The 72,089-nt window shown below is 39.1% G+C and overlaps 2 protein-coding genes across 2 annotated transcripts; one reads left to right on the top strand and one right to left on the bottom strand.

Annotated features, from left to right (window-relative positions):
• Positions 1-37,226: 37,226 nt before the first annotated feature.
• LOC149191058 (serine/threonine-protein phosphatase PP1-like) lies at positions 37,227-63,598 on the top strand. Its single transcript, XM_089412330.1, has 3 exons — positions 37,227-37,637; positions 62,415-62,974; positions 63,106-63,598. Exons 1-3 carry the CDS (start codon positions 37,460-37,462, stop codon positions 63,304-63,306), a joined length of 939 nt encoding a protein of 312 aa, XP_089268456.1. The 5' UTR covers positions 37,227-37,459; the 3' UTR covers positions 63,307-63,598.
• On the bottom strand, positions 41,464-43,244 carry LOC149191059 (uncharacterized). Its single transcript, XM_089412329.1, has 2 exons — positions 41,681-43,244; positions 41,464-41,557 (listed from the first exon to the last, which is right to left on the bottom strand). Exon 1 carries the CDS (start codon positions 43,221-43,223, stop codon positions 41,919-41,921), a length of 1,305 nt encoding a protein of 434 aa, XP_089268455.1. The 5' UTR covers positions 43,224-43,244; the 3' UTR covers positions 41,464-41,557; positions 41,681-41,918.
• Positions 63,599-72,089: the final 8,491 nt, after the last annotated feature.

The raw sequence follows: 72,089 nt of genomic DNA, 5'->3' as shown, positions 1-72,089 counted from the left end.
TCATAACATTTGGTATCAGAGCTTTGGATTCTAGGGTTTCGCTGTTCCAAATAGGTCATCGTGGCATTTTCGCTATAACTTTTTTTCTGTGACGTTTTAGAAGTCGAAAAAAAAACCCATTTGAGAAGAAATCGCGCTGAACCTTGGGTCCAAATTTCAGAGCTTTTCTCGCGATATTTGCGGAGATATGATCTGAGGAAGTTGGTCTTTTTGCAAACTCCTGAATTACATTCAAAACAAGTGACCTGGGGAAGATCGTCATAACTTTCTCTCTGGGGATCGGATTGAAATTTCGTAAGAAGTTACAGAAAGAGGACGGACTGTAGTTTCTTGTGTGTGTGTTTCAGATTCAAAGGTTGAAACAGTGACTCGTGGCACGTCGTACAAGTTCGCTCTACTGAACCAGTCTAAAAGCAAGTCACTGTGGGAGATTTCACATAACTCTTCCTTGGAGAATCCAATTTGGCTCAGACTTGTGGCATTGGAAAGAGGACGCAGAAGGCTACTACAGGTACCAATTTCAGAACTGGATGATCCGAAATTACAGAGATACATCAGATTCAATATCAGGCTTCTATAAAGTGAAAAAAGGTGTGTAGTTTTTTTTTAAATTTTTGTGTAAGCTTGGTTTAACGGAATTCAAAGGGCATAGTAAAGCATTATTATCGGTAATTGATGCCCCGAGGAAAGAAAATGAAAACACATAGTAAGGAACATGAAATCTCTAGCATGACTCATGAAGAAGAGGTAGAAATGCTACATGATATATCAAAATTACAAGAACAAGTGCAACAAATGTCACGCTCACAAAAGCTAACAGAAGCTTAGATAAGTGGCGTGGAATCTAAGATAAGTGGCGTGGAATCTAAGATAAAGGGCATGGAAGCTAAGATGGATGATTCGAAGACAGATTTGAAGAGAGACATGGCAGATTTGAAGATAGATTTGAAGACAGACATGGAAGAATTGAAGAAGTTGCTACAAGAAAGGGTCACTAATGGTGAAAAGGTAGTAAAGGAAACTCATGATGAGAACAAAAGAAATGTTAATCATGATTCCATAGACGCTAATGTTGGATCGAAGAATCTCCATTGAAAAAAAATAACGAAGATATCACAAGAAATGTGAAAAAAGTGGTGGGTGAGGATGCGCTAACACAAGTTGTCAAAAAATTGACACTTGGGGTTTCTATTGGGCGTATGTGGGCAACCTTGTGGGATGGTGGGTTTGAATGACCGAGCACCTAACTTAGCCAAGCAATGGGAAAAATAACCAAGATGAGACCATGGGAGGGGACATAAGCGCCCCTAGAAGTGGACCAAGTTGCCCCTGAGAAGGGCAGCTGAGTAGGAGAGTATATCAACCCAAGACACTTTGGGATGAAAGATGGGAGACATGGTGAACCCTGTGGACCAATTTATCAGGTGCAAGAGCATGTTGTTTGATAAAAGTGAACCAACATGGTCAAATGACTGAGTGGAATGAGTGGAGGAAGGGTGTTGTGAGAGCACTTGGGTAAGACGATGGGATTAGCTTCGCCCAAGACACGCGACCCATAAGGGTGAAGCCAACCTAAGGATGAGCGGAAGATACCACATGAAATAAAGGGTATGACTCATATATATATGAGGATCTTCATAATGGGAGGAGGCATCTAACAATTGAACAACAATCATTGTAACTCACAAACATAAGTCACATACGAAGAAGGTGCAAAGGGAGGTGCGAAGGACATGTGAAGGAGTACAAGGGGAGATGAGAGGAGAAGCTCAAGACCTATGGTCATGCAAACCCAAGTAAGCCTTGTGACCAAACAAGATGTGCCAAGAAGGGCATCAACAACCTGATAGGGTGTTGAGAAAACCTAATAGGGTGCTGAGGAGACCTAGGTGGGGTTCGACTAGTGGAACAAGTTTCAATACTCTACATATCGGAACCAGAGAGGTATGATGGGACTAGAAGTGTTAAGGTTCTTGGAAACATCTATTGGGACATGGAAAAAATGAAGGGTTGTTTTGAAGAGACAAAAGTCAATGCAGTAACCATTTATCTCATATGAATAATGAAGCTTTGGTGGAGAACCTGAATTGAGGATATAACAACTATTCACATTATGAATAAAATTGTGACTTGGGAAGAGTTGAAAGAGGATTTGTACATGTAGTTTAGACTAAGGAATCAAGAATGGGTGGAAAGGGATTGTTTGAGGAATTTGAAGCATACTGACAACATCCTAACCTATATTAAGGAGTTCTCAGGTCTCATGTTGTAGCTTAGGGATATGCATGATAAGGACAGAGTGTATGCCTTTATCAGTAATCTCTAACCATGGGAAAAAAGGAAGCCATGAAGCAAGGAATCAAAACTCTTGTAACAACCATCACCCCAACATAGAAACTCATTGATTATCGAACATATGGGAAGGATATGGAGGAGGTGCAAAGCGATAAGAGAAAGAAGAAGAAGAAGAACCACAAGAAGGGGAAGACTTCCAAACAAGGAAAACCAATAGGTGTAGCTAAAGAGAATAAGCCCATATCTTGTTGGATATGTATAGAATATCACTTAGAAAGGACTTTCCCTATTAAGCATAAATTGGTTTCTTTGGAGAAGCAAGAAGCATTTAAGGTTGGGATTTTACAGGTTCTAAGAGCAGTATCATCCCATGGGAAGAAGGTAGGAAGCAAGGATAAGGAAAAAAATCAATTGGGGTTTGTTGGGGTAGAATTGGGAGGCATCCAAGTGACAATGATGGTTGACAATGGAGTTACCCATAACTTTGTGAGGGAAGAAACGACAAGAAATTTTAGTCTTAGGGTCAAGCTAGATAAGGTCTCATTTAAGGATATCAACTCTGGAGATATGTGAGTGATTGGTTCGATTGATGATGTACCTATCCATTTGGGAGAGTGATCCAAATCTTTTACTTCAAGGATGCATACACAATTGCATTTAAAACAGCATGTAACCAAGTGTCATAAACACATAAAAGAAGCGGAAATCAAAGACAACCATGAGATTAAAGACACAAAACAACTTGATAACGGAGTTCACCCAGTGTGGGTTATGTCTTTGGGCCCTTCTCAATGTGGGGAGGCCTCTTTCATTAATTGGCAATGAAATCAAATTACAAGCAATTACAAAATGACAACTTATAACTCCATTTCTGGGGATGGCTTGAAAATGTAGGCCTTTGTTGAATAAACAAACTGCACAGCTGGATTCCTGCAAAAAAAATCGTGAGAAATTACTATAAAGTTGACTCTGTTTAGTGTTGGTGACCTCTAGGGCTCTAGGGAATCTTTTAGATTCCCTGTAGATTCCCTCACAAGAATATGCCAATGAATATTCCCTCCTTGACTCTCGTGCGTGCGTAAGGTTTCGTCGATCGTCATGGTTCCGCTCTCTGTCCCCCGACCCTCGGAAAATGAGTGCCTTAAATATTTGTTTGTGGCACTTTGGTTGTATCAGGTCACTTGGCCCAATGGTAACGGGCTTGGTTAGTGGGTCAGAGATTGCGGGTCGACCCACTAGACCTGCCATTTGTTTATATATATATATATATATTATGATCAGTCAAGAACCATTCGCTAACCATAATCATTGGTAGTTTCTGCCCTTGTCGCATATGTGTAAATAATGTTGACTATTGCCACCGGCCATAACCATTGGTGGTTTCTCCCCTCATCGCATATGTATAAATAGTGATAACTGTTGGCGGTCAGTGTAGAGTCTGAAGATTGTCCTACCATGACATCCTTTTTGCCTAATGATCCTCTTTTTTTTATATATATTTATCACTTAAATAAAGCCATATCTACCAAGTTTTGATGAAGGTATGCAATAGTATGTTTTCTTGTTCATATTTAACTATATACCCTATTGTTTTATTAAAGTTGCAATTGGCTACCGAATCAGCTTGTTTCCGCAGCTAATCCAGGTTTCCGTAGCTGTCTTCATTGTTCGCAAGGTTCCAGAGTTCCAGGTCAGCAGCGAAAGGTGCAGATGGATAGAGGATGACTCCCTCATGGATACCTTCCTATCCACTTGAAACTGTTTGCTAAAAGAAGCACAGGAGATCGCGGTCAAACTCCAAGTCAACCGCCGGATTAACGTAGAACAGAACCCGAGATCAATTGAAACCTTATCGTTTTGCTTTCGGAATAGCAAAACGACGGTTTAACGATATAAGTTTAGATAGGTTAGAGATATTAGGCTTAAAATATTCATACAGTTATGCCAAGAGACCTACTATAAAGCTAATGGCCGCACTGTTATTTGGGTGCGTGTCGAATGATATGTTTATGAACAGTTTGTGAATTTCGTGTAAATAGAATTGGTTTTTGTGTGCAAGTGTTGTGTTGATTTGAAGCTCTGAACTACTCTGTGGAGGGCCCCTACAAACAATGGCAAGTTTTAATCAAATACAATTTGATTTCCTTTAATTCTTCAATTGCTCTATTTTGTGTGATAATGCTGCATAATGATCTCGCAAGCAAATTGTTATCTGCATAAGAACTTTAATTTGCTTTATACCTAGCTTAGACTATTATCTAATTTGCTTTATACCTGGTACTGCACAGTTTTTTTCCTTTGCTTATTATCCAGCATAATCGAAGTGTGTTCAATTCACAATATAGATGTTGCTTGGGTTACTTTGTTTGAGCAGAAATTGAACAAGCAAGAAGACTTCTCCTAAAACAATTGAGTTCAACAGTATTCCTTCATAGCTGATAAAATAGGTTTCTTTTTAGAGAATTAGGAGTTCTAGCACAGAGATTTAAGATCAAAAATCCCAACAATCTAACATAAGTAAAATCACTCTCACATCATCTACAAACTAATTGGATAGAGATTAATTCCTAGGAAACTTAATCAACATCCCTAAGAATTACGACACTAATACAATTGACAATCACCGCCCACATATTAAGTTTAGATCTTAAAAAATACATAACGACCTAATGAATAACTTCTAAGCACATATTGTGGACTTGTACTTCATCAGTCTACACACCCTGGTTGACAATTTATGATTGGCAATTCAAGGACATTGAATTGACCAAACATTTTGGCGCCGTTTCCGGGGAAGTACAATTAGAAGTAAAAAAAAAAAAAAAAAAACATCATTAATTTAAAACATGACATGCGTAGGGATAGAGACTCTAGGGTAGATTTGTAGGACGAGGAAGAAGTTTAATTCCCACAAATCCACACACTCCAACACCATTTCGAGATTCCACACCACCTACTCAAACTCAAATTCCATTTAGAGGTCGACAAAGACTTCCTGAAGTCTCAAGATCAGAAATTCAATCCAGAACTTCACCTACTTCTTCTACTAAAGTTGTAATTGAAGAAAATCCTACATCCCCAACCACAGGCGTAATCTTTCTGTCCCCAACTGGTGACCAAATTGTGGGAGAAGAATTAGAAATTCCTAGTGAAGAAAAGGAATTGGAAACTTATTCTGAAGAACATTGATAGAGGAACCAGAAAGATTAGAATAACATTATCTTAGCTCCGAAGAATCTATCATGGCTGAAGAAGGGGAAGGAGAAGTACACAATGTCCATGGCGAAGAAGATAGGATTGCAGGTAGAGGAAGAGGAAGAGGTAGAGGTAGAGGAGGGGGTAGACGAAAAGGAAATCAAGATCCTTCAGGATTCCCTATTCTTGATGAAGATACAACCCTCACAATGAAAAATATATCACCCTCGATTCTTCCTAATTTCCACGAGAAAAGAAATGAAGATCTGAAGACATTTCTCTTCGAATTTGAAGTATTATGCAAATCATATGACTATCTGCATGATGCTCAAAAGTTGAAATTGTTCCCTGCCACACTAAAAGACTCAGCATTAAAATGGTTAATGAGTCTAGGAGTGAATTCTATAACAACATGGGTACAAATGAAAGAGGCTTTCTTAGGAAAGTATAGAGATTATTGTATGCCTAGTAACCTTAAAGATGAAGTCTTCAAAATGACACAAAAAGAAGATGAGAATCTTGAAGACTTGGTAGAAAGGTTTGTTTATAATGTTAAAAGAGAAAAGATGGATAATTTGGATGAAGAAACCTTAAAATCTCTTTTACTCAGGGTCGTTAAAGATGAATGGATCGATCTCCTTAACTTAACGGGAAAAGGAGATATTTCCCAACTTGTTATGCTCTTAACCTGCAAAATGATACCCAAATACAAAATATGCGAAGAAAAGATACCCAAAACACAGAATAGCAATGATTTTATTATTCAGAGAGTAATGTTCACTTGCCTCTTCGAGGGGGCAACCTCCAATAGAGCAGTGCTCGACTACAGAATAAGACATGATGCTCCTCGCAGGGAGTCTCTATCCTTTATATATGACTCATACATGCAATACCACGGGCCAATACCGTGGGTTTTATTAATACCATCTATCTAATACTACGGCCCATTCGCAACTAACTGTGGTTCCGTCATTAATTGTGGATTAACCACTTACAATTATTAATATGGGCTTTATTGACTCTTGACTATGACGTGATCCCATTACATAAATAAGGGGGTTAGGGTGGGACCCTAACATGCCCTCCCCCTTAAGACGAGCCTTGTCCTCAAGGCTGAAGCTGCGGAAACTATTGAAGAATAGTGGCTGGTTCCCAAGTTGCATCCTCCGGAGAGGTGTCTTTCCATTTGACGAGGACTTCCTTAATCATGCGGTCGCGCAGTTGCTTGTCTCGTGTGTCTAGGACCTGTTCAGGTTGAAGCCAGGTGGACCCTTCTTCGTCCAATTCAGGTAGACTGGTCTGAATTCTATAATTGTTCCCAATCACTTTCTTGAGGCATGAGACATGGAAAACTGGATGGATTTTTGCAGTAGGTGGCAAGGCCAACTTGTAGGCCACTTCTCCAATGCACTGAAGTACTTGATATGGTCCGTAGAATTTGGGAGAGAGTTTCTGACACCCCTTGTCCTTGAGTGATGTTTGCTTATATGGTTGTAGCCGTAAAAAGACCTGATCCCCTTCTTGAAATTGGCACTCTGAGCGATGTTGGTCTACCTGTTGCTTCATGCGGTTCTGAGCTTGATGAAGATTCTCTCGAAGATGGGCGAGCATGGTTGCGCGGTGTTGTAGGAGTTGATCCACTGCTTGTACTTTTGAGCATCCCTTGAGATACGAAGTAGGTGAAGGTGGGATTTGACCATACACTGCTTCATAGGGAGTTATTTTGGTGGTGGCATGATAGTTGGTGTTATACCACCATTCTGCCAGAGGTAACCACTGTACCCAAAGGTGTTGCTTTTCTGAAGTGAAACACCTAAGGTAGGTTTCTAGACATTTGTTGACGGCTTCGGTTTGACCATCTATTTGCAGATGATAGGAAGTACTGAGTTTGAGTTGAGTGCCTTGTATTCTGAAGAGTTCTTGCCAAAAATTACTGGTGAAGATTGGGTCGCGGTCAGACACAATAGAAGTGGGCATGCCATGCAATTTGAAGATCTGATCCATGAAAGATTGAGCAACCAAAGTTGGTGTAAACAGGTGGGGTAGGGCGCAGAAATGAGCATACTTCGACAGCCGGTCCACAACCACCATGATGACTGACTTGTTCCCTAACTTTGGAAGACCTATAATGAAATCCATAGAAACTTCCATCCAAATTGATGGCGGAATGGGCAATGGTTGTAATGTGCCTGGTGTGTTGACGGTTTCCCCTTTGTGGCGTTGACAGACATCACATTCTGCTACAAAATTAAAGATGTCCTTTTTCATGCCTGTCCAAAAAAATGATCTTCTGGTGTGAGCATACGTCTTCTGAAAGCCCGAATGTCCTGTAATGGGAGATGAGTGCAATTTTTCCAAAATGCAACTTTTGAGGGTGGATGTTGGTGATATTACAACTCTGTCCTTGTAGCGAAGAATATCATCCTGCCACGAGTAGCCCTTGGTGGAATTTGGATCTTCCTGCAATTGAGAAATGAGTTGGGAGAGCCCGGGGTGTGAAAACCATTCCCTGCGAGCCTCTTCAATCCATTCTAGAATGGGGAGGGAAATTGCTAGCAGAGTACTTTCCTCCTCAAATTGGTGAGATAATGCATCTGCTACACTATTGTCTTTCCCTTTCTTGTAAATGATCTCATAATCATATCCCAGCATTTTGGCTAGCCATTTATTTTGTTGTGGGGAGGATAGGCGTTGCTCCAAAAAATATTTAAGACTATGATGATATGTGCGGATTTGGAAACGTCGCCCCAATAAGTAAGGTCGCCAGGTCTCAACTGCATGTAAGATGGCCATCATTTCCTTTTCGTAGGTAGATTGGCCCAGATTCCTCCCACTGAGTTGTTGGCTTGTGAAGGCCAACGGTCGCCCTTCCTGCATTAAGACCGCCCCAATACCTGTACCTGAAGCATCACATTCAATGACAAAAGATTTGGTGAAGTCAGGGAGTGCTAAGACTGGAGTGGAACACATGGCATTTTTTAGAGCTGTAAAGGCTTGTTGTGCTTCCTCATTCCAGAAGAATGAATTTTTCTTTAGGATTTGGGTGAGGGGCTTTGCTATGCTACCATAGTTGCGGAAAAATTTACGATAATAGCCTGTGAGACCCAAAAATCCTCTCAAGCTCTTCAAGGTCTTAGGTTGAGGCCATTCCTGCATTGCCTGGATCTTTTTGGGGTCCACCTTGACACCTTCACGCCCCACAATGTGGCCCAAATACTCTACTTCTGCCATGCCAAACAAACACTTGGACATCTTGACAAGTAATTTATGCTTGCGGAGCAGTTGCAAGAGTAGATCTACATGCTGAAGATGTGCGGCCCAAGTGCAACTATAGATGAGGATGTCATCGAAGAAGACAAGGACAAATTTCTTGAGATATGGTTTGAGAATGTGGTTCATAAGGCTCTGAAAAGTAGAGGGGGCATTACAAAGACCAAATGGCATGACCAGGAATTCATAATGGCCTTCATGAGTTCTGAAAGCAGTCTTGGGGATGTCGACTTCCTTCATGCGAATTTGGTGGTAGCCTGAGCGAAGATCCAGCTTAGTGAAGAATTGAGCCCCATTGAGTTCATCCAGCAAATCATCAACCACCGGGATGGGAAATTTATATTTGACTGTCAACTTATTGAGGGCCCTGAAGTCGGGGCACATCCGCCACTCCCCATCTTTCTTGAGCACCATGACCATTGGGGATGAATAAGGACTAATGTTGGGACGAATGAAACCTGCTTCCAAAAGTTCCTTGATGATTTTTTCTATTTCATTCTTTTGGGTGAACAGATATCTGTATGGGCGCACATTTGGGGGTTGGGCCCCTGGAACCAAGGTGATGCTATGATCATGTTCCCCTCGCGAGGGTGGAAGCTCATGAGGCTTGTCAAAGACCCGCAGATGGTTATTTAAAATCTGTTGCATCTCAGGATGAATTGGCAGAGGTTTTGTTTCGACTGCTTGGATGGCATTAAATTGAGCTACAACTCCATGATTGCCCTTTTTTAACAATTTTTCCATTCTATGCGAGCTGATGATAGAGGGGGCTCCCGCCTGGAGTCCACGGAGGGTATGTGTGGAGTTGTTCTGCTTAAAACTCATATATGACTCCTGGAAATCCATTGTGATTGGCCCAAGAGTGCGGAGCCATTCAGCGCCGAGGACAATGTCACAACCCCCAATGTGTATGGCAAACATGTGGGTTTTCAACTGATAATCCCCCATTTGAAGTTTGACATTTTCACAGCGGCCTTCACATTTCATTGTGCCTCCATCCGCAATTTGAACTTGGAAGTTAGAAACGGCGCGTACAAAACAATGCACTGCTTCTGCAACTTTTTGATGGATGAAATTATGTGTACTTCCACTATCAATCAAAACTACTACTGGGCGATGTTTAATAAAACCTCTGATTTTGAGAGTTTGAGGGGAAGAAATCCCTGCCAACACATGCAGCGAAATAACTGGTTTGTCAGGGACATTGTCCTGTTGGTTGTCTTCTTCTAGCGCCTCATGGTCCTCAAGTGGTGGATCTTCCTCTATTGAGTTGTAGTCAGTGGCATCTATTTGAAAAAATTTGGGCTCCTTGCATTTATGACCTGGGGAGTATTTTTCATCACAGTAGTAACATAGTCCTTGCTTTCTTCTTTCGGCCATTTCCGCAGGTGACACCTTTTGGACCTTAAGTGTTTGAGTCGTGTTGTGAGCCTGTGGGGGGCGACCTTTAGCGAAGAAATTTGGGCGACTGTATTGGGCTGCTAATGCACGTTCCATGTTACGAGCTACCTTGCAAGCCTCCGTCCATGTGGGAGGGTGGTGCAGTAGGACTTGAGCTTTGATGGCTTCTTTAAGACCGCTGATAAAATATTTCGTGTAGAACGCATCTGAGAGACCCCAAGTGCGGAAGGCTAAGGCTTCAAAAGCTGTAATATATTCATCCACTGTACCAGTCTATCGGAGCTTAGTAAGACGACCCAAAAAAGAGTCCTCCTGTTCAAAGCGGCTTTGAAGAGCTTTTGTAAATTGGGTCCAAGTCTTAAAAGGTCCATTGCAACTTTGATGCCATTCCCACCATTGCCACCTTTCATTGTCCAAGTACATGCTCCCCAACATAAGCTGAATCGCATCATCTAAGATACGATTCAATTTGAAATATTGGTCCATTTGTGCTATCCATGCCGATGGGTGAGAACCGTCAAATTTATGCATATCCAACTTGGGAGGTCGCTGACTGGGTGGTTGGTGGGTGTGCCAGACGTGAGGAGAGTGGCTAGACTCACCCTCATGGTATCCATTGCCATTATACGCCTCCTCGTGGGCTTGCTCCTTGTCCTTCGAGATGAGTTGTGCGAGCTGGATACTTAGTCCGTTAAGCTGACGGGTGAGGGACTGCATGGATTCTTCAAGTTTGTCGATCCTTTCATTGGCCATTGCTTGAGCTCTAGTTTCTACCATACACCAACCTGATGAAAATTTGGGACCGCCTAAAAATTTTCACTAATAATTGAATGGTACCACTGTGCTCAGCTCGTCGTCCTACGAGAATTATATCCTGGTATAGGAACCCTTCACAACGACTCCGATCTGGTGGATCTGTGAGATCTGAATGGCGGATCTGATGGCGGAACAGATTGCTTCTGCGGGATTGATGTCTGCTGCTGCTGCACCCTTTTGCACAAACGGGTCTGGAAGAGATGCTGTGTGATCCCCTGATAGAAAAAGGGAACTATGGTCTTGAGGAGTGTCAGGTGCTACAGATCACAATATACATAAGGGTCTGGCAGTAGTACTCGGCCCAATGCTTCAGGGCTCTAACTAAGGAGGATCGACCGTACCCTTAGCCGTACAACCCGACTACCCTATCGTATGGGCGAGTAATCTCCTCGAGTGCTATTCTCGGTGTACTGTAGCCGCAAGACGGCCAACGGTTTATCTATGGTGAGGTTTCAAGGGAGCCTAGGGGGCTTCCAATATACCCAGAGGGTACATGGAAGACAATCCATGCGCGGTTCTGTCTAATGCGCTACTACTCGAAGGGGTACCCACAGGGGTTACAAGGGAGTCCAACAGACGTGACCACCTCTTGTATTTCCTGTGTGCATGCCTCCCCAAATCCGCAGGTTTATGTGCTCAATGACAGATCCCATGGTTAAAGACGCCGGAACACGTCTCTAGCCAAAAAAAAAAATTGCTAAGAAATGGAGATCCCACCGGCCCTGGAAAGTGCTCTGATACCACTTGTTATGCTCTTAACTTGCAAAATGATACCCAAATACAAAATATGCGAAGAAAAGATACCCAGAACACAGAATAGCAATGATTTTATTATTCAGAGAGTAATGTTCACTTGCCTCTTCGAGGGGGCAACCTCCAATAGAGCAGTGCTCGACTACAGAATAAGACACGATGCTCCTCGTAGGGAGTCTCTATCCTTTATATATGACTCATACATGCAATACCACGGGCCAATACCGTGGGTTTTATTAATACCATCTATCTAATACTACGGCCCAGTTGCAACTAACTGTGGTTCCGTCATTAATTGCGGATTAACCACTTACAATTGTTAATATGGGCTTTATTGACTCTTGACTATGACGTGATCCCATTACATAAATAAGGGGGTTAGGGTGGGACCCTAACACAACTATCGTTTGCATATATTTGTGATTAATGTGTACATATCTCAAGGGGCAAATCAAGAGTTGGAAAGAGTCCTAGAGACCCTCTCTTATTAAGAATAAACAAGTCTGCAGTTGGGACAGTTAGTAGGGCAGAAATAGGAAATCTGCTTGACACCTTTAAAACATATATTTTAGGGAGCCTAAGTGAACAAATAGACACCCTTAAAATACAAAACAAGCAAAATTATGAAAATGCTGCATTATCTATCTTCTGTCCCAAATGTCGGAAGAAACATGCTCTAAGAGAGTGTCCCTTAGACTCAAAAGCCATAGAAACCTGTGTCATATGTGCAGATAATCATGATACAAAGGAATGTCCATCCTTACCAGGTCTTAAGGTTGTATTCAATGAGGAAGGAATCTCAGAACCAGTAGACCCTCTCTACTTTATAGCCAAAAGACCATGGCAAAACCCCCAACCAAATCAATCACAAGGATTTAGACCACAAAAATTTGCCCAGTCTTCACAAAGTAATTGGAATTCAACTTGACAGCCTTGGGCTCTGCCACAATCACAACCTTGGAATCAAGGATGGAAAAATCCTTATGGAGCCTATGCTCAATATCAACAATACTCGCCATCCTACCTTCCACCACAATTCTTAACCCCGTCCAATCAAATTCCTCAAGCTAATCAATTGCCACAAGTCCCAGTACATAATCAAAACCTGCAACTTTCCCTACCATTTCCACAAAAATCAAATCAACTACCCGCTCAACCACTTCCAAATCCTAATAATAAGATACCACAACAACCAATATACAACATGGAGGGTCAGAATCCTCAAACTTATGTGATAACTCCACTATACCTAAACAATGTCCAATTAAGGTCTGGAAGAGTATTACCAAAAAACCCTCCTGTTGTCATTAAAAAAACAAAATCTGATCTTCAAAATCATAAAAATCAATGAGAAGAAGAGGAGACTTCTCTCCCTCAAAAAGAAACTAAACAAACAGAAGAAATTCCAATAGATGCTCCTATTATAGAACAACCTTCAATATCAGTTAAACCAACTTTCCCAGAAAGGTTGAAAATCGATGAAGGAGTAGAAAAACAAATTATCTTGCCTCATTACAATATGATGGATGAATTGAGAAATGTTTGTATTAAGATTCCTTTATTACAAGCCATAAAAGAAATACCAATTTTTGCAAAAACAATTAAGGAATTAAGTACACAACGATCAAGGAGAAGAAGAAAAGATATAAAAAGAATTCAGTTAGTCAAAAAATTGTAGACATTATGATGGGGAAGACGACAATTCAAAAATATTTAGACCCAGGAAGCCCCATTGTAAAAATTCACATCAATGGAACTGAAATACCAAACACACTGATTGACCTAGGAGCAACCATAAACATAATGAGCAAACAAGTTATGGACACACTTAGGCTTCCTAACCTTCAATACACACCAACCTTATTGCAATTAGCAGATAGATTTGTTATTAAACCAGATGGTGTGTTAGAGGATGTTTGTGTATCTTTAGATTCTTGGGAATATCCTGTTGATTTCATGGTCTTAACACCCAAGAACAATCTAGGAGGACATCCATTAATTCTAGGAAGGCCTTGGTTGGCTACAGCAGATGCTTTTATCGGTTGTAGGTCAGGTGATATGTTTATCTCAGATGGAAATTCTACAAAGAAATTTACATTATACCCCCCTGCAAGAACAACAATAGATACAGAAACTGAAGAATGGATAGAAGATGGAGAAGATATACAACCTATTTTTGTCACTGAACAAGTAAAAGAGGAAGACAAACTTTTAAATTTACTAGAAAATAATGAATCTTCCTCACATTATGAGCGTAGTCGAAATGAATATCTCTCCTCTAAACAAGTATCATTGTTTTCCATGGAAAAATTTGGGAATTCCTCGATAGAAATATTTCCAAGAAAAACCTTAAATGTCAAAGAAAACTTGGAAGACATGCAAAAAAAACAATTGATAGAAATTTTACAGAAACATTCTTCTGCTTTTGCAGGGAATACACTTACATGAGAGGGATTGATCCTAAAACTTGCATACATCATATCTACATTGAACAAAATGCAAGACCAGTTAGACAACCTAAGCGAAGAATGAACCCAAATCTAAAATAAATTGTTAAGGAAGAATTGCAGAAATTATTAAATGTAAATTTCATTTATCCAATATCTGACATTCAGTGGGTTTCACCCCTTGTAATCGTCCCTAAAAAGAATGGAAAATGGAGAGTATGCATCGATTAAAGGGAGTTGAATAAAGCAACATTAAAAGACCACTTCCCGTTACCTTTCATAGACCAGGTCTTAGATACTTTAGCAGGGAATTTTTTTTTTCCTTCTTGGATGGGTTCAGTGGATACAACCAAATTTAGGTGGCCCCTTAAGATCAGGATAAAACCACGTTCACTTGTCCATGGGGAACTTATGCTTACCAGGTACTTCCCTTTGGGTTATGCAATGCTCCAAAAACATTCCAAAGGGTAGTCCTTGGCATTTTCTCTGACCTTATCCATGATTGTGTGGAAGTGTACATGGATGATTTCACAGTCTATGGGGATTCTTTCAATGAAGCACTAGAAAACCTGGAGAAAGTCTTAATAAGATGTGAAGAAACAAACCTCTCATTAAGCCATGAAAAATGTTTCATGATGTTTAATGAGGGAATTGTTTTAGGTCACCATATTTCTGGAGAAGGAATTAAGGTAGACTCATCTAAGGTGGAAGTCATTTCCAAGTTATTAGTGCCAAGTTTTCAAAAGGACGTTAGAAGTTTTCTCAGTTTTACCGGAAACTATAGAAGATTTATAGAAAACTTCACAAAAATTGCATCCCCACCCTTTAAATTACTCACCAAAGACTGTGAATTCAACTGGGATTCTGAATGTCAAGTTGCCTTTGAAACATTGAAAAAGAGAATTTCTGAAGCACCCATCTTAAAAGGACCTAACTGGAAATTTCCTTTCCATATCTCAACAGATGCTTTAGATTCAGCCTTAGGAGCTGTTTTAGGACAAAAAGATCTCACCCCTTATGCCATTTATTGTACCAGTAAAAATTTAACCCCTGCAGAGTTAAATTATACTGTAATCGAGAAGAAGTTCTTAGCTATAATTCATGCCATTAATAAATTCAGACATTATATAACTGGCTATGAAACCTTTGTCTACACAAACCATTCTGCCATTAGATACCTAATGAATAAACTGGTCACTAATGGAAGAATAACTAGATGGCTCCTACTTTTACAAGAATTCAACATAACCATTCTAGATAGGCCAAGAAAACAGAACACGATTGTCGATTTTCTATCTAAAATACAAAATGAAAACAATGATCGACCTGTAGAAGATAAATTTCCTGATGAATATCTTTTTGCAGTGTCTACTAAATCACCTTGGTATGCAGATATTGCTAACTATTTGGCCACAAGAAAAATGCCATTTCATTTATCTCCTAGAGAAAAAAGAAGAATAGTCCACAATAGCACATCCTATTCATGGATAAATGAGGAATTATATAAGACAAGACCATACCTCATCATCAGAAGATGTGTTCGGGAGGACAAAATACCAGAGATACTAAAATCTTGTCACGATGAACCATGTGGAGGACATTTTTCTAACAAGAGAATTGCTTACAAAATCTTGCTTTTAGGGTATTACTGGCCTTCCATTTTCAAGGACACCAAGGAATATGTTAGGAGATGTGATAGTTGTCAGAAAATGGGCAAACCTACTCTTTCAAATGAGATGCCACTGCAACCACAGGTACTTATTGAACCATTTGAAAATGGGCACTGGATTTTGTTGGACCAATCAACCCACCTTCAAAGCAAAAGAAGTATATTCTGGTATGTACTGGTTATGTCACTAAATGGGTAGAAGCTAAAACACTTCCTTTTGCTACTAAAAATATTGTAGTTTCATTTCTTTTTGAGGATATTTTTACTCGTTTTGGTGTTCCAAGAGAAACTGTAACATATCAAGGGACACAGTTTAGCTCCAGACTAGTGTAAAAGCTTGTGGACCAATACAAGATAAAACATCGGAAGTCAACTCCATACCATCCACAAGCCAATGGACAAGTTGAGTCCACAAATAAGGTGATCGAGGCTATCCTTACAAAGACTGTACATCTACACAGGAAAGACTGGGTGGAAAAGCTTCCAGAAGCCTTATGGGCCTATAGGACTACATGGAGGAATACTACAGGACATACTCCCTATGAACTTGTTTATGGGAAGCAAGTCTTACTTCCAATAGAGTTCCAGATCTAGACCTATAAGACAACAATCCAATTAGATCTTGACTTGTCAAAAGCCCAAAAGCAAAGGATGACACAATTAAATGAGCTCAATGAAATCAGACAAGAGGCCTTCCAAAGGACCAGCTTAGTGCAACAACAGAGGTCAAGATGGCATGATAAGTACATTAAAGAAAGGAAGTTTCATCTAGGAGATTGGGCATTGTTTTTTGATTCAAAATTCAAAAAATTTCAAGGGAAATTCCAAACCCATTGGCTTGGACCTTATGAGGTTGAGAATGTCTTTGACAATGGTGCAATTAGAATCAGGACTATTGACGAAGAAAGAACTCCTCTATTAGTAAATGGACATCGACTCAAGCTTTACCAGAAACCATTAACAAGAGAGGAATTTGTTAAAATATTTTAGGATAATTCAGAACTGAAGATGGTCAAGAAGAATTCTTCTTCTTTTCCACCTTAGAAATTTTCATTCAGTTTGTTCTTCAAATAAAATAAAATAATATATATATATATATATATATATAGAATAATATGAAGAAAAAAAAATTATTGTATAAACATGAAAACCAACATGTTGTTGGCATGTTTATACATAAAATTTATAGTGAAGACCAATTTGTTGGCAGTTCAATTTTTTTTTTTTCAAAAAAAGAAAAAAACAATAAAGTTCATCTACTAAAGCTTTCTTTCTCTTAAGCTGTAGAAACAACTTTCTGTAGCTTGGACAACTTTCCGCAGCTAAACAAATTTCTGCAGCCTAATAATTTTTGAGTCTACAAGGATACTTGGTGATGTGGATTAAAGGACAGTTGACAACAAGGCACCTCCAGGAGATTAAAGGACAACAAATAAGGTTAGCAACAGAAAATTAAAGGTACGTGCTGCTTTAATTTAACAATAGGGAAAGTTATATAGCATATATGATTAAGAAGATATAGTACTAAAGTGCAATCATTATAACCTAAGGATAATGGCCGCCTAACGAAATATCATATGCCACCACTCTAAAAGTCATGTCACGACCTTGTGCCAAATATGCCAAATTAATTACCAAATCATAAGTTTGAATGTGCCTTATGGTCGAATTCATTCCCATAATCCTCTTAATAACCCATATGTTCTTCCCTATTCCTACACTCTTGTGATCTTTCACAGCCACTCCATATTTCTACCAACTAGCAAACCCTACTAGTTCCATTTTCCTGTCAAGGTAGCCAATCTTCAAGGCAAAGCATCCTTCGACATGGGGGTAATTGTTCAAACTGAGCCAGCACGGAAGCAGTTCCTAGAGGGGTACCCATAAACTAGGGAGTTGTTGCGAATAAGACAACGACTGTAGTTCATTGAGAAATTTAATGACTCCCACAAGGAGGTAACCAAGACATTTGCGCGCTCATTCGATGGAATGGAGACCGAAATTGGGGACATAAAACTCACAGTAACGGAGTCTATGATTGCTGATGGCACTGAGCTGCCAAGACATGGAGAAAAATGGTTTAAAAATAGAGGGATTGACAACGAGGACTGGAAGGTTTTCCTCAAGAATCCGAACATGGACACAATGGTCTATAAAAAAGGTATTCCAAGCTCTGCTCTTAAAAACAAATGGAGAAACTTATTACTTGTGCTTTAGAATTTTATCACTTGTGAGGGTAGGTTTGGGCAAATGTATTTTTATCATGTTAGAATGATGATGCACTTCCTTGAGGATCATCAGATGAACCTCCCCTATTTTCTCTTGAATAGCCTCAGGAAAATGGCTACAAATGTTCAAAAGAAAATTCAATGCATAGAAAACACCATGTATCATCATGGTCTGGTAAAAATATTGGTCGAATTTCACCTCCGAAGTATAGGGGATGACTGGGAGAGTTTCCTAATAAGGAACCATTTTGAGGAAAAATCCCCAAAAAAACCAAGTAGCAGCAGGGCCCTCAGAGGGAGAAAGAGAACCATAGAAATGATAAAGGAACATGCACCTCAAACTTAGACAGAGGTAACAGAAGAAGAGCTGCCTATAGTAAAATTTTTGTAGAGAATGAAGAGGGGAAACCCTATAAGAAAGAAAGCTAGCCCAGGTGAAGAATAATTCTCACAAACTAAAACCTCTCCTCTAGAAGAGAAATAAGAGAATAAGAGGAGGAAAGTGCAGAAAACACAAACCCCAGGATTGAGAAGGAGAACGAGGTTGAGAAAGATTCCACAAACAACCTCAAAGACTACATAATACATTAACCTTGAGGAAAATGAGCCAAATGAAAAGGAGCCAAATGAAGAGGAGCCAACAGAGAATACTCCAACATAGAACGAGCCAATAGAGGATGAGCCAATTGAAAGCCCTGGGAGTTCTCCAAAAGGGTCACCAAGATCATCCGCACAGCCTTACATCTCACCTCTAGGAAGCCCGATACATAGTCCAAGTATTGACCCCGCACAACAGGAAATATATGACAGCGACAACAAAAAAGGAAACAATACAGAGCTCTAGAGAAGGAAGTAACCAAGTGAATGAACAATCGGCCTCAAACATCTTGAAGCAGGAAATATTTGAACTAGAAACACTGAATCGATATCTTAAAAATGAAAATCAAGCCCTGAAGACACAGAGCGAGATACATATTGCCAAGAGTGACAATCTGATCTTACATCTAAGCTTGTGGTATAAGAAAAATAAGAAGCCGAAGAAAGAGAATAGAATTATGCAAAGAGAGATAATCAGTTTAAAGTACAAAATTCTAATGAGGAAGCCTAGAATGCCAATCTCTACCAAAAAGAAGAAAACAATGAAACAGGCAGATGACAAACAAGAGGCACAAGCAAAAGATAAGGAAGAAGTGTATGAGGACATACAACATCTCCATTCTGGGGGAATGTAGAGTCTGAAGATTGTCCTACCATGACATCCTTTTTTCCTAATGATCCTCTCTTTTTCATATATATTTATCACTTAGATAAAGCCATATCTACTAGGTTTTGATGAAGGTATGGAATAGTATGTTTTCTTGTTCATATTTAACTGTATACCCTATTGTTTTATTAAAGTTGCAATTGGCTACCAAATCAGCTTGTTTCCATAACTAATGCAGGTTTCCGTAGCTGTCTTCATTGTTCGCAAGGTTCCAGAGTTCCAGGTCAGCAACAAAAGGTGCAGATGGATAGAGGATGACTCGCTCATGGATACTTTCCTATCCACTCGAAATTGTTTGCTAAAAGAAGCACATGAGATCGCGATCAAACTCCAAGTCAACCGCCAGATTAACGCAGAACAGAACCCGAGATCAGTCACCCTATGATTGGCTCTCCTCTAATTGTACATCCATGTCACCTTGCTGATGTCGGCATCCGTACTATTGACATCAGTATGCCAAGTGACACTGTGAGTCTTGTCTGCAAAAAAATTAGTTGATTTGGAAAAACTCCAATGGGCCATATCTTCTTCATATGATTCATTTTGAGGTGTCATTCATGCCGTTGGATTCAGAATGAAGAGCTCTTCAATTTGAGATTGGTTTCACTGCATTCGAGGACTTTTAAAATTTAGCCTTTTAAGATCCTCCTCGATTATTCCTCCCCACTAATGAGCTTTTGGGCTACCAAAAGCTTTAACAGTCAATTGGCAAGCGAGGGAATTTCTCCCTCACTTTATCCTTTTCAATCCAACGGGCCTTACTTGGATGCATTCCCTTGAAACCAATACGAAGGTACTCCACGTTTCCCCATCGTGAAGTCCTAGTTCTCCTTTCAAGAATGATATCCTCGCTTAGCTTGTCCAAGTATTCTGGTGCAAAGTCGTCCACTGTAGGAACCTATCCAAACTCTTCGGTGTCCATGATCAAAGGAGGCTCATAAAGCTTCAAGTTTTCAATGTTCACCATTGAGTACATCTACATGTATGCTAGCAAATCAAGACAAAAAGCATTGTCTCTAATCTTCTCTAATATAGTGAAAGGACCATATCGGATTGGTCTCAATTTCTTTCCTTCCCCTTTCATTTTGTCCTTGCTGATGTGGAGCCACACCCTGTCTCCAACCTGGAATTGGTGATCAACCCGGTGCTTGTCATGTCGAGCCTTGTATTGAGCTTGACTTTTCTCCAACTACTCCTGCACTTCCTGGTGAATCATCTAAATTTGCTGAATGAACTTCCACACTTTGTCCCTGTCATCTTGCTCATTGGAATCTTCATCTCTCCTAAAGACCATGTCTAAGGGATCCTTTGGAAAATATCCAAAACATGTCTCAAACGATGAGCTCTGAGTCGAAGAATGCACTACACTATTGTATTCATGTTGTACATAAGGAAGTTGCTCATTCCACAACTTGGGATGCTTGCCACAATAGACCCCAAGTAAATGTATCACTGTATGGTTGACAACCTCTATTTTCCTGTCGGTCTACAAATGAAATATCGTAATCCTCTTCAGCTTGGTGTTCATCATTCTCCATAAAATTGTCCAAAACTCTCCAAGGAAATGATATCCTCAATCAGACAGAATGGATCTGGGCAACCCAAAGTGGACCATACAAATTGGAAGAAGAGATGAGCAGTCTGCTCTGCAGTGATATGCTTTTTACAAGGCATTAAGACACACATTTTTCTAAATCGATCCACAACAACATACAAATAGTCATGACCTCTCCTAGACAAAGGCAAACCGCCAACAAAATCCATTGACACACTTTCCCATGGACGACTCAGAACAAGGAGTGGTGTGTAGAGCCCAAATTTTCTATTAGTGGGCTTGCAAACTGAACACAACACACATCCCTTTACAAATCGATTCATAATGTTTTTCATGTAAGGCCAAAAACAAAATCTCTACAAATGACACAAGTTTTCTCTACACTGAAATGACCCGACACAAGAGAGGTATGTGCCTCTCTGGTTACATGTATTCTTTCATTAGTGGGGATGCAAAGTTTGCCAAGATGGTACAACAATTTTCCTTGCAAATGGTAATAGTCTATCTGCGATCCATGAGTCATCTTTACATATTGTTCAACATAAATGTCAGAAGATAAAGAAGCATTTTGCAAAACTATAGATGCAAAAATAAGAGGGCGAGAAAGCATATCTACCACTTTGTTGTTGGTGCCCTTCTTGTATTTTATTACCAAGTGAAACTGCTGGAGGAATCCCATCCATCTCAAGTGACATGCTTGTTGAAGCTCGGTTTGTGACTGAAGGTACTGCAAGGGCTAGCGATCTGTGTGAATGATGGTATCCTTGCCAATCAAATAGTGCTTCCACTTCTTCACGCTTTGAACCAAGGCATACAACTCCTTGTCATATGTGGGATAGTCCACAGCAACTTGGGAGAATGTCTCTGAATGGTAACATACAGGTTTCCTATGCTACATCAACACTGCTCCCATGGCGTACCCACTGGCATCTGTCTCAACCTAAAAATGTTGTTGGAGGTCAGGTAAGGCCAAAACTAGTGCAGTACTGATCTTCTCTTTCTGTATATCAAAGGCTTTCTGTTGCTTTCCTCCCCACTGAAAGGTTTTATTCATGCTTGTCAATGCATGCAAGGGGGATGCAATGACGAAGAAGTTGGCAATGAACCTTCTCTAGTATTGTATTGCACCCAAAAAACAATGAACCTCTGTAACATTGGTGGGCTTAGGCCACTTCAAAAACACATCAACTTTAGAAGGATCTATTTTTAACTGTCGACCTCCAACAATGTGATCCAAATAAACCAAATAGGTCTTACCAAATTCACACTTAGAAATTTTGACATAAATTATTTCTTTTTGCAAAATATCAAGCACCTTTTTAACATGACTCACATGATCTTCCCATGTCCTACTAAAAACGAGAATATCATCAAGATAAACAAGTACAAAATCATCAAGAAAAGGTTTGAAAATATCATCCATTACCCTCATGAATGTGGTTGGAGCATTACATAGTCTGATTGGCATCACTGGCCATTCAAACAACCCCTGTTTTGTCTTGAATGCAGTCTTCCATACATCTTGTTCTACAATCCTGACTTGGTGATAGCCACTGTGCAAGTTCAGTTTTGTGAAATACACAACATCTTTCAATTGATATAGTAAGTCATCAATGTGAGGGAGAGGGTACTAATTCTTCACCGTTATTTTGTTGAGTGTCCTGTAGTACATGCACATCTTCCATGTGCGATTATTCTTTGGAGCCAACACAATGGGTGAACCACATGGATAATAACTTAGCCTTATGACCCCTTGGTTTAGCAATTTCTACACTTGTTTCTTTATCTCCTCCATCTCAATGGATGACAACCTGTACATACCAATATTTGGTAAAGGAGCATCCTGCTACAAGTGAATTTCATGTTGGATATCACACTTTGGAGGCAACCCACTTGGTTCCTGAAAAAGCCCATCATAGTTAGAAACAATTTCATACAATTTTTTTTATGAGTGGGACCACAACCTTAGAAAGCTTCAGATGTCTCCGCATCTTTTGCTCTCACAACCATGATCATGCACCCTTTGCTGGAATTGATCAATCTCTTCATTTGACTTTCACTTACAAGACTAGCATTGATCTTGGCACGATGAGCTCTAACAAAGTATTCCACCTCATCTTTCGTGAGATGATACTTGTTTTCATGGTGAAAGAAAACTGCTTTCCTATCATATAAATATGGACTCCCCAATACAATGCCACATATATCCAAAGGTACAACATCAAGTTCAACCTCATCTACTAGTTTGGATGCAATCACAAATCTAGCCCTACACTGTTTGGTTACATGTAATTTGGCTTTGTCACACACCCAACCAAGAGGGTAGGGTTTCAGATGAGGCTTGGTCTCTAACCCTAACTTATTAACCAAGGATTCTGAAATCAAATTTGCTTGTGAGCCCAGATCAAACAAGGTTTCCACTTTAGTATGTTTCATCACAACTATAATGTGGAACAATTCAGTCCTCTTTCGTTCATTAACAAGAGACTCATTTTAAGAACTTGTACTTGCATGAAATTCAGAATTTTCATTAGCATGAAGAGAAAGGGTACCTTGTATGCCCACTGTTGTGATCTGTGTCTCGTCACTGGAGTCAGATCCAAGGTCCTGTTGCACGGTTGCTGCCGTATTTTGCTTGCTCTTTCCACCAAATCTCTTTGGATTCAACTCTGGATGCAACTTCAAAAATTGTTCATCATCATGGCCTTCCTTCTTGCTATGTGTGCAAGATGGATTTGCTCCTTCTTCCTTCTTGGTTGTAGCTGCCTTCTTGTCCTTTCCCTTGCATTTTCCCTTGAACTTCCGATTATGAGGTTTGAAAGATGATTTCTTAGGTTGATCTTCTTTGTCATTCTTGCATGTGCTTTCAAGGTGAATGACCTTCACACTGGTCGCATCAATAGTAGTAGGCTCAAATAACAACAAAGAATGCATGATGTAACTATGTAAAGCACCAATATACTTTGTTACATTTTCTAGTGAATCAAGTGAAATGCCCAAATTTAAAGCTTGTTTTGTAAACTCTTCTGTGAAGCTTTGTACATTTTGACCTTTTCCTTGTCTCAAATATTGCCATTCCATTAAAGCCTTTTGTCAATAACCCAAAGGATAAAACTGATCTTTTAATGCAGAAACAAAATTGGACCAAGAAGAAAGGAGATTGCCCAAGTTTTTGCTACCTTTCTGCAACTTGCTCTCCCACCAAATTAGAGCGATCCTACTTAGTTGAAGAGATGCTAATTGGATCTTGGCCTCATCTTCCTCGATCTGTTGAATTCAACAATAAACATCGGTCTATCTAATCCAATTTTTTAATTTCTCTACATTACATTCTCCATTATATGTGGGAAAAATCAAACTTTACATATAGCTTAAAAGATGACTTCTTATATGCATTCATGTGATGCCTGTTAGAATGATGAGAAGAGGAAGAAGAAGAATTGTCACCGGTGGATGGAGAGGGAGGGGGCTCTTCCCCTCCACCTCCATGGTTTACCGAGACATGATCATCCGACTTTTTCTTCTCAAGTTTGATTGTCTTCTCATATTCTGCAAACAATTTGTCAATTTTCTCTACCATGGTGAAGAATATCTTGCAATAATTTCACTCTTCTTCCATTCGAGTTTCATCATCTGCCATGTTACATCTTCATGTTGCATGCCCCACTTTAGGATCAAAGGATTTGAGTTTTCCTTCTTGTCTTTGGAGCTTGTTCTTGGTTAGCATTCACTCATGCAACTCACATCAACAAGACCTACTCTGATACCAAACTTGATCCAAATCTTTTACTTCAAGGATGCATACAAAATTGCATTTAAAAGAGCATATAACTAAGTAACATAAACACATAAAAGAAGTGGAAATCAAATGCAACCATGAGATCAAAGGTGTAAAAACAACTTGACAATGAAGTTCACCTAGTGTGGGTTATGTCTCCGGGCCCTACTAAATGTGGGGAGGCATTTTTCATTAATTGGCAACGAAATCAAATTACAAGCAATTACGAAATGACACCTTATACCTCCACTTATGTGGATGGCCTGAAAATGTAGGCATCTGTTGAAAAACAAATTGCACGGTTGGATTCCTAGCGAAAAATCGTGAAAAATAACTATAAAGTTGACCCTGTTATGTGCTGGTGACCTCTGGGGCTCTAGGGAATCTTTTAGATTCCCCACATATCTCCTCATAGGAATATTCCTGGAATATGCTAGGAATATCCCTCCTCGGCTCTCGTGCACGCACAAGATTCCGTTGGTCGTCTCGGTACCACTCTTCGACCCCTGACCCTCGGTGAATGAGTGCTTTAAATATTCGTTTGTGGCGCTTTGGTTATATTGGGCCACTTGGCCCAATGGTAACAGGCCTGGTTGGCGGGGCAAAGGTTGTGGCTCAACCCGTCGGGCTCGCCATTTGTTATTTATATATTTTATAAATAGCCAAAAACCATCCGTTGGTCGTAACTGTTGGCAGTTTCTCCCCTCGTTGCATATGTGTAAATAGTGTTGACTGTTGCTACTAGCGGTAACTATTGGTGGTTTCTCCCCTCGCTGGATATGTATAATTAGTGTTAACTATTGGCGGTCCATTTAGTGGGGTTTGACAACCCATCGGTCGACTGGTTGACCATATATATATATATATTTTTTAAATTCATAACAACAGTCATTTTTTCCCGCCATTTATTTTGAGGGGGGGAGGGGGGGTCATTATACATTTTAAGTAGGTGAAAAATTTGCCTCCACCAGCCGCCATACTGGTCCAATTTGTCACCTCAGCGAAATCCGCCATGCTGACTAGGATGCTACATGGTGTGTCTTGATTGGCTCGTATCACTGATTAGCGGCTGGCGTTAACTAACACTTGTCACCCTGTGATTGGCTCTCCTTTTAGATTCCCCCCAGATTTCCTCATAGGAATATTCCTGGAATATGCTAGGGAATATCCCTCCTCGACTCTTGTGCATGCACAAGGTTCCATTGGTCGTCTTGGTACTGCTATTGGACCCCCGACCCTCGGCGAATGAGCGCTTTAAATATTCGTTTGTGGCGCTTTGGTTGTATGGGGCCACTTGGCCCAATGGTAACGGGCCTGGTTGGCGGGCCAGAGGTCGTAGCTCAACCTGCTAGACTCGTCGTTTGTTATTTATATATTTTTATAAATAGCCACAAACCATTCGTCGGCCATAACTGTTAGCAGTTTCTCCCCTCGTCGCATATGCGTGAATAGTGTTGACTGCTGCTACTAGCCGTAACTGTTGGTGGTTTCTCCCCTCACCGAATATGAATAAATAATGTTAACTATTGGCGATCCATTCAGTGGGGTTTGAAAGCCCATCGGTTGACCGGTTGACCATATATATATATATATTAAATTCATTACAACAGTCATTTTTTCCCGCCATTTATTTCGGAGGGGGGGGGGGTCATTAGACATTTTAAGTAGGTGAAAATTTTGCCTCCACCAGCTGCCAGATTAGTCCAATTTGTCACCTCAGCGAAATCCGCCATGCTGACTAGGCTTCCACATGGCGTGTCCTGATTGGCCCGTATGACTGATTAGCGGCTGGCGTTAACTAACACGTGTCACCCTGTGATTGGCTCTCCTATGACTGTACGATCACGTCACCCTGTTGACATCAGAATTCGTATGAATGATATCCACATTTGTACTACTGACATTAGTATGCCAAAATGGCACTGTGGGTCCCACCTGCAAAATTTTCATTGTTTTGGAAAAACTTTAGCGGGCCATAAATTCTTCATACGATGTTGGTTTGAGGTGTCGTTCACGCCATTGGATTCAGAACGACGAGGTCTTCGATTTAAGACTAGTTTCACTACGTTTTGAGGACTTTGAATATTTGGCCTTTTAGGATCCTCTTGGATTAGAGAATTTGATTGATGAGAAAGTTGTCCATGTGCCTCATATGGGGCATATGTTCATTATGTTGGGACTTGAGCCAATCATAGTGAAGACTCATAGAGGAGACCAAAACTCAATAGTGAGGATACCCACCATCTTCAAGAGTGAACAATAATTTTGTGGAGCTAAATGTGGAGAGTTGAGATACAATGATGTAGAGTATTTTCTCTCACAACATGTCGATATAATGTCCACTTTGACAGACAAGATAAAGAAGTTGGAGAAGAGGACAACCAAATTAAAGCAGGTAGGGGAGACTAAGATGGCAGTAGTGGTAGCCCACGGGGCTTTGGATTGACGGTGAATGGGTGCACTGTTAAGGCACTCCTTGCGATAGGTCACCGGTTCAAATCCCCCGCGGGTACTTAGGTTAGTCTTAACAAGAAAAAAAAAAAGATGGCAGTAGTGGTTCAAAGGTGTCATCAAGGAGGTGGGCCTTGGTATGTTGAGGCCAAGGAGAGATTTGGTACATCAAAACTGAGCCTGGGAGGTTGGCCATGGGATCTTGAACTCGAAAGACTTGTTGAGGAAGAAAAGTGTATGATAGGGTCATATCCTCCTTTACTGACTTATATCACAAGGAAGTATGGAGGAGTGCTTCCAAGAGAGCAGATTAAAGATGAGGGTGGAGGTCACCATGACCAACACTCCTTTTCATCTCATTAATCCATGAGAAGATGACTCGTTATTGTGGTCGGATGGTGAGCCGAGATCATGGGGGTACTTAGGGTGGTGTCTCTACAATAGAGATTAATGGAGGCATGATGATCCGAGGTCAAGGTTATTGCACTGTGAGACATGAGTTCTTACAGAGGTCGGTGTAGTGATAAGATTAGTTACATGGTTAACTGAGAAACATGAGGAGATATATCACATGTTGATATGCAGTGGTGATTTCGAGAGATGCAGTCAGAGATGTTAGCCAAAGAGACCACATATGATGACAATATCTAGTGGGAAATTACTGGAGGGTTGTGATTGGACTATTGTTGGGTGCAATAACTTTAAGTGGGGGATGATGTCAGGCCCTAGAGTTGCATGCACCTTTAACTGAGACAGGCGCCATGGAAGGCATCTCCATTGCACAATTGTTGTGAAGATATCACAAGAAACATGATGAAATTGGATGTTGGGCGAGGGCATTCCAACACAAGGTGTTGAAAAATTGACACTTGGGGTTTCCATTGGGTGCATGTGGGTGGCTCGGTGGCATGGTGGGTTTGGATGACTGAGTGCTCAACTTAGCCAAGCAATGGGAAAAAGAATCGAGACAGGATCGTGGGAGGTGATATTGGTGTCCCTAAGAGCGAACCAAGATGTGCTTGAGATGAGCAACCAAGTAGGAAAGTATTTTGGCCTGGGGCATGTTGGATCGAACGATGGGCAACATGGTGAACCAAGTGGACCAACAAACCAGGTGTGAGAGCATGTCAAATGAGATAAGTGAAGAAACATGGAAAAATTATTGGGTGGAACGAGTGGAGGAAGGGCATTGTGAGAGCGCTTAGGAAGGATGATGGGGTTAGCCTAGCCCAAGGCACATGACCCTAAGGGAAAATCTGACCCGAGCATGAGTGGAAGCTACCACATGGGATAAAGGGCATGGCCAATATATATATGAGGAGCCACAAGATGGGAGGAGGCATCCAACAATTGTTCTAACTCACAAATTGAAGTCACATAAAAAGAAGGTGTGGAGGGAGGTGTGAAGGATGTGTGAAGGAGTACAAGGGAGTCGAGAGGAGATACTCGGGGGCCTATAGTGATGCAGAATAATGTGAACCTTATGACTAACCGAGTGTTGGGTCCCTATAATACTAGTGATTACCCCATTACTATTGTAGTTATACCCCTTATTTATATTGTTGTGCCCCTATTACCCCCATATTATTATTTTTGTGCCCCATAGAATCCCTCTATTGTTATTTTTGTGGCTTTATATTATTATTGTTAGGTCGGCTGGATTATATTGTGACTCCTTAGACTCCTATATATAGAAAGGAGGTTTTGTCATTTGTATCATCCAAGAATTGTTCATTTATGTAATGTAAAGGAGGTTGCCCCCTCGAAGAGGCTGAATTCTAAGGCGTTGATCTATCTTTTCTTGAGCTGGTTTCATAACATTTGGTATCAAAGCTTTGGATTCTAGGGTTTCGCTGCTCCAAACAGGTCATCGTGGCATTTTCGCTATAACTTTTTTTCTGTGACGTTTCAGAAGTCGCAAAAAAAACCCATTTGACAAGAATTGACGCTAAACCTTGGGTCCGAATTTCAGAGCTTTTCGCGTGATATTTTCGGAGATATGATCTGAGGAAGTTGGTCTTTTTGCAGACTCCTGAATTACATTCAAAACAGGTGACCTGGGGAAAATCGTCATAACTTTCTCTCTGAGGATCGGATTGAAATTTCGTAAAAAGGTACAGAAAGAGGACGGACTGTAGTTTCTTGTGGGTGTTTTTTAGATCCAAAGGTCGAAACAGTGACTCGCGGCACGTCGTACAAGTTAGCTCTACTGAACTAGTCTATAATCAAGTCACTGTGGGAGATTTCGCATAACTCTTCCTTGGAGAATCCAATTTGGGTCAGACTTGTGGCATTGGAAAGAGGACACAGAGAGCTACTACAGGTCACAAGTTCAGAACTAGATGACTGGAAAGTACAGAGATACATCAGAGGCAATATCGAGCTCCTACAAAGTGAAAAAAGGTGTGTAGATTTTTTTAAATTTTTGCTTAAGCTTGGTTTGAAAATTTATTTTGAAGGAATTCAAAGGGCATAGTAGAGCATTATTATCGGTAACTGATGCCCCGAGGAAAGAAAATGAAAACACCTAGTAAGGAACCTGAAAGCTCTAGCATGACTCATGAAGAAGAGGAAGAAATGCTACATGATATATCAAAATTACAAGAACAAGTGCAACAAATGTCACGCTCACAAAAGTTAACAGATGCTAAGATAAATGGCGTGGAAGCTAAGATGAATGGCATGGAAGCTAAGATGGACAATTTGAAGATAGATTTGAACACAAATTTGAAGACAGGCATGGCAGATTTGAAGACAGATTTGACTAATTTTCTACAAGAAATACTTACTAATGGTGAAAAGGTAGTAAAGGAAACTCATGATGAGAACAAAAGAAATGTTAATCATGATTCCATAGACGCTAATGTTGGATCGAAGAATCACCACATTCCAAAAATCGATATGAGGAAGTTTGATGGCAAGGATCCCGCCACATGGATATTACAGATGGAGCAATTCTTCGATCTCAATAATGTGCAAAACACACAAAAGGTACGTATGGCAACTTTATATTTGGAACCAAATCAGTTTGTATGGTATCAATGGCTTTGTTCTCGTAAACAATTTATCACTTGGGCAATTTTTACGGAAGAATTGATAGCACATTATGAGGATACAAAAAGCAACACTTTTTTTAGCCAATTGATAAGTCTCAAACAAAAGGGTTCAATAATGGAGCACATTGAGGAGTTCCAAAAATTGAACATAAGGGTAAAAGATATTCCAGAGGAGCATAGGATTGATGTGTTCATAGGGTCTTTAAAGGATAATATCCAACATGATGTGCGCCTTTGGGAACCTGATTCATTAGAGAAGGCATTCAGGTTAGCAAGAAAAATGGAAAGCAAAATTATGGCAACTAGGAAGCATACCATTCACAACTATAAAGACGGAAGTGTTGTTGCCCATAGTCTTCCACAACCTACAAGGTTGACACCACAACAATTGGAAGAAAAAAGAGCAAAAGGGCTTTGTTACAATTGTGATAGCAAATACACAAAAGGTCATAAGTGTGCTGAGAAGAAATTATTCTACATAGATTGTGAAGAGGAAGAAGAAAAGGAGCAAGAAAGGTCAAAAGAAGAGAATATATTCCAGGAACAAAGCCTAGATGAAGAACAAATAAATCCGACCATATCTTGTAATGCATTGGCGGGAATTACCACTCCTCAAACCATCAAGATAGAAGGACAAATCAAGAAAAAAAAGGTAATAGTGTTGATTGATTCAGGAAGCACCCACAATTTTATTCATTGTAGGGTAGCAAAAGAATTGAATTGCTTCCTATATCCAGCACCAGAGTGTCAAGTGATGATTGCAAATGGAGGAACAATAAATTGTTCTGGAAAGTGCCATAATATCAAGCTATCCATGGGAGAATATGTATTGACTAGCCCAATGCTTTCCATTCCAATGGGAGGTGCTGATGTTGTACTAGGAGTCCAATGGCTACAATCCTTGGGTACAATAGCTTTTAATTTTCAAGAACTTTTCATGAAATTTTCTGTGGAAGGAAAGGAAGTTGAATTAAGGGGTATTGCAGGGAAACCAGGAAAGATAATCAGCTCTAATGGCATGACAAAGCTTCTAAAAAAGGAGCAAAGAGGTGTAATTGCACAATTATGTTCGCTAGATGTTTCCACATTGGAATCATCTATTTCTCCAGATCTCCAAAAAGTCCTGGACAATCATTCCAAGGTATTTGAGACTCCCAAAGGTCTCCCACCTATGCGTGATCATGATCATGCTATTCATTTGATTCCAGGAAGTGTTCCTCCAAACATCAGGCCGTACAGATATCCATATGTCCAAAAAAGTGAAATTGAACGTATGGTTGCAGAAATGCTAGAGGCTGGTATAATTCAACCGAGTCAAAGTTCTTTCTCAGCTCCAGTAGTATTGGTGCACAAGAAGGATGGATCATGGCGCATGTGTCCAGATTATAGGGAGCTCAACAAGCTCACTATTAAAGATAAGTTTCCCATTCCTGTCATTGATGAATTACTGGATGAATTGCATGGATCAATTTACTTCACCAAGTTGGATCTTCGTTCGGGATATCATCAAATCAGAATGAAGACTGAAGACATTCCAAAAATGGCATTTAGAACTCATGAGGGTCATTATGAATTTTTGGTCATGCCTTTTGGCCTTACCAATGCACCTTCAACATTTCAAGGTTTGATGAATTCAATTTTCAAACCATTCCTTAGAAAATTTGTGTTGGTATTTTTTGATGATATACTAATCTACAGCAAGTCTTGGAAGGATCATGTTGAACATGTTGACAAGGTGCTACAACTATTGGAGGAGAAACAATTATATGCAAAAAGATCCAAATGTTTTTTTGGAGTCCAGGAGGTGGAATATTTGGGTCATATTGTATCTCATGAAGGAGTTAAGGTAGACCCTAGCAAAATTAAAGCCATTAAGGAATGGAAAATCCCCACATCCATAAAGCATCTGCGAGGATTTCTTGGGTTGACAGGGTATTATCGCAAGTTCGTTAAGAATTATGGGAGAATAGCAGCACCTCTAACAACATTATTGAAGAAAGATTCATTTTCATGGACTCCGGAAGCAACAAAGGCCTTTAAACATCTTAAAGAGGCAATGTGCCAAGCACCGGTCTTAGCTACACCGGACTTCACAAAAACCTTTATTGTGGAATGTGATGCTTCAGGAAATGGAATTGGTGTTGTTCTAATGCAAGATGAAAGACCCATTGCTTTTGAAAGTTGTCCAATCAAGGGAAAGTTTTTAAGCAAAGCTATTTATGAGAAGGAAATGTTGGCAATACTCCATGCACTTAAGAAATGGCGACCCTACCTAATGGGAAGACACTTCAAGGTAAAAACGGATCATGATAGCCTTAAATACTTTTTAGAACAAAGATTATCCTCTGAAGAGCAACAAAAGTGGGTCACAAAGATGTTGGGTTATGACTTTGAAATCATCTACAAAAAAGGGAAGCAAAATGTGGTGGCAGATGCACTCTCAAGAAAGGATGAGGATATGGAAGCATTGTTGTGTGCCATTTCTATTATCCAACCAGATTGGATAAACGAAGCAAAGGAGGAATGGAAGAATGACGAAGAAGTGTGGGCACTTATTCGAAAGCTACAACAAGATTCCAGTACTTCTGATACATTTAGCTGGCAAAATGATTCGTTATGGTACAAAGATCGCTTATACCTCTGTAAGAATTCCCAGCTAAAACAAAAGATTCTTATGGAATTGCACACTTCTCCCTTAGGAGGGCACTCAGGATTTTTAAAAACTTACCACAGGGTTAAGAAGGAATTTTTTTGGGATGGCCTTAAATCAGATATTCAAAAGTTTGTGGCAGAATGTTTGGTTTGCCAACAAAATAAAGTTGAAACAATTAAGACACCGGGTCTATTACAACCTTTATCCATTCCAAGCCAACGTTGGGAGGAGGTTTCAATGGATTTTATCACAGGTTTACCCAAGTCTGAGGGAAAGAGTGTCATCATGGTGGTAGTTGACAGACTTACCAAGTATGCACACTTTTGTGCATTATCACATCCATTTAAAGCCAGTACAGTTTCTACTGCATTTATGGAAACAGTTCAAAAGCTACATGGAAACCCAAAGATTATTGTAAGTGACAGAGATCCCATTTTCACTGGAAATTTTTGGACAGAATTATTTTCTTGTCTGGGTACTCAGTTAGCTCATAGCTCATCTTATCATCCTCAATCTGATGGGCAAACTGAGATAGTAAACAAATGTTTGGAAGGATATCTTCGTTGCTTTGTATCTGATAAACAGACACAATGGGTCAAATGGTTGCCTCTGGCTGAATGGTGGTATAACACTTCCTTCCATACAACAACAAAAATGACCCCATTTATGGCACTTTATGGGTACCAACCACCATCAATCACATCATATTTAAGAGAAAATTCTAAGGTTCAAGCAGTGGAACATCACATCAAACATCAACAACAAGTCCTCCAACTCTTAAAGGATAACCTTGTGTTGGCACAAAATAGAATGAAACAACAGGCAGATCAACATCGCAGTGAAAGAAGTTTTGATGTAGGTGATTGGGTATTCCTACGGCTACAACCATATAAGCAAATGTCCCTAAAGCAAGCTAAGAAAGATAATAAATTATCACCAAAGTATTATGGTCCGTACAAGGTGTTGGAAAAGATTGGTACTATGGCATACAAATTGGAGCTTCCTGCAGCTTCTCGATTGCACCCAGTTTTCCATGTTTCATGTTTAAAGAAGGTTATAGGCGACAAGCTCCCAGTTCAAACAATATTGCCAGAACTTGACGAGGAAGGAAAAATTATATTGGAACCGGAAGCAGTCACAGAAACAAGAACTCGACAGCTACGAAATCGATCAATTTCAGAGTATCTTATCAAGTGGAAGAACTTATCCGTTGAAGATTCCACATGGGAGGATGAGAATTTTATGCAGAAGTATCCAGAACTACTCAAGCGTTGAGGACAACACTTTTTTGAAGGAGAGGGGCATGTTGGGTCCCTATAATACTAGTGATTACCCCATTACTATTGTAGTTATACCCCTTATTTATATTGTTGTGCCCCTATTACCCCCATATTATTATTTTTGTGCCCCATAGAATCCCTCTATTGTTATTTTTGTGGCTTTATATTATTATTGTTAGGTCGGCTGGATTATATTGTGACTCCTTAGCCTCCTATATATAGAAAGGAGGTTTTGTCATTTGTATCATCCAAGAATTGTTCATTTATGTAATGTAAAGGAGGTTGCCCCCTCGAAGAGGCTGAATTCTAAGGCGTTGATCTATCTTTTCTATCTTTTCTTGAGCTGGTTTCATAACACCGAGATAAGATGAGAAGGGTGGAAGAAAGCTGATAGGGTGCTGATGAGACCCAGGTTGGGTCCAATGAGTGGAACAAGGTTCAATACTTTGTGTATTGGAATTTTTGGATATGTACTCTTACAGGTTGAGCCATTGCATCGGTGGATTGTTGTAATTTTTCCTTATTAATTAAGTAGAAGGTTAGAAGGTTGTTTCTATAAATCTCGTGCATGTGTATGATGATGTTGATGATGAATTATTGTCTTGCACATGATGCTCATGTTTTTATGAATGAAAGATTAACTAAAGTAGATAAGACAATAATTATACTTACACTATATCAAAGAGTTATCATATTCCACTAAGTAACTAACGATGAAGAGATTATTAAAGTTGTTGTGAGGCATAGTATGAGTGGAATAACCTTATACTCCATGACGCAGAGGTGAAATACATTATTGCCGCACACTTGAGGGATCACAACACACCCAAAAGGCGCCTCGTAATCATAGGAGTCCTTGGGGTTATGACAACTATACATCCCACGTTGCTAAAATTAAAAAAATAATAAAAACTAACTAAATTATAACTTTATTATTATTATTTAATAAAAATAATATATAAGTTTAACATATATACATTTAAAAGTATATGGAACAATATTATTAACAATGGAAATTTATCCCTATTTTACCATGGAGATTTTTAATCTGTAAATAGGGGTTGTTACAATAGCATGGGCCAATACTATGGTTTATCAATACCACATGCCTTAAAAACCATAATTGACTTCATATGCCATTTCTTTTAATTAATTAATTTAATTAAAAGGGGAAAAAGAGCATAATCACTTTGAAGATAAATCTCAACCTTTGATTTATGAATACTACTATGAATATTCTAGAATATTCCTTGAAACTTAAACCCTACCATCCACCTAACAATTATTGATAATCCATGATCCGCTAACTAACGGGAATTGTGTGCTGAAAACCCAATTCTTTATCCTTTTCAGCTTGTTCCAACCTTTTTTCCCTATTAGATTTGCGACCTGATTGACGAGATCTCCTATTTGTTTCCCTTTCTTTTTCTTTTTATGATTTTTCATTAGCCAAGCTAGCATTAATATTGGGCCAGTGGTCTCTTTCGACAAAATGAAATCATCTTCTTCTCCTTATGATTGATCTTCGGAATTGTTTTGCACACTTTCTACAATAAGAGATTTATCAATAAGGGTTTGTCTAGGGTTGCTAGCCGTCTCATTCTCTTTCTGAGGAGGGGGATTTTGTTAAGTTCGCTGAGAAGGTTCACCAACTTTTGTAGATCCAGAAAGAACCTCGAAGCATTACTACATCCATTGGGTTTGCTGGCTTGATTCGATCCGCTTTGTGATGGGCCCAAAGGTCACGAACCTTGATTATCTTTTGGTAGGGTTTTTTCAGGCACCGTGGCTGGTTGGGGTTGGTACATGGTCAATTTTCTTCGTTTTGCTTGTTGCCATTGATCATTCTGCTCTCCTTGTTCTCCCGGGGAATTTGAGTTTTTGTATAACCTCTTGCAAAGTGCCCATATTCATAACAAAATTTGCATTTGAAAGGGAGCTGATCATAGTCCTCTTCCTGCACACGGGACCAATTGTCCATACATAGATTAATTGTTGTCGGCAAACCCTTATCCATATCCACTTTTACACAAATTCTTGCACAAGCAAATAGCCCATCTCTTGGTTCTGCACAATCAATATACTTGTCTAGCGAGTTGCTGATTAGCCTAAAGGTTGCATCACTCTAGCAGTGCAAAGGCATAAAAGGAAGTTTAACCCAAACTAGAATCGTAGTGGGAATATCACAGTCTAGGTTGAAGTTAGGGTTCCATCTATCGAGATATAAACTCTAGTCTCCCATAAAATACAATTTGCTTCTAAATATCAAATCTCGACCTGACTTATTTTCAAAGTAGAAAGTAAAAAAACCCTTACCACAAAACCATGCCTGAACCATCCGTGGAGATGGCCATAGATCCATGAACTAGTCAGTCAAGCCACAATATGCAAGCTGGAGAGCACGAATCCGTGCATGAGGAGCATTGATCTCCACCTTAAGAATTTCATCAAGCTTTTTCATGAAACAAGACTGCACAAACTTTTTAAACTTAGGGCCGCTGGCGACAAGAGAGTGAAAGCGACACTCTCATTTGCAAAAGGAGGATCCGGGGCCGACTCAACGATGGTAGGTTGTTTGACCAAAGGGACGCGAGATTAGAGATAGATTGATCACGAAACAAACAAAATCGAAATAACAAAGTTAGAGAAAAAAGATGTGAAGCACCTGACAAACAACAACTTTAGACCCGAGTTAGAGGCTTTGCACATACACTGCATTATAAAACTCTAATATATTGAGAAGTTATAAAAACTTTTTTTATTAAAAAAACACATTATTCATTATTTTAAATACTTTTATTTTATTTTTCTGTTAATTTTTTTTAAAAATATTGAGTTAGTAAATAAACCTTTGGTCATTTTTGTACAATAAACAAAATGCCACATGAGAACATGAGAAAAAACCAAACAAATCTTGTTAAATTAATTTATATAACTAGACTGGTATAAAATTAAAAAAATTAAAGAAAAACATAAACCAACAATATATAATAAACTGTAGGATAATCTATTTAGCAAAAAGTTTGTGAAAAAGTTAAACTAATCTAAACAAACAATATATGATAATCTATTTAGCAAAAAATTTGTGAAAAAGTTGAAGAGTGTATACGCTATCTTTAACATCATATTTTCTTTACCCAGCGCACTGAAAGCGTAAGGCATACTCTGTCAACTATGTCAACCGTCGGAGTGAGTATGCCTTACGCTTTCGTCGTTCATGTTGTTATTAGAGCTTGATTTCGAATTTTTTCCAGGTAAGGGAAGAGTCTTTGGTATCGGAAGCTCAGAAAGGAATTGAGGGTTTTCACCAGCCGGCCAGTAGGTAGAGGTGGGGGTGTGTGATTTTGGATGGAACATGATGCTCTGGATGATATTATTGGGCGCCTCCTGGAAGTCCGAGGTTCGAGATCCCGGAAGCGAGTACAAATCTCCGAGGCCGAGATTCGGCAGCTCTGCTTCGCTTCTAAACAAATCTTTATAAACCAACCCAACTTGTTGGACCTCGAAGCTCCCATCAAGATCTGTGGTAAGTTTATTTTTCGAAGTTTGTAAAATTTAAGGAGAAATGGAAGTAAGGTTTGCCAGCATTTGTCAAGGGTTTCCTTTGGTCTGCTCAAAATATGGAGGTCTACGGTTAATTGAAAAGCTCATAATTTCCATATAATAAAAAATAATGGTACAAAGTTAGGGAATCGTTAAGCCTTGCACACATATACGACACTTGATATTCCCGCCATTTATATCCAGTATTAAAAACCTCCCTAATATATCCATTTCTATGGCATTTATGGAATGAAATCCATGTAATTTTGCATTTTGATTAACTATCCATACATGTCAAAAACTGAGAGTTCAATGGTTACAGTCTATAATTACTGCCAAATGAAGATTACTAAAAGGAGGTCTTAGTAGTAGCTGGGCAGGAGGTTAGACTTAGAGGTTTAGGGATTTTGCATTACATGAAGGGCGCGTTTCGTTTTGTTTGCTTACTTATTTATTTTATTATATTCTATCTTATTTAGTATGTATGCCATCAAATAAATTACAGATGGTTATATTGCTTTTGGTTGTTTTGTCATTGATCTTACCCTCCGAATCCCTATAATTTCAAGCTCCTAATACACTGTTTGGATATTCTCTAGCTCTCCGTTCTCCCTTAGAAGAATTAATGGAATTCTATAGAAAATGGGAGCAATAACAACCAAAACCAAATGTTCAGGGACTAATTTACTAGGTTATAGATACGGGGTCAGATACCAGATTCAACTTGGAGGATCACAAGAATAAGTCAATGGGACTAAAAGAGTATAAGCAATGTAATACATAGTAGGAGTACATGAGCAGCTCCTACAGCTATGCTACATCAACGAAAAAATATCTAAACACAAAACTAAAAGACTGATCAAATAAACTAAAAGAAAAGACTTAAAATGGGTACAAAAGTGAAATCTCATCAACAGCATGTCAAAAGATGCTAGAACTAGGCCGAGGCTGAAAGAGGGGAATAGAAAAATAATTCTTTCGTCCGAGAATGACTTGATGAGGCTGAATACAAAGAATTGTGACAACAACCTGTTCTGAAGCCAATTTGAGTTCCCTGCACTCGGTTATTTTCCCGACTGCGTGGCCTGCAATTATGTTAATTAACGGATTTTTTGTTTGCTCTCTAGCCTTTTCTGTTAATTAACATAATCTGGATAGTCAAATCTGTCAACTAACTGCACCAATTTTCAATCTTTTGACAAAATCCAAATGGTCGGATCTGTCAACTAACTAACACAAATTTGCCATCTTTTTGCCTTTCTGACTTTTGACAAAGTCCGATCATCCGAAGGATTTAGGATCCGGAATTTCTTTTAGTCTGTGAATTGGCAAAAGTCTGGAGCCGGATGTTGAAGACTTTAAAATTCCGCATGTTGGAAACTCAACTAGATGCCGAAAAATGGGGTCTACAGGCTGGAATCTTCGTTTTGCAGATGGCCGGAAAACACACAATTTGAGGCCAGAAAGAACGAAATCGGGTTCGAAACCCGGAGGCAGAACCTTGAGGATCTGAAAGTTTTTATTATCTGGATCCAGAAGTGTTGAAGTTCTTTAAAATGCTCTTTTTAGAAAAGTCCGGATATCCGGACCGAGATACTTTTCAAAGCTCCAGATATGGAACCTCCAATTCATAAATCTGGAAATCCAGGATTTCTTAAGAAGTCACCTTTCTAAAAAGGCGGGATCTGAATGCAATCCATGTCAACTTCCATATCACGTCATTGTCACCTTTGATGTCAGCTTCCGTGTTATCTTTGATGTTAGCATCCACATCACTTGTGATGAACTGCCATTGTGGAGAGTCGGAGACCACAAACCGGAAGTTCTGAAATTTGGAAAAACTTAAAAAGCCACTTAATGAAAAGTTCCAGATGCGGATGTTAACTTTTCCACAAGGCTGGAGAGCCTATGGTTCAAAGAGGATCAGCGGTTGAGATAAAATCTTGTTTTATACGTGGATCTGGGATTTCTATCAGCTGGATGCTGAAGAATACGGGTATCCTGGATTTTGCCGCCTGCGCAGTCTGACCTCTTCCCTTTGATCCACTCTTCAGTCTGCTTAATTAACTCATATACCTGCAATTTGACTCAATAATCCCGCCCGAATACGCACAGTTCAAGGAAATTTCAAAAGGAAGTCAAGCAAAATACACATAGAGACAGTCCATGCTGTTTATATAGGGATAAATTGTAAATTGAACTAGAAAAGAAATTTTCACACTGAAAGGAGTCTGCAATCATGTATATTATTCATTAACTCATTAAAGTTATGAAAAATATATCCAATCTGTATAAATACACTCAATCCACTTAACCTCTCCTTCTCCCCATCAGTATTTTCAAGTCTGAAAAGGGTTTATTTATCCAAACATATGAGGAATCAACTCGACCCTTACGATGACCAATTCATATCCTTCAAATTTAGAGGAAATACAACAAAACTAAAATCTGTTCCTAAAGTAACTCAATTCTTCTAACTACATACTAACATAATCATATTTAGCTGGATTACTACACAATACAAATTTCTAAAACTATTACAAACTTAGGAAAATTAAAATTAAAATGATGCTCTGCCTCGAATTGACTCCAACTTCAGAAAAACTTGGGCGTTGATTTTAGAAATGCAAAAGATATGTTTATGTTGTTATTATTATTTTTAACAGCATCTGGAAAATTATATTATCAAAATGGCTGCAGTAAAACTGACAGAATAAATACATATATAAAGTCTTCCGGATTCAAATTATCATGTCTATCCAAAGGCTTATACAATGCTTACTGATGTCCTTGGACAAAATTTTCAAAATATATCTGCTGTTGTAAATCCTAACAAAACATCTAAGATGCTAATTAAAAAACATATAAGATACTAATTGTTTTAAAAAATATAGCGTAACAAAGCATGTGGTGGCTTGCTGCTTCATCCAGTATAGTGATGTTGCATGCCAGTTTCTGTTATGCAATATCCATGGTTTCTAGTATCTGAATGACCGTGCTCTCTTCCCCATTGTCCCTTGTTCTGAAATCCTCTGATTGGAAGCCATTGAAAGCAATGTTGTTAAAAGCGCGATCGGGATTAAATCGGCGCCGGGAATAAAGCGGAAAAAATCGGCAAAAGCGGGAAAAAAGCGGAAAAAGGCGGGAAAAAAGCGTTTGGCACAAAAATATTCATTTTTTTTCAATTTTTTTAATATCTAAACCATCTACAACATAAAATAAATACATTGACACATAAATATGATAAAAAAACTAATATATAAGATGTTTAATATCATTTCTAGCGCTAAAATCACACATAACATTGAATCATGTCCTGAATAGTAAGTCCTGAGTCCCAACTCAGCCTCAAAATATCAACAAAAAATATGATAATGTATCTCATCATGTCATAATGTCATATACAATAAAATGAAAGTCTAATCCTATTGATTTCCTCTGCCCCTCTTGCGAGAAAATGGCACAACTTTCTCTTTCCCTCTAGATGTAGAAGCTGGTGCCTGTGCTGGTGGAAATGGTAGTGGAGTCTGACGTGCTCTAGAAGCTGAAGAACTAGTAGTAGCAGCTACAGGAGGCTGAGGTAGACGGAGACCACGTCCTCTACTGGTGGTAGTGGTAGCCCGGGTAGGCGGTGTCACCTCCTCCTCCTGCTCCTCCTCCTCCACCTGCTCCTCCTCCTCCTCCTGCTCCTGCTCCTGCTCCTCCTCCTCCCCCTCATCCTGCACTAACCAATCATCAGTGGGATCCATGAGAGGCCTCTCGGTCTCAACCCTCCATTCAGCAGTGGTGTCAATCCCATCCAATGAGATGGCTTCCGTATCAGGTGTCCTCTCTAGTTGTCTCACCCACAATCGAAGATTGTAGTAGACATAGACCATGTCATTAAGTCTATGGGACTCCAACCTGTACAAAGTTCATGAAATAATAATTAATAATTAATATTATAAAAAAAATATTGTTTAAAACTTTAATGAATTCAAAAATTTATTTGGAAATTTGCAATATTTTAAATGTTTAAGTGTTAACCTATTGCGCTTCTTGTTGTGTATTTTTTCAAATACACTCCAATTGCGCTCACATCCTGAGGAGCTGCATGTTTGGCTGAGGATGCGTACGGCAAGCTTTTGCAAAAGGGGTACTCTGCCACCATACATCTTCCACCATGCGTCTACAACAAAATTACAAATAAAATTTTAAATAAACATAAGAAAAAAATGGAATTTGAAGAGACAATGAAATTTGAAACAAAGTTACAAAGTACAAACTAAAAAATACCTGGCATTTTAATCGTCCTATCAGTGACAGCCATCTCAAAGCCAAATGTGCCACCTGACATCTTATATGTCTCAATTTGTCTAGAGATCTCTATACGTTGTTCTGGAGATCTCACCATCTTCTGGACACAGGTTAATAATCCTTCCACGACCTCAGCATCAAAACCAAACCCACATGCATAAGAAAATGCAGGGTTCAGGAAAAGCCCAGCAGCATGAATGGGACGATGGAGTGTGTTGTTCCATCGCTCATCAATCACTTCCCATAGAAGGAGTTGTCTCTGAAACCCATCATCTCCCTTATCATCATAGTAGGACCGAATGGCTTCTTTGGCCCTGTCCATGGCTTCATACAAATAGCCCATTGCGGGCTTCTCACCATCAACCAACCGAAGAACCTTTACCAAAGGTTCAGTAACAACGCACACCTCCTGCACTCCCGCCCAGAAGTCTTCCTGGTATGAAACTAGTCTGCACACGGCCTCTCCTTCTGGTTTGCGGCTCATTGACGAAGCACGCCACTCCTCTGAAAGAAACATTCTCTTCAAATCCCACATAGAATTCAAGAGGGATTGAAGAGATATGAAACTCGTCGCAAACCGTGTAATGGCGGGGCGCACCAACTCTTTGTTGTTGGTGCATTTTCTCATCAAGCTAAGCACAGATGTGTGATTGTAAATAAATTTTGTGATGCTTTTTGATGAGTCAACAATATCTTTGACAAAGGGAATTTTCCCTATGTCCTCTAACATCAAATCAATACAATGGGCAGCACAAGGTGTCCAAAATAAAGTAGGATGCCTGTCCATAAGCATTCTACCAGCAGCAACATAATTTGCAGCATTGTCCGTTATGACTTGGACAACATTTTCTGCACCCACCTCCAAAATAAACACATCCAGCAAATCACATAAAGTTCTTGCATCTTTGATTTGATGAGTTGCATCAATAGATTTGATAAACATAGTCCCCTTGGGACAACTAACCAAGAAGTTTATAAGGGTTCTCCCCTTTTGGTCAGTCCAACCATCTGACATAACAGTGCATCCTGTTTGTGCCCATGATGCCCTAAAATCCTCCAATCTTTGGGTGTAGTCACGCTTTTCCTCTTGAAGAATCCGGCCTCTGAAATCATGAAGAGAAGGGATTTTGTACCCCGGGCCAACACTGGCAATAGCATCAACAGTAGGTTGGAAAAATGGATTATTCCTTACAATGCTGAAAGGAATATCACTCCAGAGGAGAAATTTTGCCATCAACCTATCAGCTTGTTCTTTTTCAGTTCTTTTTAGCATTGAACCGATAGTTGGTTGTGAACCAGGTGTGGTTCGAGGAACAAAAAATGATGATGCAGCTATCGGATTGACTGATGCTGCAGTAGAACCAGTGCCACTTGGCCCACTTCCTTCAGCTGACCTTTTTAGTTGCCTTTTGAGTTCTTCTTTGGCCTCTCTAGTGTGCTCTAATTCTCCCAATGCTCTCATGGCTCTTTGGATAATTTCAGGATTTGTATTTATACAGGGCCCCACATCACGTCCAGGGATTTGTGCAAGTTGGAACTTCAACCTGTACACCCCCCCGAATATCTCCTTTCCACACAACTTGCAATTCAAGTTTTGTCTATCATTCGGAGCTTTAGGTTCACCATATTCCCAGAAAGGATCCAATTTCCTTGGCATGTTTGTTTTTGAATTTTGAATTTGCAAACCTATGGAAAAATAAGGATTAGAAAATAGGAATTTAGGATTACAAATTACAATTTAGCATTTACAAAATTACAAGTTACAAATTTACAAAATCCCAAGTTACCCAACCAAATGGCAAATGCCAAAAAACAATGAAAATCAAAAAACATAAACAATGTTTAAAAAAAATGAAAAAAAAAATAAAAAATTAGTTCCCATAGTCATACCAAGTTACCCATCCCAAATCAATGAAAAATTACAAAAAAATCTTTAAAAACAATGAACATTGAAAACAAATGGTGCCCATATGAAATTTCTCAACCAAAAACAATGAAAAACAAAGTTTATAACAAGGAAAACAAAAAAAATTTAATCTACATACCGTTTTTATGGACAAATTGGTGATCTTGTCTTGGATTTCTCCTAAAACCACTTGGATTCGCTCCCAAACCCTTCAGCTCTCCTCCACAAGGCGTCTCCTCCTCCTCCGCGCGGCGAAAGTCAGAAATGACTAATAAAAAATCGATTTTCATAACTTAAAGCCCGCTGCCCCGCGCCTCGGCGCTTTTTTCAATAAAAATCGCGATTTTTTCGGAAAAAATCGTTATAAAAAAAGCCCGCGATTTTTTGGGATAAAAATCGCGATTTAAGTGGGATAGTGATAAAATCGCGATTTTTTGAAAAAATCGCGATTTTATCGCGATTTTAACAACACTGATTGAAAGAGCATCCTTGCTTGTAGTTTCTGCCAGTTTTTTAAGGTGATTACAGTGTACACTCTTTTTCCAGATTCCAGAATGCCCAACATTTGTCTGACCTGCAAGAGGATGTGCATGATATCTGCTATTTGTGCCAGACATTATTGTTCAAAATCATTGAATTTGGTGATAAGAGAGGAGAAGGACCATATCCTCATGGGTCCTTGGAATTCTCTTCAATTCCAACAAGTCACGAGGTTCCATAATGGTCAAGCAGACTGGAGACAATGGGTCAGTGAGCCGGGCCTCCACTCTATCACTGTAAAAGAAACAGCAGAATGCTCAAGCTCCAAATAGACAGCACTTGACTAACTGGAAGTCGAGCCTTAAAAACAGAGAAGAAACAGAGAATTGCAACCTTTTTCTCAGAAAGAGAAACTCTGCCCCAAATGAGAATGTTTAACAGAGGGTAAAGAGGCTCAAGGCAATAATCAGACAAACATGGTACTACATAATTGAAACAGCAGAGATGAATCAATGCCAAAAGTGAAATAACTCATATTGAAAATAAGAGTCCAACTGGGGTGCCAGAACCAGCGACAAAGTCCCATGGTTTTGAAAATAAAAAATTCATGGTATTTCTTAAAACTATCAAAACCAGAGGGAATTGAACTACTAGTAGTCACAAATAGATGCCTACTGGAAATCAACTGAAAATAAACCGGTCAGATAAGCAACAGACCAGAGGCCAACCTGTAGAAGAATGAGCATGAGATCCTAGCATTCTCCCGCCTGTGTGGTGTTCATCTGTTCTCTATCCCATCTGCGTCGAGTTGAAGTAAATCCATGGCTGCAAGACCACTAGTTCCTGTAACTTGAAGCATGTGCAAAGGGATGGTAGTCTCTTCATGTTAAACACTTTGTCTTGACGAAAGAGCCTGCGTGTGAGGGACATCTGTTGAATTATGAGTGTCATACTTGTGATTAAAATGAAAATTAAGGTATGATTTGGGTAGATTGAAGAACATTTATCCATAGCATCCCCTTTTTGGACCTAGTTGCCAAACTGGTCATTGCATTATCTTGTTTGTTGTTGCTTTTGAGGAACTAGTAGTGTTCATTTTCCTGGAACTTTGAAGCTTCATGTTGTTATGACAAGGATTGAGTCTAGTCTATGATCTGCTTGTCCTTTCTTGATCATATCCCTGATAATTATATTGGAGTCCCCCACTACAAATGAGGAACGCTCTTTTCTGCTACTAATCTTAACCACTGAAATTACAAGTACGCTTTTACTTGGTTGTTAGAGAGCAATCCTAATCCCTTGCATAGGACAATTGCACAGTTCCTCCGGCATAAAAAAGAATCCCACCTGCTTCTGCCACCCTTGGCAACAATATACATTTTTTTTTGTATTAATGCGAAAGCTTATACTGTTCAGATAATGCGATTTTTCAATAATAACTCATTTTAAAGTACATATATGATATCACATACTATTTAACACACTAGATTTTGGACAATTGATGAATCTATTGGTCATGTACTTTGAAACCAAACAAGCCAAGTGAGTGCTTGATTTTGGTTTTAATGTCTTATAGATAGATAATTGAGTATCACTTGTGAGACTTGCATCGCGGACTCATCAAGTCAGTCTGACTCATGTTCGATTCATAGTTTGAATCATGAGTTTGACTTGGGGTTGAGTTAGACTTAGAGGGGATGACGTGACTCTGTTTCCTGGAAGAGTAGAGTTAAGCTTGAGAGTCCAATCAGATTCAAAAGAGTTTGAGAACAGTGGATGCGACACTTTTTTAAGAAAAATTTGGATGCCATGGATGCAACCTACATAAATAGTAGATGCAATTCGTGATTTTAAAGTCAATACTTAAAAGGCTGAATATAATTGAAAATTTGCAACTTGTAAACTGAAGTACTAGTGCTTCATTTATAGTTGAGAGTATTTTTATGGTCTTCTTTGCTCTTTCACCTTTTTGTGTTTATTTAATGTATGAGATGGAATTCTAGCCATATGCTCTTTGGATTTGGTCTTTATTTCGGGCTTTTTGACTTGTATTTGGGTTGTATGCTATAAGAATATGGTAGAGCCATTTTGGGTTGTAGGCCATTTTGTTAAATTTGGCAACTAGGGCCAAACTTCACATTGGATAGCTCATATGAAGCAACTCATATTTTTCTTGAATTCCTCTCTTCGAGAGGTGTAGGATTGATCTAAAGATCATCCCATTCTGACATGTAAAAATGAAATTATGAATTTATTTTGATTATGGACAAATTGTCAAGGTCGGCCAGCAAACTCATGTAGGCTCAGAAGCCCAACTGTCATGTCTATTCATCCTCAACGTTTACCTATAAATACATGATGCCTCCTCATTTGGACACACTTCACTCACTCACATCTTCTCTCTCTTTCATTGATTGGGTACGAAAATCAGAAGCTGCTCTCCACACGTGCGAAGGGAAGGAAGGGTTCGCTGTTCCAAGCGTTGACTAGATTTGACTGAAAATTTCAGAGGTTGTTTTGACTGCGTTGACCTGTTTTAGGTGTGGTTTTGGGTGGAGGATTTTTGTTCTATCAGGCCGCAGTTTTGGCCACAAGAACCGAGGCAATCTGACCTCCTGTTTGACCAATGTTCACTGTACTAGGGCTGGCTGCAGAGTTTACTTTTGTTGACCAATTTTGACTGGACATTTTCAGACTGTTTTGGGCTGATTAGACTTGCTGTTGGAGGCCGAAGTTGACTGGGTTTGACCGACCTGAATTGAGGAAGAAATCTGCCTTGTTGACCAGCGTTGACTTTCTGGTTAGGGCTTTCTGTTTCTGCTGTTTGACTGATCAGATTTCACTGTGGTTGGGCAAGTGAATATTGTATATTGTACTCTCTTTCTCTGTTCAACTTTTGAAGAATTGATCAAGGGTTTGTCCTTCGCTGGTGCCATAACGTGTGTCCTCTTGTCTTGTCTTGTCTTCCACTGTTATTGTTTATATTGTATCTGCATTTTACTATCAAGTTGATGTGATTGCTAAACTGGATATTGATATTGGGCTAATAAAGAAGTTGAAGTAAAATTGCTCCAAGCATAGAACATACCATTGTTGTCTAAAATTAACATGGTATCAGAGCTGAGGTGAAGACAAAGGCCAAGCAAGAGTGAGAGGAGCAATCACTAAGAGGAGCAATCACTGATCAAAGACAAGATTCAATGGCCTCCACATCCTACTTCCTACTTCAAGTTTGATGATAAGCTTCATGATAAGTCTGATTATCATGCATGGAAGACGTCTCTTGATTTGATGTTAGAAGAGCAAGATGTGATGGATTATGTGCAGGGAAAGATTTCAGAATGCACCCGCTGCTGCTAAGACCAAATACAAGAAGGGTGAAGTCAAAGCCAAGAAGATCATCAGGGATTTTATTCATAAGCATTTAGTTGCTTACATTTCCGATTTGAACACTTCAAAGGAGATATATGATAGGTTGGTTGGCATGTTCAAATCTAGCAATGCAAATCAAATTCTTTTCCTCAAGAACAAGCTAAAGGATATAAAGAAAGGAAGAAATGAAGATGTTCAATCCTACTTCATGAGGATTACGAAGATAAAAAATGATCTTCTTTCAATTGGAGAAGCTATCGCTGATAGGGAGCTTGCCCTCATTGCCCTTGGAGGACTCCCTCATGAATGACACGTGTTCAACACTACTATTCTTAACAACGACAGGATTCCAAGATTTGAAGAATTGCTGACTAGGTGCTCTCAAGAATAAACAAGGATGACAGAACTAGATATGCCTTCAAATAGGAATGATCCTATCGCATTCTCCGGTCATGCTAAAAAGAAGAATAATGCAGGTTCAAAGAAGTAATGTCAAGGAAGGTTGGGCTTCAAAAATGGAAGGAAGGGAAGATGCTTCATTTGCAACAAGTTTGGTCACTATGTTAGGGAGTGTCCTAATAGAAGGGATACACTTCATGATGGTGACAACTACACCAACAACAATTTCAGGGGCAACAACAATCAAAGGAATGGCAGATTCAACAACCAAGGAAAAAGGAATGCTCCCGCTTCTCATCAAGGAAATGGTCGACTTCCCAAGAGATCAAGAAACACCAGGTATGATGAATCTAATGTTGTTGATAACAAGCAAAAATAACTCTATCTTATATCTACCCTTTCTACTGCATCTCCTCTGGACACTTTGGGAAATTGGTTGATTGATAGTGGTGCCTCAAGGCACTTCACCAGGTATAAGGAAGCTCTTTCAAATCTGAGTGAAAGGGATACAAATTTAGAAATTATCCTTGGAGATAATGCCACCTATCTCGTGAAGGGATTTGGGAATGTTACTCTTCAATTGAATCAGGGTAACACCATTTATCTACAAGAAGTACTATATGTACCCGATCTAAAGAAGAACTTGGTATCTATCTCAGCGATGGAGGACAAAGGATTCAAGGTGGCATTCATCAATGGAAAGGTACGTGTGTGGAATAAAAATTTCAAAGATGCATTTACACTTGGCTTCAGGGTTGATAGCCTATATCAAGTTGGAGGAAGCCCATTGGGAGCTATGTCTTGCGACACATCACTTCAATCTGAATTATGGCACCGGAGGTTTGCTCATCTACATTATAAGGCTCTACCCGATGCAAGGAAGATGGTGACAGGTATGCCTGAATTTAAAGTAGAAAATGAAGGTGTTTGTTAAGGGTAGGAAAGCATACACGGAGACCATTCCCCTCAAGTGATAGCAAGACCACTGACATATTGGAATTGATTCATTCCGATCTATTTGGTGCAATGCCCGTGAACTCATTGGGAGGATACTTATATTATGCAACCTTTATAGATGATTTCTCTCAGAAGACTTGATATATTTCTTGAAGAAGAAGAACGAAGTATTTTTACGGTTCCGTTCTTTCAAAGTTTTGGTCAAAAATCAAACTAGGAAGAAGATCAAAATATTGAGGACCGATAATGGAACCGAATACGAATCAAATGAGTTCAAAGATTATTGTAGAGAAGTTGGCATTAAGAGGGAGACTACTACCGCATATACTCCTAAGCAAAATGGTGTTGCTGAAAGGAAGAACCGTTCTATCGTAGAAGCTAGCCGTGCCATGCTTGATGATCAAAGCCTTCCGAGGTTTTTATGGGCCGAAGCTGCAAACACCGCCATGTATGTTCAAAATAGATGCCCTCATAAAGCGTTGGACTCCAAGACTCCTGAAGAAGCTTTCACTGGTAAGAAACCTGATGTTTCTCACTTTAGAATTTTTGGTAGCCCAGTATATTTTCATGTGTCGAAAGAAAAGAGAAGCAAATTGGATGCTTCTGGGAAGAAAGGAACATTTGTGGGCTACAATGAAACTTCCAAGGCATATAGAATCTATGTGCCTGGTCAAAGAGAAGTGGAGATAAGTCATGATGTCACTTTCGATGAGGACGCTGCCCTTGGGAAGATTAGTAACCTTCCTCTGCCAAGGAAGGACAAAGAAGTAGATTTCAGAAAGCAGGGAGAGCCGCAGGATGAGCAGATTCTTGATGCTGAAGGACCAATGGATCCCATTGATCCACCCCCTCATGAGCTCTCCTCCTCAAAAAGGAGACTCTCATGGCTTAGGGAGATTGTCGAAGACGTCGAGAGACATGTTGCACCTAGGGGGACATTTCATGAAAGTAAGAAGCCGAATAGGTGCCAAGGGTACTTCACTGCTATGAGCACCATTGTTCAATCCGAGCCTTGCACATTCAAATTCCCCTTTGTGACACTTCGATTACCCTCATGACTCTTCAACTTTTTTACAAATAACTCTTTACATTACATAGTGACTGTTCACATTCCACTAATGACACTTGGAATTTTACTTACAACATATTTACCAATAATATACATTTTCCACATATACCCATGTGGGACAAAATATGCTCGAGTCAGCCTAACAAGACAAAACACTATGACTTCGAAGCGTGGGGAAAGACCAACTCGGAAACCTCCACTTGATGCTTCTCGGAGATGTACTAATGCCAAGCTTGGTACTACATGATGATGTCCCCAAACTGCTTGATGGTGTCTTTGGTAGCATACTCTTGCCTCCATAACATTCGGGAATATGGTCTTGGAACCTGTGTCCAACTCGTCTTGAAGCATGTGCAGCATGGTGTTGACCATAATCGGACCATTGATGTACTTTGTATGTTTTGTGTGTTGAGCTCCAAGTCATCCCTGGTGGCCTCTCGCCTTAGCTGCTCCATGTACCTGTTGACCTCTAACCAGACTTGGTTCTTGTGCTTAGCTTTGGTGAGGGAACCTGCATCTATTCACTCTCTTCCTCAACTGTTGACTTTTCTGGCTCATCAACTTGTTTTGGCGTTGTTTGCTATGTCATTGCGCCTTGCCTTTGTTCTTCTCCCCGTTTCTGCTTCTTTTCCCGTTCTTTCTTTCTCGGCTCCTGTTCTTCCTTCAGTTCTTGTTCTGCTTGCTGCGATCTCAGTTCTGCTACTTGCAAGCTTTTCTCTTCTCTCTTCCTCTGCTCTGCTGTTTATGTCCTTTGCTTCCTTTTGCTTCTGCTATCAAAGTTGCTTGCATAAATATTGAATGCGCTTTCGCTCTGCAGCTTTGTTCTCCCTTTATTATGTCAGCAATTTCCTCTTTCCCTGATCTTGTATTGGATTGCTGCCTTTTGCCACTGCTGCTGGTCTTGCAGTCATGTTAGTCTTGATTCCTTTTCTATAAACAATTGTGCATTTGCATATATGGGCAATTAAATTGGCACTTGCTCAACTGCTTCTCCAGTGTTGCTTTCAGTGGTCTCTCTTGAAGCAGCTCTCTTTAGTGCCATGGTACAATGACTGTTGGAGAGAAGTGCTTCATGGGTGTGGTACCTGTGGGACAAAAAGGACACTCATGGCAAGCAAACATTAGCTCTTACAAATCTAACTTCACAGCATGATCAAGCAGTAACCAGGGCATCTGATGAGAGGAATTGCGCAATTTTGATTGACAGGGGTGACTGACTGACTGTGGGAACTGCACACTGCGCAGTCCCAGCAGTCAGTGTGGAAGCTTCATGACTAGAATTGCGCAATGTGCAGTTCAGTTTGGGTCAGGGCCTGGGAGAGACTGTGCATTGGGCAGTCTCAGTGACGAAGCTGGGGGACTGGCTCCTGGAACTGCGCAGTTGGAACCTACCCAGGACAGGCTTTGCGTAATTCCAGAAGCCAAGGCAAAGGCCTTAAGCTCCCAGATTGCGCAGTGCATGCAGTGAAGTGTGAGATTTGGGCAAGGGGAGCCCAAATCTGTCCATGGGGAGTGTGCAAACAAGCAGATCTGAAGGATGATGTAAGGATGAGTGAAAATTTGATTAAGTGTAGATGTATGCATGTAAAACAAGTGCAACAATGGATTAAACTGAAGGAACATGAGGCATGTGAAGGGAGTCGTCACACAACGACCATTGGTGCAAAAATGGGAAAACTCATGCGACACTTGGGGAAGGAAATGTATAACTTGAAACAACACTTCTACAAGCTAAAACAAGTTAAAACGCCAGCGGTCGTTCAACAAAACGAGTGAAACAACACTCTCACAAGCTAAACAAACAAAAGCGACAGAAAAAGTAGCAAAAGGCGATAAAAGAAAACTCACCCCGAAAAGCGATGACAATGCTCTGAAGGCTCCTTGATCTCCTAGGGAAGCTAGAGATTGATGATCGAATGTATAAGTGAGCTCTAGAGGCATCCATTACATAGATTTGAGCAAAATGGAGTTCATGACGCGTATGCTTGAGATTAAGGACAACAACGATAGTTGGTATAAACTTCTAAAGATGGCAATGTGTCACCTTCGGGAAACTAATAATAGATCTGTACTTCTTAGGGATGGTTTTCCTCTTAGCTTCTTGCTTTTTCGAAAAATTGCCATGCACTGCCTGGAAAGATTGCGCAATTCTGGGAAGGACCAGGCAACTCTCTGGTTCATGCACTGAGCCGTTTCTGAGCACAGTAGGTTCTGCGCAATTTTTGGGTTGAGTGGCTCTAGGCTGCCTCTCAAGTTCTGCGCAATTTCCCAACTGAAGGCAGGCTGTCAACTGGATCTATGCAATTTTGGAGCTGAAGGCTCCTTGTTGGCTTGGACTGCACAATTTCCGGGAGCGAGGCTGGTTGCCCTCAAGGATTGCGCAGTTCACTAAGGCAAGCCTGGAGCCAGGTCGAAACCAAGTCAAGAGATCAGCTTGTGGGTTAGATAGTAGACCAAGTGAGAAAACACAAGCTACATTGTAGAAGATAAGCTTAATGAAAGCACAAGTACCTAGGTTAGTGTGAGATAAGTTGTTGGGATTTTAGGAGGGAGGCTCCAAAATGAAGCATAGGCAAAATTTTGGAGGGTGGTTGTAGCCGCTACAACAGGGCCTTAGCGCAAAACATGTTTTCTTAGCTTTGGTTTCACTTCAATATTCACACCTGAAATTCATTTTGAATTGGTAGGAACGACAATTGAGCCCTCACCTCGTTATCTCATCGTTACATGTGGCTCTTGTGAGTATTGTTTGCTTCTTGTGTCTGCTCCTACCTTGCCTCTTGTGGTTGTTGTAATCATACTAAGTAGTTCTTACTTTTTTGACTGAGGTTCCTGGTTGATCTTGAGGCATGAGGCTCTTCTTGTGGAAGGGTGCTTATTGCTTTGGCTTGCCCTGTTGATTGGGTCCCTCTCTGAGATTTGAGGAAGGTAAGGAGCAATGCATATTGTTTTCTTATTGTCTGTGTTTTGTTGAGGAACTCATATTAAATTAGCTTTGATGTCTCCAACCCATGTGATCACCTTGTGTTGTAGAAAAAATTGAATTTTATGAATAGTTTGGTCAAATCAGATGAATTAGTGAATTTTCTAATTTTTTACCTAATTTGGTTGAATTTAGTAACTATGGTTATCACCATCAAGGGATAGTCAGCGCCACCATCAAACAAGAAGTTCCCAAAGGGGAACTTGAAGAAGTTCTTGTAGGGAAACTAATTGTAGTACCTATTGACACATTTGATGAAGAGCCCAAGGCTGAATCAGAAAAAGAGCTTATAGAAGCACACAGAGAGAAGCCCTAAAAGGGTATTAAAAGGAAGAAGAAGCTAAGGAACTATAGAACCACATGTTGAAGAGTCAAAGATAGACAAGCTGGTAAGTACAATTGTTGTGTATCACCACTCACACCACTCGGTGAAACAATGGTGGTCAAGGTAAGGGCATGTGCATTAGTAAAATTACTATAGATCAACATGGAATTGGAAGGGCAACCAATATGGAGGCACATGGAGCACTGAAAGCAAGGCATGGTGATATTAGAGTAGCACAATGAAGACATGGATTCCAAAAAAGAACTTGAATCAAGATTGAGGAGGAAAGGCCACAGTTAAACCCCATCTTCACATTTCACTGGGATGAATGGATGCTTGTGCATGACTCCAATTGACTACATTACATAGTAGGTCATGTTATATGTCTTCTTCCTATCTTCTAGGATGGAACATGTCAAGGGGGATGGAATGTAATTTACTTAGGGAAGAGAATATGGAGTACCTATCAATGAAATGTGGCTATAATCATGGAATAGGCTCACTTGGTAGTTAATGGGTGATAAATAGGCCCATTATGGAGTTAAAAGGAGATAATACAATATTAAAGGGTAGTTGGCATAAATCCCCTATGAATAATCATGAGAAAATATAAATAGGTATGAGTTTTATTGTATTGAGATATGTTGGATGTATTATTTTCTAGCAAGCATGGCTTGTGGAGTGATTCCTTCCATAAGGAGTATTTGATGGCGTTTCCCTACCTTTAAGGGTTATTATCTATATTCTTGTATTGTTTATGGTTTAAATGTTGGATATTTTTTGAAGACAAGGATTTAATTCTCAAGCTTAAGAGTGATCTTTCTTATTTTGATCTTTTATTGATTAAGGTTCATTACAATGCCAAACTTGAAAAATGTCTATTGTTATATGGTGGGATGGTTGCCAACTCCTTGTGCACTCATGTGCCTCTTTGATAGCTTAGTGGTGGGGCCTATTGTCCTCTCTATGTGAGCTTGCAGAGCTTGGCTTGGGAGGGCCAGGTGGATTTTTGCTTGCAATACAAGAACCCTCGCTCCAGTATTCCAAAAGTTGTTTTACATGTTAATATTATCTATGTGAACTTTCTTTCATACACCGTGATCTACAATAATAGGATGACTCATTAGAGTGCCATCATACCATGAAAATACATGTTATATTACAACATAAGTTAAAGATACATCATTGCATTCTTCTAGAGCCAAAAAAGACTTCAACTCTAACAAGCATCCAAGCAGACTAGAACTTAGTGGCTCAAGGAAGTCAATCACCTATTGAGACAACCTCATAAGTGAGGGAAGTAGGGATATACTGTTGACATAATGACTCAGCCCATGCCTAGGCAGTCTTGGCTAGAGGGTAAAGCTAGAACAAATGCCTAAGGTATTTGACTCACCCCCATTATGGACATCACGAGTAGTCTCATCTCTTTCCCCCATGACTTAACATGATACAAACACCGCTTTCTTGTGTTGTAACACTGGTTTTAAAAGGTTGTGAAGTCAGAATAACTAGGTATTTTATGGTCCACTATTGGTTCAATTGGTCTTCACAGAACATCTTAGAGCAAATCTACTTGTATCTTGAGAAGGCTATGGGATTTACAGCTACTAGTTTCACTTCCAAGACCAAGGCTCTAGGATGAGGCCTTGAATATATTCTAGAATGAACATCGTGGCCTTGGATAGGTTAAATTTATGCTTGAGCTGACCTAGGGAAGCTATTTGCACTACAAATTGTTAAAAATATCATTAGTTGAATGCAGAGTTATCAGATTTGGCCCCTAACCCCTATGTACCTAGATCCCAATCGTGCAAGAATTAGAATTCATGGATTTGTATCTGATTCTCTAGGGTTTGGGCACAACTTCTCTAGGACTCCTATTTGATTTTCTAGGATTCTCCAAGATTTGGGCACAACTGGGATGGAAAGAGAGGAGAGTGGTGACAAAAGGTGTGGGATATGGTTTTTGTCAATGGAATTAATGACATTAGTGGCATTAAAAGAGGAGTAAATTCTAATATTTGTAGCAACAATAATGGAAGAAAACATTTAAAAATAGCAATGGTGACATTAGGTTTCATTTCGATGGAGGAAGCGAGCATTTGAGTGATTTAGATCATTTGATTGGCAAAATGGGGCTAGCTAATTTGATTTTTGGGATTGACAAACTGACTTCTTTGAGGTAGAATATGAGCCAACTTGATGATGCCACACTTTATGAGGTTAAAGGTTCAATTCTCATGGATATCCATTTGGTTAGTTTTTTTTTCATATTTCATATTTTATTATTTTATAAAGCATAATTTTTTTATATACTATATTATTTATAGTTCAATATTTCATTTCATATATTTTATTATTTTATAAAATAATTAGGGTTAGGGTTCCAAACTGATTTCTAATTTTGGGATGTATCAAACCTACTATGATTGCACCCATGGTTCTTGTAAAAAGGCATTAAGGTTAAGAACCAGGAAGTTTATGCTAAATGTTGTTGCCAAATTTAACAAGGGGCAACCGATAGAGGTAGTGATTATTGATAAGAAAAGGTAGTTTGAAGGGAAAGCTCCTTCCAAGATAGGTAGGACTTAATAGCCTCCTAGTCTTTCCATATATGTTGTACAACAAATATGCTAGCAACTTTAACATGGGATGGTGTGAGCAAGAGGGTTTGAAAAGAAACTCTTTGCAAAGAATGTTTTCAAGTGGAGGGCCTTGTTTGATCTAGTGTTGAAGAAGGGCCTTCTAGGATTCTTTCCCATCAACATCTAGGCTTCTTTCCATCAACAACTCGAATCATGAATTTGGCACATAGGGCTTGAGTTTGTAGGCTAGTTTTGATGATACCCTAGCCTCCAAATTCTCATGAGGGGCAACATAGCTCTCAATTAATTTTATGAAACCCGTTACTCTTGTTAGTCTTGGCCCATAGAAAGTTTTAGAGAGCCTTCTCTAGCATGGAATAGGTTGTTTTGGAGGGAACTTGGTAAGATGAATAGTGAATGTGAGTTGTAGTGATCACATTAGTGCAAATGTGAAAATTCTCCATGAAGGCTAAGGTCTTTGTAATCCACTTATCAATTTTTTTTTCAACCCTTTGCATTACAACCTTGCAGAGGTCTCGCGATTTAGCCTAGACAATGAAAGGGATACATTTAATTATAAGATCTAGCTTGGTTGGATTTAGGACTAGTTTTGTGAGGTAGGCTAGTTAGGAATAGTTTGCTTTCTCTCTCTACGACATTACATCTTGGTCCATTAAATATATGACCATAAGGTTGCAAAAAAGGTGCTCAAATGGTCATGTTGTGAACCCAAGAAGTTTGGTCCTTGAGTATCCTTAAGAAGAAATCATTAGTGAAATGCCCATTAATTAGTGGTTTGCCTTCATGTTTAAGGATAGGAGTCCCTCAAGTTATGCCCAAGTTGACTTTGGAGCATAGTAAATTTTTTAGGGCTTCTGCAACCAAGGCGTGTAAAGTTGGAGCTGGTGGGTAGCCTTGTCCAATCAATCAAGGTAACGCCACTCACTTAGACTTATCCTTATTGGTGGAGATGCAAGTTGACGTGTCTATAAAATGGGTGTTGACATTGTTGATGAAGCTGGGGTCAAACCCCAAGGCTTTGAGCATCATAATGATGAGTCCATTCCACTCATTTGTAAGCTTTTATGAAATCAATTTTTGATGAATAGGGCATCAATGCTAGAAGAATGATTGTATTCCATGCCCTCCCAAACTGCAATAACATTATCTATTGTCCCCCAAATAAAACTCGTCTATTCAAGTTGGATGATATTAGGAAGAATATGCTTGATGCATCGGGCCAACGCTTGTGATAGAAGTTTGTAAGATGTGCTAAGCAATGTGACGGGCATCCAATAGGTTATCAACTTTGGGTACCCTGCCTTGGGATGAACTTAATGAGCCGTTGGTTAATCCTTTTTCCTAAGGGGCAGTTTCAAAGTGTTTCTTTATATAACTATAGCAGGTTTGGCCTAACAAAATTCCACATGACCTTGCAGAATTCACAAGGGAGTCCCTTGAGGCCATGGGCCTTATCCTCCACCATTTCATGAAGGATTACCAATAACTCATCAAGAGATTGAGCTAGATCACAAGGCCTCCTTTGCTTCCCAAAGACTAGACATGGGATTAAGTCGAAACACTTCTGCATGGTTTCCCACTTATCCTTAATAAGGCATTGAGTTTGGAATGCTAGTTTGTATTGTTGCACAAATTCTTTCTCAATATCTTTTTGATTGGTCATTTGGCCTAATGCAACTTTTAGAGTTGCAATACTCTTGCTGTCCTCCTTGGTGGTGAGCTCCTTAAAGAAGGCTTTGGTGGGTATCCTTGGTGTTGAGTGAAGCTGTGCTTTCAATTGGGCACCTTTGGCTTGGTGGGTATCGTTGGTGGTGAGTGAAGCTGTGCTTTCAATTGGGCACTTTTGGCTTTGTGGGTCTCATCTAATGGTAGCATATGTCACAATTTGCCTGCCTTGGCTTGCTTTTCTTCATCATGGAGGAATCATCGCAAGCCTTGCATGACTTCCTTGAGTTCATCACAAATTACTTTGTTGTAGTTGCATTGAATCTCAGCAGTTTGTCTCCCATAGCTTCTTAGAAAGGCGTGCATTTATGAAATAGCTCATCTAATGGTAGCATATGTCACAATTTGCCTGCCTTGGCTTGCTTTTCTTCATCATGGAGGAATCATCGCAAGCCTTGCATGACTTCCTTGAGTTCATCACAAATTACTTTGTTGTAGTTGCATTGAATCTCAGCAGTTTGTCTCCCATAGCTTCTTAGAAAGGCATGTATTTTGGAAATAGCATCTTCCCACCACACTAGCCAACTAGAATCCTTTTACAACTAGGGGATTAGGTTCCACATAGTTTAGATGCAGGTTAGGCAACCTAGGCTTAGGAAGTGAGAGACATTCATGATATATTGAGATTGTGGAAAACACATTTTTTCAACAGAGTGGATGTGCTATCAACATGAAGTCGTCAGCCTCCATTGGAATTGAAGTAGAATAATTTTTGTTTTGAAGGAAGAGCTCTATCGAGTTGTTGCTAAATTCTCTTTGACTATGCCTGAAACTCATCCAAGTGAATCAATTATCAGCAGAATTTGGTTGATGGGTTAGGGTCGTTGAGCCCATGGTGGGCCTTCAAAGCGAGCTAGGCCTCCTTTTCCTTGACTGACATGCAAGCGGACAATGCCCCATCTTTTGGTACTCAACCATGTTAAAGTCCTCACAAATGAGTCATGGGGTGTTAGGTAGTGCTTTGAATAGCCAATGCTAGACGGTTGCACACTACCCGAATCTTTGGAGGCATAAATATTAGCTAGGGATGATAACTGACTGTGGAGATTCTTTGCTAGCGATTGATTCCCCAATCAGTGATGACTTTGACTTAGTGAGGGGGGATTGACAAAAAAACACCCCCATTTCCTTCAACATTATTAGAATGATATGTTGGATCCATGGTCATATAAATGCTAAGGCCGTCATAATTGGGAACCTTGTGATTTTGATTTCTTGCAAGTAGAGAATATTTGCCCCACCAATTGAAGTCAACAATTGGTGGATGATTTGTTTCCTTCGGTAATCATTTAATCCCTAGACATCCCACAAGGTCACTTTCATTCCAAACCAATAACATTGTGCACGTTCACCTTATTGTCCTTGAGGTCTAGGAGAGCGCTAAAAAGGTTATTTGTAGAAGTTGAGCATTGGAGCAACCAGTCTCTAAGGTTAAGATACCTTTGTTGTTTCATTTGGCCATCATCTTCAACCATAACTTCATTGCTATGAGCATTGAAGAGCAGAGGTGGAGAGCAAGCTCTCTGGTTACCACTCCCATGCTAGGTTGAGCTAGCAGAAGTTTCCTACTAGGTCCAACTATGGCTGGAGCTTTAGAGGCTAGGGATTTCAGGGTTTGAGTTCTAGTCACTCCAATGCTTTTTGTTCTTTCTTATCACCTGAGTCTAACCATCTTTGCCAGTGCTTGTTGTGTGAGAGGTTGGGCTGTTGCAGGGTTGGCTTGCCATATGAAAGGATAGTCATGAGCATGGTGATCCAGGCTTTGACAATGAAAACAATTGTTTCTTCCCTTGTATTTAATATTTCATGTTTATTTACCACTTTTGCAAATAGGCTTTATGTTCTAACACCGGGAGAATGCACCTAGAGGCAGAGAAGACCAAAATGTATGGAGAAGCACGTAACAGCATCTGTAATTGTTGGTTGGGAGTGAAGAGAATGTGGAGAGTTTACATTCAGTTACTGCAATCAAACGACAGGTTATTCATAATAAATAATTTCTTGGTAACATTTTCTTTAAACAAAAGTGTTTAGGCTTAGCTCCTAGGAACAAAGCTGCTTTACAAATTTATCACTATTTCACAATTTTGACTTATCACCATTCTTTTTTAATGGGGCCTGCCAACCAGGATTTGAACACAAGTCGTTCTTATTACAACTGTTCCAACTTGCTGCTAGACCACAGCCTGGAATACTGACAAAATCACACCTACAGAAATCGAATTTTTTCAAAGGAGCCAAGGATCTGACACTGGTAAAGAGTAGACTGCTCTGATACCAAGTGACATGATATCAGTGGAGACAACTACGAAGTAGAACAGCACACATCATAAACTCTACTGAAACACATCAAAAATAATTGGAAGGAGCTGCCAAGAATGAGGTGCCAAAGGCCCCAAAGTTGAATCAAAACGGAAAAAAGGGACTAGCAAGACAATATCTAAAACTCGGCAGCAGAATTATATTAGACAGAGCAAAATTAAATATAGAAGGAGAACTTGCTAACTGTCAAGATCTTCAGTCACTCCAGCTTGCCTGACATTGGATTACAAGGTTTTTTAATAGGCCAAGCCAATATTTTGAAGTGTCTCTCAACTACTATATTAAATTCTTAGGGTTCTTGTTTTTACTAACATTATGACTATAACAGTTAGGACTTACTTATGACTTAACATTAGGTTTAACACTTTTAAATTATAAGTTATAACCATTTCGATGACACGTAGGACTTTGGGATTTAACGACATTACGACTAATATTTACAATGGAAAAAATGTTTTCTTTATTATAAAGACGTATATTCTGGACTACATATTTTGAAGTTAGCTGTGTATATGATTCTTTTATGTTTTCCTTGGCCTCCATGTTAAGTCATTTATTTTCTTCCATGACTACATGGTAGCAAGTGCAATTACGGCATATTAGGAATCTTGGATATATAATTTGGGAGCGTTATTGGGTTTTGATTCAATGTAAAAAATCTTGGGTTCCTTAGTTTGAATTTGCAGCAAAATATATAAAAACAGTAAACATTAGTCACATAAAAAAATGCAAGATACAAAACAGAACAATATCATATATTGAACAATGTGTGTTACATGCATAAAGGAAGAATATGATGGGTATCCAGACACCCTATGCATCAGACATTCATATCTACCATGCGAACTTTCTTACTATGATAGTTCATCTTTTCATGTAAAGCTTATTCCAAAAGTTCGGAGTAGCTGACACCTGATCGAGGGTGGCTGGGAAAAATTGTTGCTTGTGTGTTAGCTAGTTTGAATATTAGTAAACTAAAATGACAATAATGCGACATACAATAAAACATTAAAATGATATAGGCTATTTTTGTAATTAAGTTTATATATGTGGTTGGGAGTAATGTTATTATCCTCCCCACCCAGGTTTAATTCTTGCATGTGACGTGATGAGCTTATAATGCATATTTCTTGTAATGGCTTTGAACCTTGTTGTCTGAGCAGTCCCCTTAGAACTGAAACATGTATATTCCTTATATAGAATACAAATATATTTCTCTGGATAAAAAGTTCATACATTTCAGAGTGTTACTATTATTTGGACAAAATTGATACAGTGCAAATTATTTACCACATGTTTGGATCGGCTGATAATATAAGAACTTAAAATAGTAGAATAAGAGTTCAGATTGATACATTGAGTTTCGATTGCTTCGACAACCCAAGGTTATGTTTGAATGCCAAAATGTCTACTCATTTATTCTTTCTATTTTCCTTTATTGTCTAATGGTTTTTTGATAGTATTTTGACCATTGGCATTAGTTAGATAACATTTTTACATTGTTTTCCTTTATTGTCTAATGGTTTTTGATAAGAGAAACTCCAGATTTGTCTGGGTCTATAAGATTTGGTGCATCCTGGAGAATCCAGTTTGGTTTTCGATGAATTCAAATTTAAAACTTGAACAGGTTTGAGCATTATGCTTGCCTCTTGCTTTATGTTAAAGATTTCACTAGTGCTTACATCTGCGCTATTAATCTTAAAAAAAGGAAAACATTTTTTAAAACCAATATAGTTTCATCTGTTTCAGATCTTGATTCTCAACAGCTTGTCTTTCAATGTTATTTGATGATGTTTTAATGTTCTTGATATTCTGGTCTTGAAGTGAGAGCATAAACTTTAGTAGCTTCTTCTTAATTACATGTCTCTTAATGGCAAAGTGATCTAGTATTCTGGAATCTTTGAGTTCCTGACTACAGAGTCTCTTCAATTTGTTGCTGAGCATTTGCATGGTGTCGATTTAATAAAGCAGATGTAGCTTTGTATGGATGGGATATAAATTCATTTGTTTTAGCAGCTAAGGTTGTAGCTTATTTCATTTATGCAGCAATACAAATCACCAAGTAGCCTGGTGACAATTGCTCTATATTTTGGGTCATTTTATAGATGTTATTTTATACAATGTTATTTAGGACTTTTTAATGCGGCGTACACAGGTCCTTATTATGAGAGTTTGCTATATCAAGCTGTGTTTGGTTTGTTGTGCTTTTACTATTTCTGGTGACGTTAAACAAAGTCATCTCTCTGGTCTATACGTTTCTCTTGCTAGAGAGTAACATATTCTAAGATTTTTAATTTTATGCTCTGTTGTTTTGCAGGTGATATTCATGGACAGTATTCGGATCTCTTAAGGCTTTTTAAATATGGTGGTTTACCACCACAAGCAAATTACTTGTTTTTAGGGGATTATGTAGATCGTGGCAAACAAAGCCTAGAAACAATATGCCTTCTCCTTGCATACAAAATTAAATATCCTGAAAATTTCTTCTTATTGAGGGGTAATCATGAATGTGCCTCAATCAATCGTATATATGGCTTCTATGATGAATGCAAACGGAGATTTAACGTTAGGTTATGGAAAGTATTTACTGACTGCTTCAACTGCCTCCCGGTGGCAGCTCTCATAGATGAAAAGATACTATGCATGCATGGAGGCTTTTCACCAGATCTAAATAGCTTAGACCAAATCAGGAATATACCTCGGCCTACAGATGTTCCCGATGCAGGATTGTTATGTGATCTTCTTTGGTCAGATCCTAATAATGATACTCAAGGATGGGGGATGAATGATAGAGGAGTGTCATACACTTTTGGTCCTGATAGAGTCACTGACTTCCTTCAGAAGCATGATCTGGATCTCATATGTCGAGCTCACGAGGTTTTTGGTGTTTTGGATAAATTAGCATTGATAATTTATGAAGGAAATTATTGCAAATTATTATGTTACGGTGTTTATATGACTCGTGTATATCAAGATAGAGAAGATGCTGATAAATTCTAACTCTGCAGGTAGTGGAGGATGGCTATGAGTTCTTTGCTGATAGGCAACTTGTAACAATCTTTTCAGCGCCAAATTACTGTGGCGCATTTGACAATGCAGGTGCAATGATGAGTGTGGATGAAACACTAATGTGCTCTTTCCAGATTCTCAAGGCAGCAGATAAAAAACCAAAGTATGGTTTTGACATCTCTGATGCAGCTACGCCATGAGGCTCAATGGTAGGTTCACTTTGATTACAAGCAGGGGGTCTGCATGCTATTCTGTAAGTGTATTTCCTATCATGGTCATAATTATACTGAGTAAATTTCTACTGATGGAAGCTTCGAAGCTTTCCACCATGTTTTTCATTAGTTCTGAAAATTGTTGCGCTAACAACTCCCACGCTGTGTGTGTTAGTGAGCAGCTCTCCAAATTCGGAGGAGAGCAAAATGTTGTAATCTACTAATTAATTGCATGACGCTTAATTTTACGTTAATCATACATGTGAGCAAACGTTCTATATATTTGTCCATTGTGTGACATTTTACCACTGTTTGATCTCCTTACAATGATGTTTTGCTTCTGAGAACGTCAAAATTGTGCAATGTCACTTGGTTCCTTTACAAGAACCACTTCACTTGATTCCTTTCAAGTCGAAAAGAATGAAAGGACAAATGGTAGTGTGTTCTCATTGTTAGAAGGAAAATACGAGTGATTCTGTAACTGCATATACACATCACATGAAAATAAACACATGCGGAGAGAATAATAAATTCCATGTATTATTAATAATACTGCAGCAATACATCATAAAGTTGGCCTAGAGGTAGGCCATCTAAATACATGAATTACTCATGCTCAGATGGTTAAGGTGCGCCAATCACCTAACTAAGCTTAATACTTATTATTATCATAAACTATAATCTCATGTTATATTATTGTCGTTGTTATGCGACAGCTGTCGAAATTCCAGATAGAATTACATCATGTGCTCTTACATCATAGAGAACATGAGAGAGATGATATATAGCTTTTCTATGAAGTTTTCCAAAAGCCTAAGAAACAATAATAACAGTAACCCTCACTTTTATAGTCTAAATTACTAAGGTGACTTTATAGATATGTAAGTGTTATATTGTAACACACCTCACTTTTATAGTCTTAGAGTCTAAATTACTTTTGTTAGACATGTAAGCGTTATATTGTAATATGCCCCGTAGGCTTACGATGCTTTTAAAACACATTTTACTAAAATCAAACACATATTTACTGATGGTTAAGGTGGACTAATCACCTCTTATCATTAATTTTAGTATCATGTTATATTATTAACTTGTCATTGTTATGTAACAGCCATGAACATTCAATGTTGAAATGTTAGATATGATTACATCATGGAGTAGATGAGAGAGAACATAATAGCCGTCTTACATATTATGAACAACCGTTGCATTTATTATAATGAGATTCACTTATTTTATAAAGAGTTTGAGAGGTCTTATTTTGTCCACGTCACAATTGTGGCACACATAATGTTCTATCTCAAGGTTTATTGTACTTCAAAACACAATTTATAATTTATTAAAATCAAACATGCTTATTGGAAAACAAAATATCATAATGAACCATAATCAAACATTTTTTTAGATGTTTTTTTGAAAAAATAGTTCTTAGACTAGGTAGAGCCCCATCACAATTGATATGTAACTCGATCAAAATGATTTGGATATGCCACTAGACAATTCGTCACAACATATTTGATAAAATTATACTTAAAAATATGAAATCTATACTATGAGGGTTTATTTCTCTTTAGGTTTTTGGAATTGTAAATTACTGTTTATTATGTATGTATGCAAATTACGATTATGCAAAAACTTGTAATAAAAACTTATAAACCACAATCGACACAAGATATATTTTAGGAAACTCTTTTAGAAGAAAACCCAACTGGAAGGTGAGGTCGCTCTGCTCTCTTTCTCTAAATAGAAAATTGTTGCAAGTACAAAGAATTAAGGCCTGTGGCTCATGGGCTACTAGAGTGCCCAAATCCTCTCTGTGTATTCTCTGCTTATCCCTTTTGGCTACTCTGCTCATCTATGGAACAAAATGCCTTTGAAAAGAATTTAGTCCCTTTTCCTCCTAATGGCCTAGTTATAACACAACCCAATAACCTACTAGTGGTTAGGTTTGACTCCTTCAGCTCTGAACTAGAGTTACATTATGGACTCTTCTAGAGTCTGTTTCATCATGATCAATGGGGGTTGGTGTGACATCTTTTGAAATTATGGTGGCCAAAACAAGGTCAACTTCTGAGTGGCATAAATTTTGTATACGAACTTCGATTGAGGTGATTGTTACACTATTGGAAAGACTTTTTTGTGTAGAATAAGAAAGTAACGTGTTTTATTTAAGCATCAAAGTTTTACCCCCAAAAAATGTCATTTGATGCCTCAAAGTGCTTTCGAAAAGGTTTTAGACCCTATTTTGTCAAACTAAGTACCATTGGGAAAATGGTCTTGTGGGATGATCCCTCTTTTTCTTCCACTTTGAAAGCATCAAGATGGATGGCAAACAATATAATGGTTCAATCCAGATCACCTTCATAGAGATGTAGTTTAAAGATTGGATATCCAAATTCTTGCTTACTATTTTGAACTCTCAAATTATGAATCTCCTGAATTATTGGATAACCATCCATATTGAGAGACATCCATTGTGCATCATCTAGTTGTCTCATGAGCTTTAAAGGATACAATTTCCAAGGTCCATGAACTCTTGAACTATCTACGAACCATCCATGTTGGCTTTTATCCACATTATATCTCTTTCTACGTTCAAAGTGTGAGCTTCTTAAAATTTGTCAAATGTCATTTATTCAGCAAGTTCATCACCATTCTCTGCATCTAGTGGATCTTCAACGTCCACATTAGTGACATATGGTTTGTCATGGAGATTTTTTTGAGAACATTGCCTCGATTCCAAGCCATGTGATCTATTTTCTTGCAATAATAACATTCGATCTCCCCCTTTTTATTAGTTGATCTACTACAATTGTATCTAGAGTATAATGAAGTGTCAAGTTGAGGATTATTTTGTGTCCATGGAAAGTATGCAACATGGGTACTCATTGGATGCAAAATTAAATTCCACATCCAACGAGTGCTCCTGGTCAAGATTTGAGTAAATTTATAGGGAGATGAGTTGAAAATACGAGTTGAAAATATAGTTTTATTTATTTATTTTTTACTCAAAAAATGGTGAATCATCCCCTATGGTTGACATCATCATATTGAATCTTATTGGTTCTTATAAAGTTGAATTTTTTTGTACATTTTTGTTTTGAGCCCATTTTTTACTTCAAAATTTCTCTAATGTGTATCTCTTCGAAAAGACGAAAAATTTGAAATAACCATGGACCCAAAAGTGGTTTAGACCTCTTTCAAACTCTTAAGCATGATGAATGAGGATGCAAGCTACATATCTACAACTTTTTGTAATGATAGATGTTGCCCTCTTTATAAATTGTGAGGGCATTGGTATGGTTTTGTACAAAATCGTAGACATGACATGCATCTTCAATAAGACTTGCATCCATGTCACATTCGAAGCAATAAATTTAAGTACTAAATTCAAAGAATGAACAATGTTAAGGTGTCCAAAATATTTGTGGATATTTTGCTTCCATATTCATGCCAACAACCTTGCAAACATGTGCATTATCTGTAATAATTTGCACACAAGAATGAAAACTTACATTTTTAATAATTTTATTTAACGACTCAACTATATTTATGCATTCTTGTATGTAGAAATTCCACAAAATTTTGCAACTGCTAATACAAACAATCTAAAAACTACTTTTTTTTTTCTTCATATAAACACATAATATATGTACTAAATTTTGCAATGGAATAGGAACATAAATAAATCACTATCACACAGTAGCAAAACACAATATTTTTCTAGGGAACCCAACTAGGAAAACCCTTTGCTTGCATGAGAATTTTATTGAAGAAAATTGAACAAGAAATCTCTTGCAAATACAACTTGTTTCAATTTGAAACAACCTTGTTTTCCTGCCTTGAACCATACTTAAAACCCTTGCAAGATTGTTGACCCCTGCCTCCTAAATTTATGCGCACAAGCTTCTCTTGGCACACCTTTCTCTCACAAGCCTCAACACATAAGCACCAACCTGTGCTTTCTATTGCCTTGTCTCACCAACTCGTGCTCACAAGACAATGAATGAATTTGTGCCTTCGTTCCTCCTTTTAAAGCAATTTAAATGACTAAGTTTAGTGAGTTTTTAATTAAGTAGTTTGCTTTTGTGATTGATTGCGTTAGCATGAGTTAACTACTCATGCGACTCGTCCTATCTCAAATCAAGGACTTGAGACTCAAACACACGTTCTTTAACCCAATGAACTCGCACTAGAAGACTAATAACTTGGCCTTCCACTTTAGCACATCAATTAATTGCTTCATAACTCCTAACTTTTAGGAACTGATCTTAAATTATAGGAACTCGTGCATGCTCAAGGAGAAACTCATTGTGGTTCCTTTGATTAAGGCACAAATCAAGGAACCCTTTCTCACTAACTTTTTCAACACTCCCTCTTAGCAAGGAAGGTGTTTTTGGAAGAACTTCGTCCACCTAGATCTGTCTCCAACACTACCATGTTCTTCAATACTGCAGCTACTCCCTCTGAACTAGAAGACTTCCCTGCTTTCCTCTACAGAACCTGATCCAAAGACCTATTCTTTCTCGCCATGTTTTGCGAGTCCATCACTTCAGTCACAAGTGCCATGGACCTTGTGTACCTCTATGGCTTCATCCTCTAGCTAGAAGTGATATTGGAAGATCCAACTCTCTTTTAATTCTCCCCAAACAAATCCTCTTCCCACTTGGCTCGAACTCTCCCTATATTGGGAGTCTTAATTGAGTGGTTGCCTCCATTCACACTGGGCTATGCTCCTCATCATCCTGCTCGTCAGCTCAACTGCCAACTAGCCTAGACTGAAATTGAGATACTGGTTGAGGCTCCATCTTGTTCTCGCTCAACCACCACTTCTCTACTTTGATCTCTCCCTGCCTTGCTGCTCAAGGTTGCATCTGTCTCTACCTGCAACTTGTAGAGATTCTTCACCCTCACACATATCTGCTTCTTATATCCAGAAGCGAAGTGCTGGAGGTATGCCTTACCTCTACTAAATATGATATCATATCCGTTGTCTTCAAGGGTAGCTACCAAAACAAGATTTTGCCTCAATCCTGGAACATAGAGAACATCTCTGAGATGAAGAGGATTGTTTGACTCCCTTTGAAAACTGATAGTACCAACTCCTCTAGCTGCATACTAACCATCATCTCCTAGCTCAATATGACATTGCATGTCTTTCTCCTTTAGGTGGCTAGAATTCTTCTTATCCCCGATCATGTGGAAGTATGTTCCTTAAACACATATGGCAGGTACTTTTCCTCCTCTTTTGCTGATCAATGCAACTTCTGCTACTTCAGAATACTTACATATCTAGTCATCAAATCTGCCACTATCAATGATCACAACTCCTTTTGTGTGACTGAACTTTGGCTCACTGATCTGCGCCACTAGCAGGCCTCTAGTTCCACTAAGAACTCTACTCATTTGGTCTTCTGGATTTACCCTCTTATCATTGGTTTGGCCATCTGCAACTCACTGAACTTGGGCTCCACAACTTTGCCTTGTAGCAGCTCATTAGTCCTTCAATGATCACTGTACATGAGGACTTTAAGGATTGCCATCTTGTCAAGACTCTAGCTGCTCCAGAATACTAATCCTAGGGCACACAAATTTTCCCTGCCACTGTGGCACGTCAGAGCTATTCTCACTCCTCAGGGTCTTCAAAATTGGCCACACATTGTCAACTCTTTGACTAATCTAGGGCTTGCAAATAAACCACTAACAATCCATACACTTACTGTTCTTAGGTTGCTATCGACTGCTGCTCAAACATATTGTAGAACAACCCTACACAACCTAGCAATGCATCAATCCTTGAAGAACACAAAACGTACCTCAACTAGCATACTTCTTTTGCTCTTCTCAGGTCACGGTTTTGGGCATTCCTTTGAGATTTGTCGACCTCTAATTAGTGCACTAGTTCTCCACAACTCAGCGTCCAAACCTCCACAAAAACGTGTGTAACCCTCACTTTACAAGACTACTTCATACACTGTCCTAAAGGAATGTTCCAATCACATGTTAGGCCTTACAACCCTCCAATATTGAGACTACAGGGGCTCAACTCTCCTTTTAAGGCACACAAAAAATCTTGGCCCAATACACAAAGAAATACACACACAAAAAACATAGAATTGCCCTCAAGGTCAACCACGAACTGCGCTCAAACTCAACATGTACCAAATCACAGAAATGCACAATAAAACTAGGCTCCTAGAGGCTATGACTGCTTCAAAAGTTTTTCTCCTATGATGCTTGCCTCAACTTGTGCTGGTCTTTATTCTGTTCACAACTCTGACAACATGTAGAAAATCCACGAAATTCTACAACTGCTAATATGAACATTTTGAAAACTACTTTCTTTTCATATAGACACAAAATTTCTCTACTAAATTTTGCAGCGGAATAGGAACATAAATAAATCACAGTCACACAACAACAAAACACAATATTTTTTCTAGGGAACCCAATTGGGACAACCCTCTGTTTTTTTGCAAATTTTATTGAATAAATTTGAGAAATAGATCTCTTACAAATACAACTTGTTTTAGTATGAAAAAACCCTGTTTTCTTGCCTTGAACAAGGCTTGAAACCCTTATAAGATTGTTGATCCTTGCCTCCTAAATTTATGCTCACAAGCTTCTCTTGGCACACCTTTCTCAAACAAGCCTCAACACACAAGCACCACACTATGCTTTCTACTTGTCTCACCAACTTGTGCTCACAAGACAGTGAATCAAATTGTGCCTTCATTACTCCTTTTAAATCAATTCAAATAGCTAAGTTTAGTGAGTTTCTAATTAAGTAGCTTGATTTTGTGATTGATTGAGTTAGCATGAGTTAACAACTCATGCAACTCGTCTTATCTCAAATCAAGGACTTAAGACTCAAACACACGTTCTTTTCCTCAATTAACTCACACTCGAAGACTAACTTGACCTTCCACTTTAACACATTGGTTAATTGCTTCATAACTCCTCCTAACTTTTAGGAATAGATCCTAAATTATAGCAACTCATCCTAATTTTTAGGAATTAACTCTTAACTCATAGGAACTCATGCCTGCTCAAGGAGAAACTCGTTGTGGTTCCTTCGATTAAGGAACAAATCAAGGAACCCTTTATCGCTAACATTTTCAACATTGTATTTTCCAAGAGCATCCATTGCTTTCAAGAATACTGGTCCATTCAAGGAAGACACTATGAAGTTGATGAGTGGATGACATGTTGCATCTGTCCATCAATTTGAAACAATACTAACATCTAATGAGGGCCATGATAATTTAATAAGCTCCAACATTTTATCCACCTCTTCCTTTGCATTAGCCAACAATGTGGTTCTATGCTTCTCTAAACTAGGAGGCATGTATGCGGTTGGAGCCCCTTCAACTAGAGCTCTACACATCTCAATAAATAAATGGGTATGTTGACTCGATTGTAGCCAGAAAATCCATCCATAAATGTGAACATTTTATTTCCGGCACATTCGTCAATGATTTGATCGATATAGGGAATATGATAATTGTCCTTTGGAAAAACTTTATTGATATCCTTGTAATCGACACATACTCTAATGGTTCCTTGTTTCTTATTAACATGTACGATATTGGATACCCAATCAGTTAAGGGAACCAGGTAGATGAAACCCACTTTAAGCAGTTTCTCGACCTAAGCTTTAATCGCAACAACTTTTTGCGGATGCACTAGATGTAATCATTGTCTGATAGATTTGGCATCCGGGTAAGTCTTAATTTCATGTACTATAATGCTTGGGTCAATTCCTAGCATTTCCTCATAGGACCAGGAAAAAATGTTGTGGAATTTTTTAAATAGGGTCTTATATGTTCGAATTTCTTTGATTGAGCATGAGGCACCTATATGAATATTTTCAACAATCCCTGTTTTAACTGAGATTTCAATGGTAGTCATTGCAGATATATTCCCCAAATTCCTTTCAGACTCAGTTTGAAATACTGAAATGGGTGATTCTGGACTATTTACTATCTCAGGTGAAAACATGTTTGAAAAATCATTCTCGATTTTATTAGGGTTAGGTAGAAAATATGAACGATGATGGTGATCATTCCAAGGAATTTCATACGAAGTCATAACCTCCATGATGCTTTCATCAGTCGGAAACGTACATTCAAAAGGATCAGAGAGTGAAAATGGTTCTAACCAAGGTAAATTAGAATAATCCTCTTTGATTGTATCCACTCGATCAATATCAGAAGATGAAGGGTCAGAAAATGATTGTATTGCTTGATAAGCCAATTCAAAAGGGCTCAAAGGCATCTCATTGCCATAAGAGGATAATTCAGACTCTAAAGGCACTATCCACGGATCAGAAGATTCCATAGTGCTTGATGTAATCATGTTAACCTCGAAAAAATTAGAAGGAAAGTTCGGTGGAGGCATCGCAAAGGTTCCCATCAGTGATGAATCTTTGAGTAAACCAACACCAATATCCTCATAAAGAGTATTCATTTTTCTGACAAAAGGTATGCTACCCGTAGAGTTAGGGTTTGAAGTGTAGTAAGACAACTGGTCTACTTTGATAATTTTCCCTTTGTGAGGAAATTGTATCATTCGAAACAATGATGAGACCACTGCTAACATAGCATAGGTCCAAATTTGACCAAGCAAAAGGTTGTAATCGAGTTGAGCATCAACAACTTCAACTTCGATCACGACCATTTTTCCCTCTAGCTCTATGGGAAAATTGTTCAGGATCCCATATGGATGAAAACCTCTTCCATCAAAGGCTTTCAGAGTGGTAGGTGACTGAT

Source organism: Pinus tabuliformis, chromosome 3_1 (genome assembly GCF_031772625.1).
Source record: "Pinus tabuliformis cultivar Carrire ecotype Pingquan chromosome 3_1, CPIR1, whole genome shotgun sequence".
In the NCBI taxonomy this organism is placed as follows: Eukaryota; Viridiplantae; Streptophyta; class Pinopsida; order Pinales; family Pinaceae; genus Pinus; species Pinus tabuliformis.
Note: the sequence above shows the minus strand (reverse complement) of the source record. Positions and strands in the feature narration are given on the sequence as shown.

Coding starts and splice junctions, on each gene's coding strand:
- LOC149191058 (XM_089412330.1), top strand. CDS start 37,460: ATGGAACATGATGCTCTGGATGATATTATTGGGCGCCTCCTGGAAGTC. Junction 37,638..62,414: donor AGCTCCCATCAAGATCTGTG/GTAAGTTTATTT, acceptor GTTGTTTTGCAG/GTGATATTCATGGACAGTAT. Junction 62,975..63,105: donor TCATATGTCGAGCTCACGAG/GTTTTTGGTGTT, acceptor CTAACTCTGCAG/GTAGTGGAGGATGGCTATGA.
- LOC149191059 (XM_089412329.1), bottom strand. CDS start 43,223: ATGCTAAAAAGAACTGAAAAAGAACAAGCTGATAGGTTGATGGCAAAA.